General features: G+C 40.3%; 1 protein-coding gene and 1 pseudogene across 1 annotated transcript; both read right to left on the reverse strand.

The window, feature by feature from the left end:
- Window positions 1-33,642: 33,642 nt before the first annotated feature.
- Window positions 33,643-36,506, reverse strand: LOC138092718 (olfactory receptor 5G9-like; annotated as a pseudogene).
- Window positions 36,507-49,673: 13,167 nt separating this feature from the next.
- Window positions 49,674-50,618, reverse strand: LOC138093029 (olfactory receptor 5G9). Its single transcript, XM_068989118.1, has one exon. The coding sequence runs from the start codon at window positions 50,616-50,618 to the stop codon at window positions 49,674-49,676; it is 945 nt and encodes a 314-aa protein (XP_068845219.1).
- Window positions 50,619-63,878: the final 13,260 nt, after the last annotated feature.

The following is a 63,878-nucleotide window of genomic DNA, read 5'->3' on the forward strand; positions in this document are numbered from 1 at the left end:
GAAAAGGTGTATGTCAAGGCTGTATATTGTCACCCTGCTTATTTAACTTGTATGCAGAGTACATCATGAGAAATGCTGGGCAGGAAGAAGCACAAGCTGGAATCAAGATTGCCGGGAGAAATATCAATAACCTCAGATATGCAGATGACACCACTCTTATGGCAGAAAGTGAAGAGGAACTAAAAAGCCTCTTGATGAAAGTGAAAGAGGAGAGTGAAAAAGTTGGCTTAAAGCTCAACATTCAGGAAATGAAGATCATGGCATCTGGTCCCATCACTTCATGGCAAATAGATGGGGAACAGTGGAAAGAGAGTCAGACTTTATTTTGGGGGGCTCCAAGATCACTGCAGATGGTGATTGCAGCCATGAAATTAAAAGACCTTACTCCTTGGAAGGAAAGTTATGACCAACTTAGATAGCATATTCAAAAGCAGAGACATTACTTTGCCAACAAAGGTCCATCTAATCAAAGCTATGGTTTTTCCAGTGGTCATGTATGGATGTGAGAGTTGGACTGTGAAGAAAGCTGAGCGCTGAAAAATTCATGCTTTTGAACTCTAGTGTTGGAAAAGACTGTTGAGAGTCCCTTGGACTGCAAGGAGATCCAATCAGTCCCTTCTGAAGGAGATCAGCCCTGGGTGTTCATTGGAAGGACTGATGTTGGAGCTGAAACTCCAATACTTTTGCTACCTAACGCAAAGAGTTGACTCACTGGAAAAGACTCTGATGCTGGCAGGGATTGGGGTCAGGAGGAGAAGGGGACGACAAAGGATGAGATGGCTGGATGTCATCACTGACTCGATGGACATGAGTTTGGGTGAACTCTGGGAGTTGGTGATGGACAGGGAGGCCTGGCATGCTGCGATTCATGGGGTTGCAGAGTCGGACATGACTGAGTGATTGAACTGATGGGCTCTAGAGAAATGGTGCTGATGAACCTACGTGCTCAGACGCTCAGCCGTGTCCAGCTTTTTATGACTCCATGGACTGGAGCCCGCCAGGCTCCTCTGCATCTCTTCAGGCAGCAGCAGAGACACAGAGAACAGACCTGTGGATACTGTGGGGGCAGGAGAGACGGGGCGAATTGAGAGGGGAGTACGGAAGCACATTACCATATGCATTACCATATGCAAAATAGATAGCCAGTGGGAACCTGCTGTATAACATTGGCAGCTCAACCCAGTGCTCTGTGACAAGCTAAAGGGGTGTGGGGCTCTGTGACAACCTACAGGGATGGGGTGGTATGGGGTGAGGAGGCGTGATGGGGTAGGGAGGTGGAATGGTGTGGGAAAGTGAAAGGGAGGTGCAAGAGTCGGGGGACTTAGGCATATCTACGGCTGCTTCATGTCCATTTATGGCAGAAACAAACAACACTGTAAAGCAATCATCCTCCAGTTAAAAATAATTTTTAAAAAGTACTGTAGAAAACAAGTATATCATATACTTGAAATTTGCTAAGAGAATAAATCTTCAGTTCTCTTATCACTCATAAAAAATAACTATATGAAGTACTGAATGTATTAATTAGCTGAACTGTGATGATCATTTCCCAGTGTATATGTATATCAAAGTATCATGTCATACATTTTAAATATATAAAACTTTTTGTCAATTTTTTAAAAATGCCTTTTGATGATGTATTCAAGTATTCATATCTGAGTCCTGGAAAAAAAAAGGAGGAAATAATACTTGGTCAGGCAACGTGCTGTTAGAGTCTCTGCAAAACCTATGAGTCACTCCTATCATGTGACTTGGAGGCTTTCACCACTACAGGTGGGCTAGGAGAGCCCTCCTCTATCTAAACACCCACTCAGTGCCATCCACACATGCCCAATCTTGAAGCAAAGGATGGAGGGGAACTGAGGCAAAGGGGCAGAAAATGTCACTGTGCGCCTAGAATCCCTAAGGACCACTCAGAGAATAAGGCTTCCCTGGTGGCTCAGATGATGAAGAATCTGCCTGCCAATGCAGGAGATCCAGGTTCTATCTGTGGATTAGGAAGATCCCCTGGAGAAGGAAATGGCAACCAGCTCCAGTGTTCTTGCCTGGAGAATTCCATGGACAGAGGAGCCTGTTGGGCTACAATCACAGAGTCAGACACAACTAAGCAAGTCACACTAATATACTCAGAGAATGCAAGAGGGCAAAGCTGCTTAAGTGTAACTATGTCAGGCACAGGGGCCATTTTTGGAAGGAGAGGAAAAAGGAACAAGGTCACAATAACTGACTGTGTTCTTAAATTTATGAAATACTCCTGCATAATAGAGGAAAGTGAAACTGGCTCAGCCGTGTCAGACTCTTTGTGACCCTATAGACTAGTCCATGGAACTCTCTAGGCCAGAACACTGGAGTGGGTAGCCTTTCCCTTCTCCAGGGGATCCTCCCAACCCAGGGACTGAACCCAGCTCTCCCACATTGCAGGCAGATTCTTCACCAGCTGAGCCACAAGGGAGGCCTGAGAATACTGGAGTGGGTAGCCTGTCCCTCCTCCAGCGGGTGTTCCTGACCCAGAAATCGAACTGGGGTCTCCTGCATTGCAGGTGGATTCTTTACCAACCAAGCTGCATAACAGAGGAGATCCCCCTCACAAGGCTGGACAAATTAAGGCTGAGTCATTTGCACTTCTATAAACAGAACCTCAATTAAAGAAAAATGTTTCTGTTTATGACCCTACTGTAAATCACAGTCCCTCTAAATAACTTCAGACCAGTATTGGAACTTGACAAGATAACAGTTCACGCTTCCCTACACGACACAAAAAAGCTCATAAATTACGGCCTTCCTGCCCAGTTGCCTCTTCTGCGAGTCATCACCACCATGCTTTCAATGATGCAGACCCCCAGAACTCTGTCTTATTACCTGGAAAAGCCTCCACCATGAGCACCTCTCCTTGGATTTGAGCATGCTGTTCCTTGAGCTTGCAATACTTTTGCAAGCTACTCCACCTTGCATGCTTCTAGTCACGCCACATAATTCAAGTCAAAAATTAGCCTAAAACATTTGTCATTCCCCCACCATTTTGCAAAGACAGTATGAATCACTCACTGTTCTTTGTAGTGGTGATCCCCAACGAGGTGCACTTCCGGACAAGGTACTGACAAGGATTCATTTCCAATATATACAAAGAACTCATGAAACTCACTATCCAAAAGCAAACAACCAATCAAAAAATTGGCCGAAAGTCTAAGACACACAGATGGCCAAGAGACACAGGAAAAGATGCTCAGCATCACTAATGGTTCAGTTCAGTTCAGTTCAATTCAGTTCCGTTCAGTCGCTCAGTCATGTCCGATTCTTTGTGAACCCATAGGCTGCAGCACACCAGGCTTCCCTGTCTATCACCAACTCCCGGAGTTTTCTTAAACTCATGTCCATTGAGTTGGTGATGCCATCCAACCATCTCATTCTCTGTCATCCCCTTCTCCTCCTGCCTTCAATCTTTCCCAGCATCAGGGTCTTTTCAAATGAGTTGGTCCTTCGTATCAGGTGGCCAAAGTATTGGAGTTTCAGCCTCATCGTCAGCGCTTCCAATGAACACAGCCAGGACTGATCTCCTTTAGGATGGACTGGGTGGATCTCCTTGCAGTCCAAGGGACTCTCAAGAGTCTTCTTCAGTTCAAAAGCATCAAATCTTCTGCACTCAACTTTCTTTATAGTCCAACTCTCAAATCCATACAGGAGAAAGGCAAATCAAAGCTACAATGAGGTGCCAATCTACCCTGATCAGAATGGCCATCATCAAAAAACCTACAAACAATAGACGCTGGAGAGGGTGTGGAGAAACAAGAGTTCTCTTGCATTGTTGATGGGAATGTAAGTTGATACAGCCACTTGGAGAACAGTATGGAGATTCCTTAAAAAACCTCTAAAAATAGAATCACCGCTACTGAACATATAACTGAGAAAATCATGATTCAAAAAGAAACATGTGCAAAGCACCGTCAACACCAAGAACTCAGGATTCCCTCCACATCTGTCCTCCACTCTCAGTACTTAATAAAAAGAATGGCTACTATGGCACGTTCTTGCTGAATTCCAGGCACAGGGTTGAGAATTTTACGGATATTATCTCACTCAAACCTCAAACACTTGAAAGAGATAAAAACCTGCCTAGAGCAGTTGGAAACTTGCTTAAACCTCAGATAACTAAAATAAAAAGTGTATAGGATATACATTTCTCTAAGAAGTAAAATAGTTTTTAAAAATAGCAAATAGCAACTATATTTAAGCATTCTATGAATAATTTGCAAAATAAGTTAAAACCCATAAAGTGTTTAGAACCTTGTTTAAAATAGATAATATATAATTTTAGAATTAATATTAATATTGTTTGATTTCTTTATTTTGAACACTGAGGTGCTTTTTGTATCCTTTAGGGAAGATGGCATAAAATTACAGAAATTGCAGCTTTTCTGGTAATGTGAAATTCCTATCTAATTCCATAAATTTTATCAAGTAGTGCTCTGACAAGAATATTAGAGATGTATGAATGGTAAGACAAATAGGCATTGCTGATTTTAAAAATCAAAAGCAAACAAACGTGTAGTCCCTGCCTTCAAGAAAGATAAACATAATCAATCACAGAAATGTAACTAAGCAAATATTGTAACACCAGGGTTCCCAAGTGGCTCAGTGGTAAAGAATCCGCCTGCCAATGCAGAAGACACGGGTTCAATTCCTTGATCAGAAGATCCCCTGGAGGGGAAACTGCAACTCACGCCAGAATTCTTGCCTGGACAATCCCATAGACAGAGGAGCCTGGCAGGCTCGCTGTGAGGTCACTAAAGAATCAGACACGGCTGAGTGACTAAACAACAACATTATAATACTCTCTCTTTTGCAGGCAAATTTAAAAGAAAAAAAATGGTTAAAAGGATTTATCTTCTGTATTTTCCAATAAATTTTGTCCTGAAATTAAACTTAACCTTAAAAAATATTAGCCTATTTAAAAAGATGAAAGAAGGTGATTTTTTTTGTTTGTTATGTTTTTTAATTTATTTCTTTTAATTGGAGGCTAATTACTTTACACTATTGTAGTGGTTTTTGCCATACATTGACATGAATCAGCCATGTGTGTACATGTGTTCCCATCCTGAACCCCCCTCCCATCTCCCTCCTCATCCCATCCCTCTGGGTCATCAGCTGAACCTGAAGCAGGTTAAATGTAAAGGAGTGAGTAGATTGAATGGAGTTTTTATTTTCCTTCTATATACTTTAAGGATTTTGACTCTTTTTAGTAACAGACATGAATTAATATAGCCTTCTAATAGAAATTTAAAAGAATTATTTCCATCTATAAACATATTAAATATAATTGATGGCATTGTTTATGAATGATTTAAAATTTTTTTCTATATAATTATTTGTGTGCATATGTGTACAGTCATAAAAAACCCAGTCCGACTTCAGCATAACAAGAAAAGATGCTTTTGTTGGATAAATCTTGCCACCTTGTGGTGTCTAAAAATAATACTGTGCTTGAAGTATTCACCCATGTGCTCAACAAGAAGCTCTGTCCTTTAGCCAGGCTCTCCTGCCCTAGTCACTTATAGAATCCATACCCTTCCAAGTATCCATAATCCAGAATCCTCACTTTGTGGTATTTATAATGCTGAATAATTTACATATATTTGCAGTTGTTTATTTTCCTGTCTCTTCTCTAAACCACAGACCCCAGGAACACTGGGTGATTTTTGCCCTGAGTCAGACATGACTGAGCCGGCGTGAAGTAAAGCACAGTGTTTCACACAGATACACAGTGCAGTGAGCACTAAATCCACGCTAATAGCACATCCGCCCTCTCACATCATCGTGTGTGCGCGTGTGTACATGTGTGTACGCGTGTGTGCGCGTGTGTGTGTGTGTGTGTGTGTGGAGGTCGCCTGAGGTCTACTCTCTTAGCAAGCTTCCAATATAATATAACCCTTAACTGCGACCATCATGCAGAACTTTGGGTTTCTCAAACTCATTCATCCTTCATAACTGAAACTTCACACACCTTGACCAATATCTCCCTGTTTCCCACACCTCCCTGTCCCTGCTCTACTCACTATTTCTATGAATTTGGCTTTTTGAGATTTCACATGTAAGTGGGATCCTGCAGTGTTTGTCTTTTTGTGCCTGGCTCATTTGCTTCGGATAATGTCCTCCAGGGGCTTACCAGGTGGCAACTGCGATAAAGAATCCGCTTGCAAAACAGGAGACACAAGACATGCGGGCTCAGGCTCTGGGACGGGAGGAGCCTGAAGGAGGAGCCCACTCCAGGATTCTCGCCTGAGAAATCCCCTGGACAGGGGAGCCTGGGGGGCTACGGCTGACGGGGTCACAATGCATCGGACACAACTGTGCTCGGAACTGAGCACGCTATCCTCCAGATCCACCCATGTTGTTGCAAAACCCAGGCTCCCTTCATTCTAAAATTATAGGGACAGATAAGGATGTGGCACAGTTTCTTTATCCGTTCATTCATCAATGGACATTTAGAATATCCAATGTACTGATTTCATTTTCTTTGGTTACATATTCAGAAATGAAATTACTGACTCATATGGTAGTTCTGTGTTTAGAGAAACCTCCAAACTCTATTCCATAAAGCCTATGGCAATGTTCCTTCCCCAAAATGCATGAGGGTCCTTTTTCTCTACATCTTTCACGGCACTTGTTATCTTTTGTCTTTTTGACAACAGTCATTCCAGCAAGTCTGAGTCCATACCTCATTATGGTTTTCATTTGCGCTTTCCTGATGACTAGTGATGTGGAGTATATTTTTATATACCTAATGGTCATTCATATGTCTTCCTTGGGGAAAAAGATGCCTATTCAAGTCCTTTTCCCATTTTTTAAATCAACTTCTTTGATATTTTCTTCTACTAGGATGTTTGAGATCCTCACATGTTTTGGACATTAACTCCTTATCAGATCTATGATTTGCAAGTATTTTTCCAAATACAAGTTGTCTTTCCATGATGATGATAGTTTTCTTTGCTGTGCAGAAGCATTTTGATAAAGTCCACTTGTATATGTTTGCTTTTGATTTCTGGGCTTTTGGTGCCACATTCAAAAAATCATCACCAATGTCAAGGATATTTCCCTCTATGTTTTCTTCTAGTTTTTACAGTATAAAGTGTTACATTTAAGTCTCTAATCTATTTGGGCTTAACTATTGCGTGTGCTGTACCAGCAGGGGCCCACCCATATTTCTCTTTTGCATAATTACTCTAGGCTTTTTATTGCAGTCCTCTCACTCTTATCTTAAAACAGCATTGTTATGCCTTGTAATACCTATTCAAAATTACTTCATCAATTCAGGACTTCCCCAGTCATACATTTTCTCTGAGTGTGTTTATGTGTGTGTATAGAGTATATGCCAAAGCCTTTGACTGTGTGGATCACAATAAACTGTGGGAAATTGTGAAAGAGATGGGAATACCAGACCACCTGACCTGCCTATTGAGAAACCTATATGCAGGTCAGAAAGCAACAGCTAGAACTGGATATGGAACAACAGACTCGTTCCAAATAGGAAAAGGTGTATGTCAAGGCTGTATATTGTCACCCTGCTTAATTTACTTATATGCAGAGTACATCATGAGAAATGCTGAGCTGGAAGAAGCAGAATCTGGAATCAAGATTGCCGGGAGAAATATCAATAACCTCAGATATGCAGATGACACCACCTTTATGGCAGAAAGTAGGGGGAACTGAAAAGCCTCTTGATGAAAGTGAAAGAGAGTGAAAAAGTTGGCTTAAAGGTCAACATTCAGAAAACTAAGATTATGGCATCTGGTCCTATCACTTCATGGGAAAGAGATGGGGAAACAGTGGAAACAGTGGCAGACTTTATTTTGGGGGGCTCCAAAATCACTGCACATGGTGATTGCAGCCATGAAATTAAAAGATGATTACTCCTTGGAAGGAAAGTTATGAGCAACCTAGATCCAAAAGCAGAGACATTACTTTGCCAACAAAGGTCCGTCTAGTCAAGGCTATGGTTTTTCCTGTGGTCATGTATGGATGTGAGAGTTGGACTGTGAAGAAAGCTGAGCACCGAAGAATTGATGCTTTTGAACTGTGGTGTTGGAGAAGACTCTTGCGAGTCCCTTGGACTGCAAGTAGATCCAACCAGTCCATTCTAGTATGGCAAAACCAATACAGTATTGTAAAGTAAACTAAAGTAAAAATAAAAATTAAAACAAACAAACAAAAAATAGATAAAAGAAAGTGAAAATGTTAACATAAATAAATAAATAAAGGAGATCACCCCTGGGTGTTCTTTGGAAGGACTGATGCTAACGCTGAAACTCCAGTACTTTGGCCACTTCATGCGAAGAGTTGACTCATTGGAAAAGACTGATGCTGACACGGATTGGGGGCAGGGGGAGAAGGGGACAACAGAGGATGAGATGGTTGGATGGCATCACCGACTCCATAGATGTGAGTTTGAGTGAACTCTGGGAGTTGGTGATTGACAGGGAGGCGTGGTGTACTGGGATTCATGGGGTTGCAAAGAGTCGGACACAACTGAGTGACTGAACTGAACTGAGCTGATACAGTACAGTGACTGAACTGAACTGATACACATACAAAGTTCACATGTATTGAAACTATATTAAGTATATTTGCATATATTTGCTATACCCATTCAGCAGATTATACCAGTCAACTATCTCTCAGAGAAAAGATTCATTTTTAAAAAAAAAAGCTGGCCAGAAAAGAAAGCAAAGTTGATTTAGTTGAGAGCAATGGTCTTTATTTCCCTGAGTTTCAAGACTATTTCCTTCCCCTTACGGCCTCTGTCAAAAAGTACCAGGAGGCACTGACTTTCTTTTTTAAAAATTCTTTGCTTCTCTATCACATATTTCTAAAATTCCACCAGAATATGATTATCTTTTTTAATAGAATGTCCTTTGGGAGTAGTCATGAGTTAATCATAAAATGTTTAATATTCTCTTTCAGTGTGATTAGTTATTTGAGCCTTATTTTCCTCCCTCCTTGCTTCTTTCCTCTGTTTTTTATAATATCATGGGACCCTGCAAGGTGTAACCTCCCTAACCATCAGGAGGACCAGGTTCTTAATGCTGCACTTCCACCTCCATGACCTGAGACAGTCAATTCTTTATTTATTAGTCCCCTCATCTCACAAACAGAAGGATCAGCCCTGATTATCGCTAAGGCAGTTTTCACTTCTAACATTTCTGGGATTCAGAAAAACTTTGCATGAGTTTCAAACCTGAGCAATCAGTAGTTTAATCTTCGGAGAAGCTATTACAGCAAAAAACTAACTTAAGTTTTTCATCCCAGTGTGAGACAGACTCCAAGACCCAACATTTTAACTAATCTTCTCTCTAACAAGATGCTTTGGGCATTATTAAGACTGATTGAGTGTCCAGAGATGGGCGATTACTAACATTGGAATAAATCATTTGCCTCACTCCTAAACAAGTTTCAGAGGAACTAATTAATGAAGGCAGTTGTAAATAACAAAACTTCTTGGGTGAGCATTGCTGTTCAACTCTGAAATGTAGCTCTTGATGCCTGATACAGTGAGGCAGCAAAGAACTGACCCCGGGGGAATCACAATGTCTTTGTAAATTAACGTAAGGTGCAGACTAGTTCTTTCTAGCACTGTAAGTTTATTGATTGTTATCCTAGTTTCTTGAAGTTAGATTGTTTGCCTTACAAAACAAACAAAAGAAAAATGTATTCCCATTTAGCAAAAACTGGCAAAGGTGGAAGATTCAATTCCTTTATAAAAATCAGAAGATATAGAAAAGGCTGTAATTCAAATTCTTTGCTAGTTGAGGAACATGGGTCCTAGTCTTCAAAAGCTGCATATTTTGTTATTCCCATTACATGACATTATAGAAAAGGCAGAAATATACAGACAGAAAAAGATCACTGATTGTCTGGGGTTTGGAGGAGGGTAGATACATAAAGTAGGTGAAGTGCAGGAGATGTTACATTAGAAAAATTAAGAAAAAAGTGCATAGGATCTCTCTGTATTATTTCTCATACTTATTTCTCACATTCCTCATAATTATTTCTCATTATTTCATCTACAGTTATCTCAAAATAAAAACTTAATTAAAAACAAAAATAAAACAGTGTGTGTGCCGCAGGAGGACACTTTAGGTTGGAACACCAGCTCTTGATCTTCAGCAAGTTATTTAAAACCCTTGGGTTTCTGTTTCTTCAAGTGTAGCTGCAAGTTAGTGGTGCCCACAGTCAGGAATCACATGGGGTGGTGTACATAATGTGCCTAGAAGATAGCAAGTGCTCAATAAATATTACGTCTCCTTCCTGCTTAACCATCACTACTATTCTCTCCCAGGCTATTGCACTAGCTCCTACCTGGTCACATCCCCTCTAGACGCTCTGACCATCCTACACAAAGCCACCTTTCCAACAGGGTAGCCCTAACGTAATAAAAATTAGCCTCTTTCTAGAGAATAATGTTCCAACTCACTAAACCAATTAGATATGACTCCATCTATTTTTCTACTCACATCCCACACCACGCGACTTCACCATTCCCATAATCTCAGCTAAATGTGACCCCTATTTGTCATATCACCAGGCCCCTCCTCGGGTCATTCCCGTCACCTGCTATCCCTCTCATCACAGCTGGACATCCAAACCCTACCTTCAGGCCCGTCTCAAAGGTCACCTCGTCCACAACGACTGTTTACTGCCTAGTCTAACACACAGTGAGCATTCCTTCCTTCTTCCCTTCCTTCCTTTGAGTCTTCATCAAACCCTGTGTTTCCTTCTTATGACTATTGACAATTCTGTCATAACTTTTAGTCATTATATGTTAGCCATGCTTTATTCGATTGGGACTTTCCTAAGGATAGAGACTATATTTTTTCTGGTTAGTTTTATTAATAGCAACAATAAAGGCCAACAAATGATAGTATTTTAAGTTTAGTAAATAAGCCCTATTTTGTTGCTCAGAAACGGTCGTAATTCTATTTTATAAATGTGGAAATGAAGCCCTTCTGGGAGCAAGGTATCTGGAGGTTAAAGAAAAAATTAACGACAAAGTTCAGTCTGATAATCTCCCCTTTGACTTCCTAGCCAGTAAGCTTCCCAGACCAATATCTTCTTAATCTTATTGGGACAAGATCACTAGTTCTGTGTTGTCAACATTGTCAACAGTCCATATGCCCTCAGGATTCCCACATGAACACTTACACATTCGCCAGAGTATTAGTTTCATCTCACTTTTACAAAACAAAACTATGCAAAGGATTATAGTCATTTAACTTTCCCAGTCCCATCTTCTATTCCTGTTGTTCTTTTCCCACCAAAGTGTCCACAAGCCCAGAATCTCCTAAAAGCCCTTAGAAGTACCTCATCAAGGGCAAAATCCATGCCATAGAGGTAAATCAAAGTATGAGAAGAGAATGGTGAATGTATCTTTTATACAGAGAAATACTAAGTTAGAAATTGGAAGTCTATAAATTGGCAAGCGAATGCTTAAAGCATTGTTATTGACTGATACTGAATAATAAATATGTTAAATAGGCTAATTTGCAAATCCCAATCTCAATTAAAAATAAATAAAAGGAGAGTTACTACCCTTGAAAAGGACAATAGAGAATTAAGTGGACATTCTTAAGGGTATTCTAGGATCCTTTTAGAGTAGACATTATAAAAACATACTCATTATAAAAAGCTTAAACAACATAGAAACATAGGAAATTTTTTTCCATGATCTCATCACACAAATATAACTGCTATTAAGTTAGGTGGGTCACTTCTGATCTTGCTTGTTTTCAGCCTTTCTCCCCTGTTTCGTGTTTTGAAAACATCTGTATAACATTTTATTTTTACTACACATTTAGCCAGAGAATGATAGCTTTGCAATTTATAAACACTTGTTTAAGACTGGCAATAGCTGAAATATATTTTTATATATAAGACATAATGCTGCAGCTCATTGGGCTTAAATATTCAAAAGAGAAAAATGATTGTTTTAGTAGTTGATCATCCCATCTGTAGCAGGTGCATCTGGGCCCAAAGCTTGTACTTTTAAGGATGGAATTCATAAAAGCCATTTTAAAATAATTTTGAGGTTCTCATTTTTTAGTTGTTGGTTTTTTTAGAGAAAAGGTAGAGACCTGGAAACTTTTTTAAGGCAGAACATACACCCTTATTCTTTACAAATCCTATCAATCAACTTTTTCAAAAAATCGTAGTAAAATAACATAAACATATATAAAATTGTCATTTTAACGATTCAACGTATAATTGACATACGTAATTGACAATGTAAGTGTTCTTGCCTGGAGAATCCCAGGGATGGGGGAACCTGGTGGGCTGCCATCTATGGGGTCGCACAGAGTCAGACACGACTGAAGCGACTTAGCAGCAGCAGCAGCAGCAAGTGACATTAAGTAAATAACACCATCATACAACCATTCTGCCATCCAGCTCCAGAATTATTTTTTCATCATTCGAAACTAAAACCTGTACCTATCAAACAATAACTCCGTACTGTCCCCTCCCCTACCTGCTGGTGACCACTATTCTATTTTCCATCTCTGTGAATTTGACTACTCAGCTTCCCTGCTGCTGCTAAGTCGCTTCAGTCGTGTCCAACTCTGTGTGACCCCATAGAGGGCAGCCCACCAGGCTCCCCAGTCCCTGGGATTCTCCAGGCAAGAACACTGAAGTGGGTTGCCATTTCCTTTTCCAATGCATGAAAGTGAAAAGTGAAAGGGAAGTCGCTCAGTCTTAGCTTCCCAGGTGGCGCTAATGGTAAAGAACTCTCCTGCCAATGCAGGAGATGTAAGAGACGCAGGTTTGATTCCTGGGTCAGGAAGATCCCCTGGAGAAGGAAATGGCAACCCGCTCCAGTGTTCTTGCCTGGAGGGTCCCATGTACAGAGGAGCCTGGCAGGCGACAGTCCATAACGTCACACAGAGTCAGACAGAACTGAAGCGACTTAGCACAAGTACCTCACATAAGTCGAATTATACAATATTTGTCCGTTTGTGTCTGGCTTATTTCACTAAACTGAATAATTTAAATTTCATTCATGTGGTAGCATGTATCAGAATCCAATTCCTTTATAAAGCTGAATAATATTCCACAATATGGATATCCGCCTGCAATGCAGGAGACCCAAATTCTATTCCTGGGTCGGGAAGATCCGCTGGAGAAGGAATAGGCTACCCACTCCAGTATTCTTGGGCTTCCCTTGTTTCTCAGCTGGTAAAGAATCCACCTGCAATATGGGAGACCTGGGTTCAATCCCTGGGTTGGAAAGATCCCCTGGAAAAGGGAAAATCTACCCACTTCAGTATTCTGGCCTGGAGAATTCCATGGACTGTACAGTCCATTGGGTCACAAAGAGTCGGACACGACTGAGCAAATTTCACTTTAATTTTTCACTATACGGATATATCACTTTGATTATCCATTTATTTGTCAATGGATATTTGGGGGGAGGGGTTCCACATTTTTGACTATGATCAATACTCCAGCTATTGTCAGTAACCTTCTTAGCCATGCAAGGACAAAGCAAAGATTTTCTACTGAAATTAGGATGAATATGATAATATAAAATATTGGCTAGTTTATGAACATTCATTTCACAAATACTATTAAGCACCTACTCTGTAGCAGGCATTCAACTAGGGGGACAGTGCTGAATGAAAACAGCTTTTTGATTAAAGTACAAAGTACAAGCATGCCTAGAAATATCGGGACAAAGACGGGGAGCTGGCCACACACACCTGGCAACCTCCTCAGGTACAATAAGGAAGGCAGTTTGCAAAGAGTGCTCTGATGGCCTCCCCCCCCTCCCCCCGCCAGGACCCCAAGGAGACTGCCTCCGACATCCTCTGCTTCATTCTCTGCTTTGCCATCGTATGCTAATCTGGTTAATACAGGCACCTGAAGAACTGTCTCCACGGCCCCATTGTGGATAAGGGCCATGGTACAGCAGGATAGGTCTGTGGAGAGGCAGTCAGGCAGGAAGGGGTGAATATTGTGTCTGGTGAAATTTCCTGGCAAATACAGGTCCACCTGGGCTCCCAAATCTGTCCTCACATTCATCAGAAACACGTGCACCTTTAGCTGACTTGTCATTTTACTGACATCTAAGTGAACTCCGGGAGTTGGTGATGGACCGGGAGGCCTGGCATGCTGCGATTCATGGGGTCACAAAGAGTCAGATATGACTGAGCGACTGAACTTACTAACTAACTAAAGCTGCAACGTGACTATCCAACACCACGTGAACATTCCACAGTTTAGACATTCGTCAGCTTTTGGAATGGGCTCTATGCGAACATAAGGCTGGGTTTGAAATTCATTTGCATTGTAACAGGAAGTCTCAACACTGTGTTTCTCAAAGGGAGAAAATGAAGAAGAGCTTTAACATCATTTCTTTAAATTTAATGTCAGGCCCTCTAAGTATTTGAATGAGGCAAAAACTAAATTTCAAATTATTATTATGGATAAAATTGATAGGGCTTCTCTGGTGGCTCAGATGGTAAAGAATTTGCCAGCAGTGCAAGAGACCTGGGTTCGATGCCTGGGTTGGGAAGATCCCCTGGAGAAGGAAATGGCAACCCGCTCCAGCATTCTTGCCTAGGAAGTCCCATGAACAGAGGAGCCTGGTGGGCTACAGTCCGTGGGATCACAAAGAGTCTGACATGACTTAGTGACTAAACAACACCCACAAATAAAACAGATAACTGACGAGAACTGGCTACATAGCCCAGGAAATTCGGCTCCATGCTCTGTGGTGAAATAACTGGGAAGAAAATCCAAAAAAGAGGAGATAATATGCATATGTAGAGCTGATTCATTTTGCTGCATAGCAGAAACTAGTGAAACAGTGAAAAGCAACTATACTCCAATAAATAAATTAAATATTTTTTTTTAATTTAAAAGATTATTCTTCAGAAATTTTTCATTGTCCTTTCCACTGAAAAAGCTGAGGTAAACTGTTGGAAGCAAACTCAAGTTTTCCATTCAAAAATTTGGAAAAAAAATATTTGTAATTTTTATACAAATTCAAATCACCTTTCTTATCATTTTGAATTGTATTTGTTTCATTAAAATATGATATTTGAAAATAATTTGAAAATAATATAATATCCCACTTGGATACCCCAGTCATTTCCCAGTGTCTTCAGGGTGCTGAACAATTAACATGTTTCTTTATGTTACCATGACAAGAAATCTATTCAGCTCTATGATGACTACTTATATGTGTCAATTTGGCTGGGTCACAATGCCCATCTGTGGCCAAACATTATTCTAGATGATTCTGTGAGGTGTTTTGGGATAAGAATAACATTCAACAGTGAACTTTGAACCAGATTGCCCTCCAGCATGTGGATGGGCATCATCTAATCAGTTGAAGGCTTGAATAAAATAAAATACTGATCTTTCCTGAACAAGAGAGAATCCTGTGGCAGACTCCTTTCAGATTTGAAATTCCAGCATTGGATTTTCCTGTGTCTTCAGCTTGATGGTTGGACTTGAATTATAACAACAACTCTTTCCTGAATCTCCACCCTATAGAGTTTGTACTTGCCAGCCTCCATAATATCATGAGTTCATTACTTAAAATAAATGCCATTCTACTTATACACACACATGCTATTGGTTCTGTTTCTCTGGAGGACCCTGACTAATACAAACACAAATGACAACATCACACAGCTAGAGTTCCTTAGGTAACAAGACACTATTCCAGTTACCTCACAGAAATTAACTATGTAACTACTATTATCATTTTCACTCTATATATGTGTTTACAGAAGCTCAGAGATATTAAGTAACTTGCCCAGGTTTACACAGCTATTAAGTAGAAAAGTAAGAATATAAACCCAAGTTCTGTTTTAATGTATACGATCTTAACTAATATGTATTAATAATACACTTCTTCTCTAGATCTGAATAAGAATAGTGTTTTTCAAAGTTATATTTTTCAACTTATATTAATGGGAGTAAAATCACTGTGCATGCAGATTGCAGACATCAAATTAAAAGAGACTTGCTCCTTGGAAGAAAAGCTATAACAAACCTAGATAGCATATTAAAAGGCAGAAACATCACTTTACCTACAAATGTTCATATAGTCAAGGCTATGGTTTTTCCAGTAGTCATGTACAGATGTGAGAATTAGACCATAAACATGGCTGAGCACTGAAGAATTGATGCTTTTGAACTGTGATGCTGGAGAAGACTCTTGAGAGTCCCTTAGACTGCAAGGAGATCAAACCAGTCAGTCCTAAAGGAAATCAACCCCAAATATTCGTTGGAAGGATTCATACTGAAGCTAAAGCTCCAATGCTTTGGCCACCTGATGTGAAGAACTGACTTATTAGAAAAGACCCTGATGCCGGGAAAAATTGAGGGCAGGTGGATAAGGAGGCGACCGAAGATGAGATGGTTGGATGGCATTACCAACTCAATGGACATGAGTTTGAGTAAACTCCAGGAGTTGGTGATGGACAGGGAGGCGTGGCGTACTGCAGTCCCTGGAGTTACAAAGAGCTGGACACGACTGAGTGACTGAACTGAACTGAACTATTCAACTTTATTTCTTTATTCTATTCTATTCCTTTAAACAATTCTATTCTATTCTGTCCTACAAAACTGATTTTACTAACATTCCCATTGTTGTTGTTCAGTCACTAAGTCGTGTCCAACTCTTTGGAACCCCGTGGACTGCAGCCTGTCAAGCTTCCTGTCCTTCACTGTCTCCTGGAATTGGCTCAAACTCATGTCAATATATGGTCAAATCTATCAGGTTTTTTCTACAGTTATTTTATGCACCACTACCCCCATGTATCTTCACTGGTATTATGTTACACTTATGTTTACCCATCATGATTTTCAAACCGAACCCCAGAAAATATCCATTAAATACATGTACCACATCTTTTTTACTCATTTATCCATTTATGAACAATTAGGTTGCTTCCATATCTAGGCTATGTAGATAACACTTCTATGAACATTAGGGTACATAAGTCTTTTCAAATAAGTGTTTTTGTTTTCTTAGGATAGATACCCAGGAATGGAATTGTCAGATTGTACGGTAGTCCCATTTTTAATCTTTGGAGGAAATTCCGTATCGTTTTTCATAGTGGTTGCTTTAATTTACAGCCCTATCCACATGCACAAAGGGTTCCCTTTCTTCACATTTCACCAACGCTTGTTATTTCTTGTCTTTTTTAGTTTGCCATTCTAACAGGCGTGGGGTGATACCTCACTGTGGTTTTACTCAACCATAAAAAAAAAATGAAAACTTGCCATTTGTTACAACATGGATGGACCTGGAAGGTTTAATGTTTAGTGAGATAAATTAGATAGAAAAAGACAAATGCTGTACATTTTCACACACACACACACACACACACACACACATATAATTTTACTCCATTCCATCAGAAAGTCTTTCAAGCTTGAAATGCATTAGAGATAAGCCCAAGGGTCTGTGTTACTATAAACAGGCTCTGTGAACCACTCCATTTGTCACAGTGGAACACAAATAGATCTTTACTTCATGAGATACATATAACTCCTTGTATTAAGGCCATTGCCCAAACTGGTGTGTATAGCCAAGGCTTTCATTCCATTTATGAGGTTGAACATAAAACCCCACATTATTTATTTTACCGACTCATATTGATCAGAGCTAAAGGTGCAAACAATGGCATTTTAAAAGTCCAATTCCAAGGAGTCAGCAGAGAAAGAAAATAGATATACAGAGTTTTTATTAAAAATAGTAGCTGATGCTAAATAATAAACTTTTTCTGAAAACAATTGGATTATGAGGTGGCTGAGAGAAATCAAATTAAATGAGCTGTGGATTTGAACTATAACTTTGGCTTATTATACAGAAAAGATCACATACAAGGCTTAATGAATCCACACTGATTGACAAGATGAATGAATAATTGGATGGATGAGTGGATAATGGGGTACCACTGCATCCTGAAATACTTGCTAGAGGCCTGGAACCTTAGGAATCCACAGTCTGTCATTTTATTTTATTTTTATTATTTTTACTTTATTTTACCTTACAATACTGTATTGGTTTTGCCATACATTGACATGAATCCACCACGGGTGTATACAAGCTCCCAGTCCTGAATCCCCCTCCCACCTGCCACCCCATATCATCACTCTGGATCATCCCTGTGCACCAGCCCTAAGCATCCTGTATCCTGTATCAAACAAAGACTGGCACTTTGTTTCTTACATGATAGTATACACGTTTCAATGCCATTCTCCCTAATCATCCCACCCTCTCCTTCTCCCTCAGAGTCTAAAAGTCCGTTCTATATATCTGTGTCTCTTTTGCTGTCTCGCATACAGGGTCATCATTACCATCTTTCTAAATCCCGTATATATGTGTCAGTGTACTGTATTGGTGTTTTTCTTTCTGGCTTACTTCACTCTGTATAATCGGCTCCAGTTTCATCCATCCATCTCATTAGAACTGATTCAAATGTATTTTTTTTAATGGCTGAGTAATACTCCATTGTGTTTATGTACCACAGCTTTCTTATCCATTCATCTGCTGATGGACATCTAGGTTGTTTCCATGTCCTGGCTATTATAAACAGTGCTGCGATGAACATTGGGGTACATGTGTCTCTTTCAATTCTGGTTTCCTCGGTGTGTATGCCCAGCAGTGGGATTGCTGGGTCATAAGGCAGCTATATTTGCAATTTTTTAAGGAATCTCCACACTGTTCTCCATAGTGGCTGTACTAGTTTGCATTCCCACCAACAGTGGAAGAGGGTTCCCTTTTCTCCACACCCTCTCCAGCATTTATTGCTTGCAGATTTTTCGATCGCAGCCATTCTGACTGATGTGAAGTTATACCTCATTGTGGTTTTGATTTGCATTTCTCTAATAATGAGTGATGTTGAGCATCTTTCCATGTGTTTGTTAGCCATCTGTATGTCTTCTTTGGAGAAATGTCTATTTAGTTCTTTGGCCCATTTTTTGATTGGGTCGTTTATTTTTCTGTAGTTGAGCTGCATAAGTTGCTTGTCTATTTTTGAGATTAGTTGTTCGTCAGTTGCTTCATTTGCTATTGTTTTCTCCCATTCAGAAGGCTGTATTTTCACCTTACTTATAGTTTTCTTTGTTGTGCAAAGCTTTTAATTTTAATTAGATCCCATTTGTTTATTTTTGCTTTTATTTCCAGTATTCTGGGAGGTGGATCATAGAGGATCCTGCTGTGATTTATGTCAGAGAGTGTTTTGCCTATGTTCTCCTCTAGGAGTTTTATAGTTTCTGGTCTTGAATTTAGATCTTTAATCCATTTTGAGTTTATTTCTGTGTGTGGTGTTAGAAAGTGATCTAGTTTCATTCTTTTACAAGTGGTTGGGGGGCGGTCCTAAGATGGTGGAGGAATAGGACAGGAAGACCACTTTCTCCCTCACAAATTCCTCAAAAGAACATTTCAACACTGAGCAAACTCCACAAAACAACTTCTGTAGGCTGGCAGAGAACATCAGGCAACCAGAAAAGCAAACCATTGTCTTCAAAAACAGGTAGAAAAAAATATAAAAGACGAAAAAAGAGACAAAGGAGGTGGGGAGGGAGCTCTGTCCCGGGAAGGGAAGCCCGTCCCAGGAAGGCAATTTTAAGAAGAGAGGTTTCCAAGCACCAGGAAACACTCTCCCTGCTGAGTCTGTGGCGAGCCTTGGAAACACAGAGGACAACATAACAGGAAGGGAAAAACAAATAAATAATTAAAACCAAAAGATTACAATCCCAACAGTAACTCCCCCAGCGTAAAAGCAGCACAGACACTTGCATCCGCCACTGGGAAGTGGGGGCAGGGCAGGGAAGCACGGGAGGCGTGGGCTGCAGTGCTTTGTAAGAATCGGGCATGAACACCCCACGCGCAACCAGAATGATCTAACCTGGGCTAGCAAACCAGACTGTGGGATAGCTACCGCATGAAAAGCTCGAACATAAGACACCTCCAGGACCGAGCACAGAATAAAGGACAGAACGGAAAAAGCTGGCTGCAGACCATCCCCCGCCGGGGACAGGCAGCCAGAGCCATAAGGGCTGGAAAGGGGCAATTGCAGACCCGGAGAGACTTTACTTACCTAACTGCAAACAGGCTTCTTTGCTAAGACTTCTGGGGGTGCTGGACAGTCACCATCTGCCTCACAAGGGGCGCCAGCGGTCCACCCAGAAAACTGAGCAGCAGAGGCAGAAAAGGCGACAAGTCGCAGCGATCGCGCTCGCCAAACTCCTGAGCTACTCGGACCCGGGAAGGGCACAAAACGCAGTCCCACCCGAATTTGTGCCTCTGAAGGCTACCTGAGCACCGAACCTGAGCTGCTTAGACCGGGGAAGTGCACGCAGCCTAGGGCCAGACTCAGACGGTTCCCAGCTGAGTATCGTAGAGCCGGAGCGGTTTGTACGCTGCGAGAAGGGACAGGTCCAGCGGGGCTGAGACACTGTGTGCACATGACAGCGCTATTTATTTGCAGGATCCCCCCTCCCCACAGCGTGACTAAACTAGTGATCCTAAAAAACCAGCATAAAGAAGAAGTTAAACAGAGGGAACCGCCTTTGAAGTGACCCCACACTGCCCATATCAGAGAAGGGCCAGATATATTTTTACTATTTTTAAAATCATTCCTTCTTTTTTTCTTTTTTTTTCTTTTTTCTGACTTTTTTAAAAATAGTTAAGTCTTCTATTTCTCCTCTAATTTTTATTTCTATAACCTATTATTAATATGCCCAAAAAAAGACTTTTTTTTTTATAAGGCAAACACCATATATAGTCGTTGCGTGGGTATTGGTGTTTGGTTTTTTTGTGTGTTTGTTTGTTTTAATAATTCTTGAGGCTTTTTTTTTTTCTTTTTTCCTTTTTCCTTCTGCATCTTTTCTTTAATGTTGTATTTTTGAAAATCCAACCTCTTCTCTAGATTTTTAATCTTTGCTCTTCGGGTTTTGTTGTCAATTTTGTACATTTAAAAACCCAAACTTCACTACCCAATTTTACCTGAGAGCAAGATTACTGGTTGACCACTCTCTCCTCCTTTGGACTCTCCTTTTTCTCCACCAGGTGGCCTCTGTCTCTTTTCTCCCACATCTCTTCTCTATCCAACTCTGTGAATCTCTTGTGTTCCAGACGGTGGAGAACACCTAAGGAACTGGTTACTGGCAGGATTTGTCTCTCCTTCTCATTCCTCTCTCTTATCCTCCTGGCCACCTCTGTCTACTTCCTCCCTCTCCTCTTCCCTGTATAACTCTGTAAATACCTCTGAGCAGTCCAGACTATGAAGCACACGTAAGGAAGTGACTACTGGCTAGCTTGCTCACTCCACTTTTGATCTCACCGCATCTCATTCCAGTCACCTCTAACTACCTCCTCCCTCTTCTCTTCTCCGTGTAACTCAGTGAACCTCTCTGGGTGTCCCTCAATGTGGAGAAACTTTTCATCTTTAACCTAGATGTTTTATCATCGGTGCTGTATAGATGGAGAAGTCTAGAGGCTACTGTAAACACAAAACTGAAAACCAGAAGCAGGAGGCTTAAGTCCAAAGCCTGAAAACATCAGAGAACTCCTGAATTCAGGGAACATTAAGCAACAGGAGCTCATCAAATGCCTCCATACCTACACTGAAACCAAGCTCCACCCAAGGACCAACAAGTTCCAGAACAAGACATACCACACAAATTCTCCAGCAACACAGGAACACACTCCTGAGCTTCAACATACAGGCAGCTCAAAGTTACTCCAAAACATTTGATGTCTCATAACCCATTACTGATCACTCCACTGCACTCCAGAGAGAAGAAACCCAGCTCCACACACCAAAACTCCAACACAAGCCTCCCTAACCAGGAAACCAATACAAGCCACTGATACAACCCCACCCACAGTGAGGAAACTCCATAATAAAGAGAACTCCACAAATTACCAGAATATAAAAAGGCCACCCCAAATGCAGCAATATAATCAAGATGAAGAGACAGAGGAATACTCAGCAGCTAAAGGAACAGGAGGGTTGCCCACCAAACCAAACAAAAGAGGAAGAGGTAGGGAATCTACCTGAGAAAGAATTCCGAATATTGATAGTGAAAATGATCCAAAATCTTGAAATCAAAATGGAATCACAGATAAATAGCCTAGAGACAATGATTGAGAAGATGCAAGAAAGGTTTAACAAGGACCTAGAAGAAATAAAAAAGAGTCAATATACAATGCGTAATGCAATAAATGAGATCAGAAACACTCTGGAGGCAACAAGTAGCAGAATAATGGAGGCAGAAGATAGGATTAGTGAAATAGAAGATAGAATGGTGGAAATAAATGAATCAGAGAGGAAACAAGAAAAATGAATTAAAAGAAAAGAGGACAATCTCAGAAACCACCAGGACGATATGAAACGCTCCAACATTCGAATTATAGGAGTCCCAGAAGAAGAAGACAAAAAGAAAGACCATGAGAAAATCCTTGAGGAGATAATAGTTGAAAACTTCCCTAAAATGGGGAAGGAAATAATCACCCAAGTCCAAGAAACACGGAGAATTCCAAACAGGATAAACCCAAGGCGAAACACCCCAAGACACATATTAATCAAATTAACAAAGATCAAACACAAAGAACAAATATTAAAAGCAGCAAGGGAAAAACAACAAATAACACACAAGGGGATTCCCATAAGGATAACAGCTGAACTTTCAATAGAAACTCTTCAGGCCAGGAGGGAATGGCAAGACATACTTAAAGTGATGAAAGAAAATAACCTACAGCCCAGATTACTGTACCCAGCAAGGATCTCATTCAAATACAAAGGAGAAATCAAAAGCTTTACAGACAAGCAAAAGCTGAGAGAATTCAGCATCACCAAACCAGCTCTCCAACAAATTCTAAAGGATATTCTCTAGACAGGAAACACAAAAAGGGTGTATAAACCTGAACCCAAAACAATAAAGTAAATGGTAACTGGATCATACTTATCTATAATTACCTTAAACGTAAATGGGTAGAATGCCCCAACCAAAAGACAAAGACTGGCCAAATGGATACAAAAACAAGACCCCTCTATACGCTGCTTACAGGGGACCCACCTCAAAACAAGGGACACATACAGACTGAAAGTGAAGGGCTGGAAAAAGATATACCACGCAAATAGAGACCAAAAGAAAGCAGGAGTGGAAATACTCATTTCCGATAAAATAGACTTTAAAACAAAGGCTGTGAAAAGAGACAAAGAAGGCCACTACATAATGATCAAAGGATCAATCCAAGAAGAAGATATAACAATTATAAATATATATGCACCCAATATAGGAGCACCACAATATGTAAGACAAATGCTAACAAGTATGAAAGGGGAAATCAATAATAACACAATAATAGTGGGAGACTTTAATACCCCACTCACACCTATGGACAGATAAACTAAACAGAAAATCAACAAAGAAACGCAAACTTTAAATGATAGATTAGACCAGTTAGACCTGATTGATATCTATAGGACATTTCACCCCAAAACAATGAATTTCACCTTTTTCTCAAGTGCTCTTGGAACATTCTCCAGGATAGATCACATCTTGGGCCATAAATCTAACCTTGATAAATTCAAAAAAATCAAAATCATTCCAAGCATCTTTTCTGACCATAATGCATTCAGATTAGATCTCAATTACAGGAGAAAAACTATTAAAAATCCCAACATATGGAGGCTGAACAACACTTCTGAATAACCAACAAATCACAGAAGAAATCAAAAAAAGAAATCAAAATATGCATAGAAATGAATGAAAATGAAAACACAACAACCTAAAACCTGTGGGACACTATAAAAGCAGTGCTTAGAGGAAAGTTCACAGCAATACAGGCATACCTCAAGAAATAAGAAAAAAGTCAAATAAATAACCTAACTCTACAACTAAAGCAACTAGAAAAGGAAGAATTGGAGAACCCCAGAGTTAGTAGAAGGAAAGAAATCTTAAAAACTAGGGCACAAATAAATGCAAAAGAAACAAAGGAGACCACAGCAAAAATCAACAAAGCCAAAAGCTGGTTCTTTGAGAGGATAAATAAAATTGACAAACCATCAGCCAGACTCATCAAGAAGCAAAGAGAGAAAAATCAAATCAATAAAATTAGAAATGAAAATGGAGAGATCACAACAGACAACACAGAAATACAAAGGATCATAAGAGACTACTATCAGCAATTATATGCCAATAAAATGGACAACGTGGAAGAAATGGACAAATTCTTAGAAAAGTACAATTTTCCAAAACTGAACCAGGAAGAAATAGAAAATCTTAACAGACCCATCACAAGCACGGAAATTGAAACTGTAATCAGAAATCTTCCAGCAAACAAAAGCCCAGGTCCAGACGGCTTCACAGCTGAATTCTACCAAAAATTTCGAGAAAAGCCAACACCTATCATCCTCAAACTCTTCCAGAAAATGCCAGAGGAAGGTAAACTTCCAAACTCATTCTATGAGGCCACCATCACCCTAATACCAAAACCTGACAAAGACGCCACAAAAAAAGAAAACTACAGGCCAATATCACTGATGAACATAGATGCAAAAATCCTCAACAAAATTCTAGCAATCAGAATCCAACAACACATTAAAAAGATCATACACCATGACCAAGTGGGCTTTATCCCAGGGATGCAAGGATTCTTCAATATCCGCAAATCAATCAATGTAATTCACCACATTAACAAATTGAAAAATAAAAACCATATGATTATCTCAATAGATGCAGAGAAGGCCTTTGACAAAATTCAACATCGATTTATGATAAAAACTCTCCAGAAAGCAGGAATAGAAGGAACATACCTCAACATAATAAAAGCTATATATGACAAACCCACAGCAAACATTATCCTCAATGGTGAAAAATTGAAAGCATTTCCCCTAAAGTCAGGAACAAGACAAGGGTGCCCACTTTCACCACTACTATTCAACATAGTTCTGGAAGTTTTGGCCACAGCAATCAGAGCAGAAAAAGAAATAAAAGGAATCCAGATTGGAAAAGAAGAAGTAAAACTTTCACTGTTTGCAGATGACATGATCCTCTACATAGAAAACCCTAAAGACTCCACCAGAAAATTACTAGAGCTAATCAATGAATATAGTAAAGTTGCAGGATATAAAATCAACACACAGAAATCCCTTGCATTCCTATACACTAATAATGAGAAAGTAGGAAAAGAAATTAAGGAAACAATTCCATTCACCATTGCAATGAAAAGAATAAAATACTTAGGAATATATCTACCTAAAGAAACTAAAGACCTATACATAGAAAACTATAAAACACTAATGAAAGAAATCAAAGAGGACACTAATAGATGGAGAAATATAGCATGTTCATGGATTGAAAGAATCCATATAGTGAAAATGAGTATATTACCCAAAGCAATTTACAAATTCAATGCAAGCCCTATTACGCTACCAGCCATATTTTTCACAGAACTAGAACAAATAATTTCAAGATTTGTATGGAAATACAAAAAACTTCGAATAGCCAAAGCAATCTTGAGAAAGAAGAATGGAACTGGAGGAATCAACTTGCCTGACTTCAGGCTGTACTACAAAGCCACAGTCATCAAGACAGTATGGTACTGGCACAAAGACAGACATATAGATCAATGGAACAAAATAGAAAGCCCAGAGATAAATCCATGCACCTATGGACACCTTATCTTTGACAAAGGAGGCAAGAATATACAATGGAGTAAAGACAATCTCTATAACAAGTGGTGCTGGGAAAACTGGTCAACCACTTGTAAAAGAATGAAACTAGATCACTTTCTAACACCGCACACAAAAATAAACTCAAAATGGATTAAAGATCTAAATGTAAGACCAGAAACTATAAAACTCCTAGAGGAGAATATAGGCAAAACACTCTCCGACATAAATCACAGCAGGATCCTCTATGATCCACCTCCCAGAATACTGGAAATAAAAGCAAAAATAAACAAATGGGATCTAATTAAAATTAAAAGCTTCTGCACAACAAAGGAAAATATAAGCAAGGTGAAAAGACAGCCTTCTGAATGGGAGAAAATAATAGCAAATGAAGCAACTGACAAACAATTAATCTCAAAAATATACAAGCAACTTATGCAGCTCAATTCCAGAAAAATAAACAACCCAATCAAAAAATGGGCCAAAGAACTAAAGAGACATTTCTCCAAAGAAGACATATGGATGGCTAATAAATACATGAAAAGATGCTCAATATCACTCATTATTAGAGAAATGCAAATCAAAACCACAATGAGGTATAACTTCACACCAGTCAGAATGGCTGCGATCCAAAATTCTGCAAGCAATAAATGCTGGAGAGGGTGTGGAGAAGAGGGAACCCGCCTACACTGTTGGTGGGAATGCAAACTAGTACAGCCACTATGGAGAACAGTGTGGAGATTCCTTAAAAAATTGCAAATATAGCTGCCTTATGACCCAGCAATCCCACTGCTGGGCATACACACCGAGGAAACCAGAATTGAAAGAGACACATGTACCCCAATGTCATCGCAGCACTGTTTATTATAGCCAGGACATGGAAACAACCTAGATGTCCATCAGCAGATGAATGGATAAGAAAGCTGTGGTACATATACACAATGGAGTATTACTCACCCGTTAAAAAGAATACATTTGAATCAGTTCTGATGAGATGGATGAAACTGGAGCTGATTATACATAGTGAAGTAAGCCAGAAAGAAAAACACCAACACAGTATACTAACACATGTATATGGAATTTAGAAAGATGGCAATGACGACCCTGTATGCAAAACAGCAAAAAGACACAGATGTGTATAATGGACTTTTGGTCTCAGAGGGAGAGGGCGAGGATGGGATGATTCGGGAGAATGGCATTGTAACATGTATACTATCATGTAAGAATCGAATCGCCAGTCTATGTCCGACTCAGGATACAGCATTCTTGGGGCTGGTGCATGGGGATGACCCAGAGAGATGTTATGGGGAGGGAGGTGGGAGGCGGGTTCATGTTTGGGAACACATGTACACCCGTGGTGGATTCATGTCAATGTATGGCAAAACCAATACAGTATTGTAATGTAAAATAAAGTAAAAAAAAAAAAAAAAAGATAAAGATAAACAAGTGGTTGACGAGTTTTCTCAGCACAACTTTTTATAGAGATTGTCTTTACTCCATTGTATATTCTTGCCTCCTTTGTCAAAGATAAGGTGTCCATAGGTGCATGGATTTATCTCTGGGCTTTCTATTTTGTTCCATTGATCTATATTTCTGTCTTTGTGCCAGTACCATACTGTCTTGATGACTGTGGCTTTGTAGTAGAGCCTGAAGTCAGGCAAGTTGATTCCTCCAGTTCCATTCTTCTTTCTCAAGATTGCTTTGGCTATTCGAGGTATTTTGTATTTCCATACAAATCTTGAAATTATTTGTTCTAGCTCTGTGAAAAAAACCACTGATAGCTTGATATGGATTGCATTGAATCTGTAGATTGCTTTGGGTAGTATACTCATTTTCACTATATTGATTCTTCCAATCCATATATTGGAATTCCAATCCAATTCTTTACCACTTGTAAATCTGTGAACATGGTATATTTCTCCATCTATTAGTGTCCTCTTTGATTTCTTTCATCAGTGTTTTATAGTTTTCGATATATAGGTCTTTAGTTTCTTTAGGTAGGTATATTCCGAAGTATTTTATTCTTTTCATTGCAATGGTGAATGGAATTGTTTCCTTAATTTCTTTTCCTACTTTCTCATTATTAGTGTATAGGAATGCAAGGCATTTCTGAGTGTTGATTTGATATCCTGCAACTTTACTATATTCATTGATTAGCTCTAGTAATTTTCTGGTGGAGTCTTTAGGGTTTTCTATGTAGAGGATCATGTCATCTGCAAACAGTGAGAGTTTTACTTCTTCTTTTCCAATTTGGATTCCGTTTATTTCTTTTTCTGCTCTGATTGCTGTGGCCAAAACTTCCAGAACTATGTTGAATAGTAGTGGTGAAAGTGGGCACCCTTGTCTTGTTCCTGACTTAAGAGGAAATGCTTTCCATTTTTCACCATTGAGGATAATGTTTGCTGTGGGTTTGTCATATATAGCTTTTATTATGTTGAGGTATGTTCCTTCTATTCCTGCTTTCTGGAGAGTTTTTATCATAAATCGATGTTGAATTTTGTCAAAGGCCTTCTCTGCATCTATTGAGATAATCATGTGGCTTTTATTTTTCAATTTGTTAATGTGGTGAATTACATTGATTGATTTGCGGATATTGAAGAATCCTTGCATCCCTGGGATAAAGCCCACTTGGTCATGGTGTATGATCTTTTTAATGTGTTGTTGGATTTTGATTGCTAGAATTTTGTTGAGGATTTTTGCATCTATGTTCATCAGTGATATTGGCCTGTAGTTTTCTTTTTTTGTGGCGTCTTTGTCAGGTTTTGGTATTAGGGTGAAGGTGGCCTCATAGAATGAGTTTGGAAGCTTACCTTCCTCTGCATTTTCTGGAAGAGTTTGAGTAGGCTAGGTGTTAGCTCTTCTCGAAATTTTTGGTAGAATTCAGCTGTGAAGCCGTCTGGACCTGGGCTTTTGTTTGCTGGAAGATTTCTGATTACAGTTTCAATTTCCGTGCTTGCAATGGGTCTGTTAAGATTTTCTATTTCTTCCTTGTTCAGTTATGGAAAATTGTACCTTTCTAAGAATTTGTCCATTTCTTCCACATTGTCCATTTTATTGGCGTATAATTGCTGATGGTAGTCTCTTATGATCCTTTGTATTTCTGTGTTGTCTGTTGTGATCTCTCCATTTTCATTTCTAATTTTATTGATTTGATTTTTCTCTGTTTCTTGATGAGTCTAGCTAATGGCTTGTCAATTTTATTTATCCTCTCAAGAACCAGCTTTTGGCTTTGTTGATTTTTGCTATGGTCTCTTTTGTTTCTTTAGCATTTATTTCTGCCCTAATTTTTAAGATTTCTTTCCTTCTACTAACTCTGGGGTTCTCCAATTCTTCCTTTTCTAGTTCCTTTAGGTGTAGAGTTAGGTTATTTATTTGACTTTTTTCTTGTTTCTTGAGGTATGCCTGTATTGCTATGAACTTTCCTCTAAGCACTGCTCTTATAGTGTCCCACAGGTTTTGGGTTGTTGTGTTTTCATTTTCATTCATTTCTATGCATAATTTGATATCTTCTGTGATTTGTTGGTTATTCAGAAGTGTGTTCTTCAGCCTCCATATGTTGGGATTTTTAATAGTTTTTCTCCTGTAATTGAGATCTAATCTTAATGCATTATAGTCAGAAACGATGCTTGGAATGATTTCAATTTTTTTGAATTTATCAAGGTTAGATTTATGGCCCAGGATGTGATCTATCCTGGAAAAGGTTCCGTGAGCACTTGAGAAAAAAGGTGAAATTCATTGTTTTGGGGTGTAATGTCCTATAGATATTAATTAGGTCTAACTGGTCTATTGTATCTTGTAAAGTTTGCATTTCTTTGTTGATTTTCTGTTTAGTTTATCTGTCTATAGGTGTGAGTGGGGTATTAAAGTCTCCCACTATTATTGTGTTATTGTTAATTTCCCCTTTCATGCTTGTTAGCATTTGTCTTACATATTGCGGTGCTCCTATGTTGGGTGCATATATATTTATAATTGTTATATCTTCTTCTTGGATTGATCCTTTGATCATTATGTAGTGGCCTTCTTTGTCTCTTTTCACAGCCTTTGTTTTAAAGTCTGTTTTATCGGAGATGAATATTGCTACTCCTGCTTTCTTTTGGTCTCTATTTGCGTGGAATATCTTTTTCCAGCCCTTCACTTTCAGTCTGTATGTGTCCCTTGTTTTGAATTTGGTCTCTTGTAGGCAGCATATATAAGGATCTTGTTTTTGCATCCATTCAGCCAGTCTTTGCCTTTTGGTTAGGGCATTCAACCCATTTATGTTTAAGGTAATTATTGATAAGTGTGATCCCATTGCCATTTACTTTATTGTTTTGGGTTCGGGTTTATATGCCCTTGTTGTGTTTCCTGTCTAGAGAATATCCTTTAGTATTTGTTGGAGAGCTGGTTTGGTGGTGCTGAATTCTCTCAGCTTTTGCTTGTCTGTAAAGCTTTTGATTTCTCCTTTGTATTTGAATGAGATCCTTGCTGGGTACAGTAATCTGGGGTAGGTTATTTTCTTTCATCACTTTAAGTATGTCTTGCCATTCCCTCCTGGCCTGAAGAGTTTCTATTGAAAGATCTGCAGTTATCCTTATGGGAATCCCCTTGTATGTTATTTGTTGCTTTTCCTTTGCTGCTTTTAATATTTGTCCTTTGTGTTTGGTCTTCGTTAATTTGATTAATATATGTCTTGGGGTGTTTCGCCTTGGGTTTATCCTGTTTGGAACTCTCCGTGTTTCTTGGACTTGGGTGATTATTTCCTTCCCCATTTTAGGGAAGTTTTCAACTATTATCTCCTCAAGAATTTTCTCATGGTCTTTCTTTTTGTCTTCTTCTTCTGGGATTCCTATAATTCGAATGTTGGAGCATTTCTTATTGTCCTGGTCGTCTCTGAGGTTGTCCTCATTTCTTTTAATTCATTTTTCTTGTTTCCTCTCTGATTCATTTATTTCTACCATTCTATCTTCTATTTCACTAATCCTATCTTCTGCCTCTGTTAATCTACTATTTGTTGCCTCCAGAGTGTTTCTGATCTCATTTATTGCATTATTCATTATATATTAACTCTTTTTTATTTCTTCTAGGTCCTTGTTAAACCTTTCTTGCATCTTCTCAATCCTTGTCTCTAGGCTATTTATCTGTGATTCCATTTTGATTTCAAGATTTTGGATCATTTTCACTATCAATATTCGGAATTCTTTCTCAGGTAGATTCCCTATGTCTTCCTCTTTGGTTTGGTTTGGTAGGCATTTCTCCTGTTCCTTTACATGCTGGGTATTCCTCTGTCTCTTCATCTTGGTTATATTGCTGCGTTTGAGGTGGCCTTTCTATATTCTGTGGAGTTCTCTTTATTATGGAGTTTCCTCACTGTGGATGGGGTTGTATCAGTGGCTTGTCAAGGTTTCTTGGTTAGGGAGGCTTGTGTTGGAGTTCTGGTGTGTGGAGCTGAATTTCTTCTCTCTGGAGTGCTATGAATTGTCCAGTAATCAGTTGTGAGACGTTGATGATTTTGGAGTAGTTTTGAGCTGCCTGTATATTGAAGCTCAGGGGTGTGTTCCTGTGTTGCTGGAGAATTTGCATGGTATGTCTTGTTCGGAAACTTGTTGGCCCTTGGGTGGTGCTTGGTTTCAGTGTAGGTATGGAGGCGTTTGATGAGCTCTTATTGATTAATGTTCCCTGCATTCAGGATTTCTCTGATGTTCTTAGGATTTGGACTCAAGCCTCCTGTTTCTGGTTTTTAATTTTATTTTTACCCTAGCCTCAGGACTTCTCCATCTATAGAGCACTGATGATAAAGCATCTAGGTTAAAGATGAAAGGTTTCTCCACATTGAGCGTCACCCAGAGAGGTTCACTGAGTTACACGGAGAAGAGAAGAGGGAGAGGGTAGTTAGAGGTGACTGGAATGAGATAAGGTGGGATCAAAAGAGGAGAGAGCAAGCTAGCCAGTAGTCACTTCCTTATGTACACTCCACAGTCTGGACCACTCAGAGGTGTTCTCGGAGTTATACAGGGAAGAGGAGAGGGAGGAAGTAGACAGAGGTGGCCAGGAGGATAAAAGAGGGAAATGAAAGGGAGAGAGAGATCCGGCCAGTAACCAGTTCCCTGAGTGTTCTCCACCGTCTGGAACACACAGAGATTCACAGGGTTGGGTAGAGAAGAGAAGGGGGAGGGAGGAGACAGAGGACACCTGGTGGAGAAAAAGGAGAGTCCAAAGGAGGGGAGAGTGGTAAGCCAGTAATCTCCCTCTCAGGTAAAATTGGGTACTAAAGATTGGGTTTTTACATGTACAAAATTGACAACAGATACCAAAAGCAAAGATTAAAAGTCTGGAGTAGAGATTGGATTTTCAAAAATACGATATTAAAGAAAAGAAGAAGAGGAGAAAAAGAAAGAAAAAACAAACAAATAAAACAAACGAAAAAACAAAGCCACAAGAATTATTAAAAATAATAATTAGAGAAATAGAGTACTTAAAAATTTAAGAAAGTTAAAAAAGAGAGGAAAAACAAAAAAAAAAAAAAAAAAAAACAATCACGCAACCCCATCCACTCAAAAAAAAAAAAAGATTGTAAAAGTAGTAAAGGTATACTGTCCTTTCTCTGGTGTTGTGGGCTGTGTGGGGTCCCTTCCAAGGTGGTTCCCTCTGTTTAACTTCCTCTGTTTACTGGTCTCTTCAGTGTCTGATTTCCATCTTGACACAGGGAGGGCAGTGGTGGACAACTAGGTTCACTATTCAGTCATGCTGTGGGGAGGGAGGGATGCTGCAAATATTACTGGCGTGTGCTTGCAGTGTCTCATCCACTCTGGGCTTGCCCCTGCTCACGGTGCACACCACTCAGGCTCTACGTAGCTCTGCCGGGTAACAGTCTGAGGCCGGCCCCAGGCTTCATGCACCACCCCAGTCTAAGCCGCTCAGGCTCAGCTCTCAGGAAGCCCTCAGAGGCACAGATTCGGTCGGGCCTGCGTTTTGTGCCCTTCCCAGGTCCGAGTAGCTCAGGAGTTTGGTGAGCGCAATTGCTGCAACTATGGCCTTTCCCTGTTGCTCAGTTTTCTGGGTGTACCGCTGGCATTCCTTCTCAGGTGGGTGATGACTGTCCAGAACCCCCAGAAGTCTTAGTTAACAAAGAAGCCTGCTTGCATTTTGGTAGGTAATTTCTCTCTCAGGCTGCGATTGCCCCCTTCCAGCCCTTAAGGCTCTGGCTGCCTGTCACCGGAGGAGGATGGTCTGCAGCCGGCTATTTCCGATCCGTCCTTTGTTCTGTGCGCGGTCCTGGTGGTGTCTTATGTTCAAGCATTTCGCCTGGTAGCTATCCCACAGTCTGGTTTGCTAGCCCAAGTGAGTTCACTCTATCCACGCACGGGACGTTCAGGCCCGATTCTCAAAAAAGCACTGCAGCCCGCGCCTCCCACGGCCCGATTCTTAAAAAGCACTGCCAGCTGCGCCTCCTGCTCCTCCCTGCCCAGCCCCCACTTGCTAGTGGCGGATGCAGGCATCTGCACTGCTTTTCTGCTGGGGGAGTTACTGTTGGGCTCGTAATCTGTTGGTTTTAATTATTTATTTATTTTTCCTTCCTGTTATGTTGCACTCTGTGCTTCCAAAGCTTGCCACAGACTCGGCTGCGAGACTGTTTCCTGGTGTTTGGAAACTTCTCTTGTTAAGAGTCTCTTCCCGGGACGGGATTCCCTTCCCGGGACGGCGCTCCCTCCCTACCTCCTTTGTCTCTTTTTGCGTCTTATTATATTTTTTCCTACCTGTTTTTGAAGCCAATGATCTGCTTTGCTGGGAGCCTGATGTCCTCTGCCGGCATTCAGAAGTTGTTTTGTGGAATTTACTCAGCGCTGAAATTTTCTTTTGATGAATTTTTGAGGGAGAAAGTGGTCTCCCCGTCCTATTCCTCCACCATCTTAGGACCGCCCCCTGCAGTCTGTCATTTTAGCTTTCTCCTCCAATTTCCTTTCTAGATAAGAATTTATGCCCTACAAAACGTCCTTTTCAACACGGCCCTATCGACGGCATCTTTGACCTCCTTATTCCTCAAGCAATAGGTAAGTGGGTTCAACATGGGGATGCCTGCAGTGTAAACCACGGACACCACTTTGTCGAGACCCAGGCACTAGGCCGGACATAAATAAAGAGAAGAGGGCCATACAGGATAGACACAGCTGTCCCGCGTGCAGAGCAGGAAGAGGAGGATTCGCATCTCCCGTCAGCAGAGCGGATCTTCAGGATGGGGATGAGGATGTCAGTGGAGGAGCCCAGGACAGTCAGGCCACTGTAGACGCCCTCAGCTCCAGCCACGACAAAAACCACCCACTTGTTGAGACTGGTGTCAGCACACACAGGGAAAGCAGAGGGGGCAAGTCACAGAAGAAGTGGTGGATGACATCGGGGCTGCAGAAAGGAAGGCGAAAAGCATCACGTGTGGGTCATGGGGTTCAGGAACTTGGTGACATAGGGACCCACCACCAGCTGGACTCAGAGTCTCTGGGACATGGCAACAGAATACAACAGTGGGTTTCGGGTGTAGCCACAGCGGCCATAGGCCACAGACGCCAGAGAAAACACTCTGCTATGACGAAGAACCCAAAGCGCCCCTGTTGCCAAGCACAGCCCTGGAAAGAGATGGCTTTCCTCCTCACAAAGAAGTCAGAGAGCATCTTGGGGCTCACGATAGAAGAGAAGCTCATGTCCACGGAAGACAAATGACTGAGGAAAAAGTACATGGGCCGCGAAGGTGGGGATCCATCTGTATCAGAACAATCGTACCCAAGTTTCCTGTTAGGTTGATGAGGTAGAAACTCAGAAGGAGCAGGAAAAGGGAGACCTGCAATTGAGGGCTGAAATTCAAACCTCTGAAGATGAACTCTGTGACCCTCGTGTTGCTTTCGTTAGCCAGGGACAGACTCTGGATTCCGTTGGAGAAAAGAAGAGAAATTTGGTAAGCACGTCTTCAAAAAGGGGACCCAGAAAAAAATAAACTAGTCCCTAGGAGAGCATGCCAAAGCCTTTGACTGCATGGATCACAATAAACTGTGGAAAATTCTGAAAGAGATGGGATTACCAGACCACTTGACCTGCCTCTTAAGAAACCTATATGCAGGTCAGGAAGCAACAGTTAGAAGTGGACATGGAACAACAGACTGGTTCCAAACAGGAAAAGGAGTACGTCAAGGCTGTATATTGTCACCCTGCTTATTTAACTTCTATGCAGAGTACATCATGAGAAATGCTGGGCTGAAAGAAGCACAAGCTGGGATCAAGATTGCCGGGAGAAATATCAATCACCTCAGATATGCAGATGACACCACCCTTATGGCAGAAAGTGAAGAGGAACTAAAGAGCCTCTTGATGAAAGTGAAAGAAGAGAGTGAAAAAGTTGGCTTAAAACATTCAGAAAACGAAAATCATGGCATCTGGTCCCATCACTTCATGGGAAATAGATGGGGAAACGGTGGAAGCAGTGTCAGATTTTATTTTTGGGGGGCTCCAAAGTCACTGCAGATAGTGACTGTAGCCATGAAATTAAAAGACGCTTACTCCATAGAAGAAAAGTTATGACCAACCTAGATAGTATATTCAAAAGCAGAGACATTACTTTGCCAACAAAGGTCTGTCTAGTCAAGGCTATGGTTTTTCCAATGATCATGTATAGATCTGAGAGTTGCAGTGTGAAGAAAGCTGAGCGCCGAAGAATTGATGCTTTTGAACTGTGGTGTTGGAGAAGACTCTTGAGAGTTCCTTGGACTGCAAGGAGAACCAGCCAGTCCATTCTGAAGGAGATTAACCATGGGAGTTCTTTGGAAGGAATGATGCTAAAGCTGAAGCTCCAGTACTTTGGCCACCTCATGTGAAGAGTTGACTAGTTGGAAAAGACTCTGATGCTGGGAGTGATTGGGGGCAGGAGGAGAAGGGGACGACAGAGGGTGAGATGGCTGGATGGCATCACTGACTCGATGAACGTGAGTCTGAGTGAACTCCAGGAGTTGGCGATGGACAGGGAGGCTTGGCGTGCTGCGATTCATGGGGTTGCAAAGAGTCGGGCACGACTGAGCGACCGAACTGAACAGAACTGAGGAGAGCATATGACTTTTAGTTGCATCCTGTGGCTAAGGAAACAGAAGTGAAATGAGGCCAGGGCAAAGGATCAAATTTGAAGCTATAATATTACAAGGTTCCCTAGGAATCCATCAATATATGGGTGAGAAAACCACAGCTTAGAAACTCAAATTCCCATAACCAATAGCAGAGAAAATTCCAGAGTAAGTATCCAGTAATTCCAACTTCAGTGACGTTTACCTGAGCTCACCAGGTGGGTATGCGCCTGGTGAAGTGATGTAGGAGAGTGAAATGAAACAAGCCAAGAAGAATGAGCAGCTGCCCCGTGTTAGGCCATGTGCTGTGCACTTCGGGATTACAGCTTAAGCCTAAGCGCATGTTCTGCAAGTGCTCTGACCCTAGGAAAGTTACTTTTCTTCACCTGTGAAATAGGAGTAATAATAGTAATACCTACCTTGTAAATTGCTGTGAGGATTAGATGAGTTAATGCGTGCAAACATCTAACCGAGTCTTATTGAGTTTCCAGTAAGTGCAGACTGATTATTGGCATTTGTGCCTTACATGTTGTCTTTAACAAACCTGCAGGCTAAACATCATATTTCCTTTCACATAGGAGCAAAATAAAGGTTAATCCTTTTCCCTATACTAGTGACCAGCAGAAGTGGGTGTTGAGTATTACCTGTCAAAGCAGACTGTAATCTTTCTTTTTTCTCACTGTAACAATGTCTCCTGTGTCTTCAAAAATCCTTTCATCTTAAAGAGGTTAAACATGTACATTGCAATAGGAGTACACAAAACACATTTTGGCTTCCTATTTTTTTGAGGTTACAGCCAATGGTCATTAGTGGGAAGCCCATAGGATACTAGAAAGCTGAGTTTAAGCATCACTTTATGAAAACAGTACGTGGAAGGAACGATGAGAAGAGCCTGAATTAGCCCAACTCTATATCCTCTATGTATTCTTTTTTCATGCACTGTAAGTATGGCCGTCATTAGGTCAGCTGATATCTTTGAACCTGAGTTGCTTCATTCATTCAATGTGGCTGAAACCCCTGTAACTTGACCTCTCAAAACTCTTACTCACTTAGAATGAGAGGGTTGATGTGTAAGTGCTCAGAAAACTGCACATACTTTAAATTTTTTTTTGCCCAGGAATATTGGAGTTCAACATCACACTTATGCTAAGCACTTTTCCTTCACTGTTTATTTTGAAATTTATTATTCAACTTTAGCAAGGCTATACCTCTGAGGCCCAATAATATAGCTTGCATGATATTCTTCACTTTAGGGAAATTAAAGAGAAAGGTAGGATGGGCCGTCAAGCCGTCCACCTGTCACACCCACCACTTGTTGACACTTTCTCCAGGATCACTCAGGCACCTCATCTCAGTCTTCCGTTTGCCCTTTGCTGAAAGCTCATCAACTCCTGTCATCAGTCTTTGTTGCTAAACCTGCTCAAGCCTTCTTTACTTTTTTTGAGGTTACAGCCAGTGGTCATTAGTGGGAAGCCCATAGGATACTAGAATGCTGAGTTTAAGCATCACTTTATGAAAACGGTACATGGAAGAAACCATGAGAAGAGCCTGAATTAGCCCAACTCGATACCCTCTATGTATTCTTTTTTCATACACTGTGAGAATGGCCTTGGTTAAGTCAGCTGATCTCCTTGAACCTGAGTTGCTCAAGCGTTTATACAGGCCGTGCTGGGACTTCACGGCTGAGCGGCTTTTTCCCTGGGTATGGCGGGCGGAGGCTCCTCTCTAGCCACGGTGCTCAGGCTTCTCACTGGTCCTTCTCGTGTTGCTAAGCACAGGCTCTAGAGTGCTCGGCCTCAGTGACTGCAGCCCATAGGCACGACAGTTGCAGTGTGTGGACCCACGAAGCTGATCCACAGCATGTTAGATCTCCCCAGGTCAGAGGTCAGACCCATGTCTCCTGCATTGGCAGGTGGAGTCTTTACCATTAAACAACCAAGGAAGCCCCTGCCCAAGCCTTCTGCATGACATTTTAATTTCTCAGCTTTTCGATGTGGCTTGATGCCTAGAATAGACTACAGTGTTCCAACAGGTGAGACCACACAGGATGAGGAACTCAAGTCACTCTGGGGTTCAGAGCGCTTAGGATAACAACACCACAGCCCACAATAACCTTCTTTCAGCAAGGAGAAAGGAAATCACCCAGATGGCTCAGACTGGAATGTGAATTGAATTCCGGGCTTTTCTTTTCCCCTGTCCCTGCTGCTAAGGCATCTCTGATCCGTTTTATACTCATGTTATAATATTTTGATCCAACTGCAGAACCTGAACTTTTCTCTACCTAGGTTATCTCTTCTTAGACCTTCCTCAACCATCCATCAAAGACAAGGATCATGCCATCGTGGCCTTGAGTCAAAAATGAAATTTGCTTTCGATTTACGTCATTTATGTTCTCCTGAACTTGCTACAAATCAGGCAGGAAAAGGAAAAGATAATGGTTTAGAAGTTCTTAACTTATGTTTCACTGGGGTCCCTCTTCTTTAAAGATGGCAAGAAGGACTAAAGTAAAAACGAATCAAGCATGTTAGCTTTCATCTCTCCCCTTACCTTCACACATAGAATGGGTCCAAATTTTCAGTAGTCATTTGATTTTGCTTTTTGCTTTCCTCCAGGAAGAAGGTGTGGAAGACTCCACTGTAACACATACAGAGTCTTAGCCAACTAGCTGCAAGTCCCCCGAATTCGTTGCGCCATTTTCTCTTTGTTCTTACTGAAGATGTCCTGTCCCCAAAGTGGACTGTATCTCGGCAAAGAACAGTTACGGGAAAGTGCAATTAAAACTCTGCTCCATAACCTCAGTCAGTCCAGTGAGATCTATTTTCTGATAATTTTACATTTATTTCTAACTGAATATAGGCTCTCCATTTTCTCTAGTTCCAAGCTACACAAGGAAACTCTATGGAATCCTTTGTAAATTAAATTAGCAGACGGGACTTCTCTGGTATCCAGTGGTATCCGGTCCCATGCAGGAGGTGCAGGTTCAATCCCTGGTCAGGGAGCTAAGATCCCTTGTGCTTTGTGACCAAAAAACCAAAATAACATAAAATAGAAGCAGTATTGTAACAAACTCAATAAAGACTTTCAAAATGATCCACATCCAAAAAAAAAAAAAAAAAAACTTAAAAAGTAATGAAGGAAATGTGAACACACTTTTATTGTGATTGATAAGCTGATGGAGCTGATGGTGCCACCTCGTGGCAACGTTTAACACCACCTTGAAAAGGAACTATAACAATGTTACTTACTTCACTAAGAACCTTGCCTACACTTTATTTGAACACACCCTGTATTCAATATGGGGGCAATACAGCAGAAAGTGGGCTTCCCGGGTGGCTCAGACTGTAAGGAATCTGCCTGCAATGCCAGAGATGCAGATTCAGTCTCTGGGTCAGAAAGTTCCTCTGGAGAAGGGAATGACTACCCACCTCGGTACTCTTGCCTGGAGAATTCCGTGGACAGAGGAGCCTGGGGGACTACAGTCCACGGGTCACAAAGAGTCAGACACAATTGAGTGACTAACGCTTTCTATATGCACTGAAGCTTCCCTGGTGGCTCAACGACAAAAAGTCTGCGGGCAATGCAGGAGACACAGGTCCCATCCCTGGGTTGGAAGGATCCCCTGGAGAAGTATTCTCCAGTATTTTTGCCTGGAGAATTCCATGGACAGAGGAGCCTGGTGGGCTACAGTCCATGGGGTCACAGAGTCAGACACGACTGAGTGATTATCACTTACAGTTCACTGTATTCACTGAGATCCTGTTAAATAGGAGATGAATAAAAAGGTGGAGGGGAATCTTTCTTTGTAATACTAAATATTTAGAATCGGGTTTATAATAGTTTAGAAAATAAGGTCATTTTGAGGGAATCTTTATTAACATGATGCTGGAGCAGGACTAGTATGAGTCTTAGAAGCTAATGTTTTGTCACATTTCTTTCCAAATACCCTAAGAGAGATTTGCTGTTGTTTAGTCACTAAGTCGTGTCAGACTCTTTGCGACTCCATGGACTGTAGCCTGCCGGGTTCCTCTGTCCGTGGGATTTCCCAGGCAAGAATTCTGGAGTGGGTTGCCATTTCCTTCTTCCAGGGATCCTCCCGATTCCTGGATCGAATCCATGTCTCCTGCATTGCCAGGTGGTTTCTTTGCTGCTGAGCCACTGGGGAACCCTAAGAGAGCTCACAAATTTCTAGTGAATAAACTGCTTCAGAGTCATATATTTCCCTAGACTAAAGAAGTAGTGTTTCTCCAGGACATTCGATCAATAAGAATTCCTCTTTTCCTGGGCTACTAAAACTTTATAAAGTTTAATTAAGAACTGATTTTGTCTTATGCCTATAAAGATGATAATATGGAATTATTATTAACTTGAAGAATATTGTACACCCATGGCTGATTCATGTGAATGTGTGGCAAAAGCCACTACAATACTGTAAAGTAATTAGCCTTCAATTAAAATAAATTAATTTGCAAAAATAAAAATTTTTTAATTTATCTTACTGAAGTCTTAAAAAAGAAAGTTATTGCATTTACTTTGCAAATCAAATTTAAAAATCAACAAAACCTGCAGTCAATACTGCTATAAATGTTTTTATATAAAAAAAGAATATTGATAATAAAAATAGTAAAATGTCACTTACAATCTTCTGAGCACTTTTTCATGATCTCTTACTTATTTTTATATTCATCCAGTGCCTCACATAATGTTGTCCCCATTTCACAGATGAGCAAAATAAATCTTTTGTTTAAATTATCTGTGATACTAAATACTGCTTCTTATTTTAAATTTTTCATCATGTAGTCCCACTTGGATATCCTGAAATTCACTGGGACATTCCCATTTAACTTCTCTCTTTCTGCCTCTGTCTCTGTCTCTCTGCCTCTCACACACACAAAAATCTAAGCACATTAAAAATGAGGTGTTTTTTTTTTTTTTTCAGAGTGTTTCTCACATTGCTCTGGCATAGGAAATTGTGAAAATGGTGTCTTTCTCTCACCAAAATATCTTCTTTAAACCTTCCTCTCTCTTGCCTCAAAGTTTCGTTTCAGATGTATTTATCTGTCTAGCCAGATCTCCCTTTTTCCTTCTTTGGCAACAGAATTACTCTTTTATTATAAATAACTTGTCCATCCTAGACCTGATAGGGCTGTCAATCATGACACCCTGCCTCTCCCAAATTAATCACTGATGTAAGCACTTGCTCCAGCAGAGGAAACCAGTGAGGAAACCCCAACATTCTGGACACAGCCACCAGATTACTAAGCATGAGTTGGGTCAAAATCAACATTTGTTTCTCTTGAAGTGTGTCAACTGGAGAGAGAGACAGTAAATAGAAACTATTTCTTTACTATCTTCTCTGAATATTACTCTATTTTAATGTACTAAACCTAAAAACCAAGTCAACAGTCAACCAAAGTATGGTACAGATAAGCTGTTGCCACCTCTGCCTCCAAAATAGGCATCTGGGTTAATTTGAATCAGGATTGCCTAGTCCTATGATATAAAACTCAAAATAGGTGACTTTCAAAAAGTATTTAAAAGAATTTATTTTTACCACAATATAGGACTAATATGGTTGTACAAAGTATCAGGAATACGAATGCTTCCTCGTGGTCCAAAATGATTGCTCAAGTTCCAATCATTACAGCCACACAAGGGAGCTAGCTGAGAAGAAAGGCACTCTCTGAAAGTATAAGAAGACTTCCTATAGGTACCTCACAAATCTTCCACTTACCCATCAGGACTTAGTAACGTGTCAACACCCAATTACAAAGGACGATGAGAAATGCAGTCTTTCATACTGGCTTCCCAGGTAGCGCTGGTGGTAAAGATCCCGCTTGTCAGTGCAGGAGACATAAGATACGCGGGTTCAATCCTTGGGCTGAGAAGATCCCCTGGAGAAGGAAATAGTAACCCACTCCAGTGATCTTGCCTGGAGAATCCCACGGACAGAGAAGAGTCAGACACAATGAAAGCAACTTGGCGCACATGCACACAGGCTTCAATGTACCAACCAAACATAGGTCATCCGTTAAAGATGGGCAGAATGAAATATGGGATGTTTCTTCAGTAGTTTCTGCCGCAGAAGTAGATGGGGTCCGTTTGACTTCTCATCTATTGCTTTTCCTCAGTGATCTGAGTATGATGATGGCATTAATACAATAGCTAGAAGTATAAGCTTTACTGTCTGAGGATCTGAGTTGGAACCCCCAGCCCCACTACAAACCAGCTGCATGACCCTGCCTCCACTGCAAGATACACTCCACCTCTTTATGCTCTTCTTTCACAGTAGTACTGGCCACAGTTTGATTTGTCTTTATTTGCAAGCCTCTCTCCTCTCAATGCATTACTCCCCTGATGGCTCAGAGGTTAAAGCGTCTGCCTGCAACGCAGGAGACCTGGGTTGGATCCCTGGGTCGGGAAGATCCCCTGGAGAAGGAAACGGCAACCCACCCCAGTATTCTTGCCTGGAGAATCCTGTGGAGAGAGGAGCCTGGTGGGCTACAGTCCATGGGGTCACAGAGTCAGATACGACTGAGCGACTTCAATTTCTTTCTTTCTTTCTCCTCTCAGTGGAATGTAAGCTCCATGTAGGAAGGGTCTTTGCTTGTGTGGCTCACAGATAAATCCTCAGAACCTGGGATACTGCCTACCTAGCATCATATTATTATAACTCATCAAAAGTGCATTTGTTAATCATATAAATTATTTTGGCCATTAAAACTCCTACTGAGAATAGTTAATAACAATAGTCCAATTTAAAGTATTTAGGAGTTATGATTTAAGAATATTCCATAAGTATATTCCAAAAGAATATTCCATAAGAAATCTTTTCATATAGTACATGTACATACACAGAAAGATACTGGAAGAACATAAACAAATGCGTTAATACAAATGTTCTGTACAGACCAACCATATTATATAAGGACTTTTGATTTTTAATATCCCATTAGCTCTAAATGCTGGAGAGAGTGTGGAGAAAAGGGAACCCTCCTACACTGTTGGTGGGAATGCAAACTAGTACAGCCACTATGGAGAACAGTGTGGAGATTCCTTAAAAAATTGCAAATAGAACTACCTTATGACCCAGCAATCCCACTTCTGGGCATTCACACCAAGGAAACCAGAATTGAAAGAGACACATGTACCCCAATGTTCATCGCAGCACTGTTTATAATAGCCAGGACATGGAAACAACCTAGATGTCCATCAGCAGATGAATGGACAAGAAAGCTGTGGTACATATACACAATGGAGTATTACTCAGCCGTTAAAAAGAATTCATTTGAATCAGTTCTGATGAGATGGATGAAACTGGAGCTGATTATACAGAGTGAAGTAAGCCAGAAAGAAAAACACCAATACAGTATACCAACACATATATATGGAATTTAGAAAGATGGCAATGACGACCCTGTATGCAAGACAGGAAAAAAGACACAGCTGTGTATAACGGACTTTTGGACTCAGAGGGAGAGGGAGAGGGTGGGATGATTTGGGAGAATGGCATTCTATCATGTATACTATCATGTAAGAATTGAATCGCCAGTCCATGTCTGACGCAGGATACAGCATGCTTGGGGTTGGTGCATGGGGATGACCCACTGAGATGTTATGGGGAGGGAGGGGAGGGGGGTTCATGTTTGGGAACATATGGAAGAATTAAAGATTTTAAAATTTTAAAAAAAATTAAAAAATTAATATCCCATTAGCTCATAAAATGAATTGCAGACATCGACATATTTCTGAGTTCTACATATACTATACAAATACATATAAACAAGAAATAACTGAAATAAACTTATGAAAATATGTTTATGTGACTACTACAACTACATGTGATTTTTATCTCTTTCATGTTCTATTTTCCAAATATTTTAGAGTGATTTTAAGTACCAGCTCCAGAAGTGTCTTTTATTATTCTTCTTAGGCAACAAAAAATATATTTTTTTTTAAACTTTAGTCACAAATATTTTATATTCTTATTAGTTTTTTGTTGGATTTTTACACTAAATTGTATAATAACCCAAGCAAGTTGAAATAGCCTCTCAATTTTTTAAAAAATCTCCCCATCATTTTTAAAGAGTGATAAAAACCATGGTCCAAGAAAGTAATTTATGGAATCTCCAGGATGGCTCAAAACTTGTCACACTCAACGGGATCTTTTGTGAAGGATACAGACAAATCTACTCTCCATCGGCATCAGGATATCTGACTTCAACCCCACTATGTTTGGCTTTGAAATGGTTCAGGTGAGATTTGGGGAGGGTGCAGTCACTGACCCATCACCCTGAGTTCAGATGGGAGCCACTTCCAGCTAGGTGGAAGGTCCACTGTTTGAATGAGCTCCACTTAAAGCCTCCACAGCCTTGACAAAGTAGAATGTCTACTCGGATAGTCCCTGTGTTTCAGGGAATTGTCAAACACCTGAAAAAGACCCAAGAGCCCCTAATCCTTTCTAAAGGTTGGGTTCTGCATCAAGAGATATTTCAGATGCTCAGGGATTTACAGTAAACACTGTATCCTCTTTCCTGACCAATTACTCTTTCTTAAATTGTTTATAAATCTTTCTTTCTTTGATAAAAACATAAAATGAGGTATAGTTTGCCCTGATGGAGTCTCCAGACATGAGATGAACAAATTCTAAGCCTATAAGACCTACACTGTTTCTAGCATCACTTTAGCTTCCCAGAGATGCAAGAGTCAGTCTTTCCAGAGGAGGAGGATGAACTGTGGTTTGCATCAATTACTGCTGAGACTCAGAGTAGTCACTGCATGACCGTGAATGAATTCCCTGGCTTTTTTCTTATGTAGCTATCCTCCCAGATTGCTTCAGAGGGGTCCAGAGTCATCTCACTTGGCCTAGGGAACACGTGAGTCATGAACGTCCCTGTAGCCTTAGGCTCACCCAGAATTACCTGGACCCAAATAACTCAGGCATAGTAGGTTTTTGTATTCTTGCCACCTCTTCTTAATATCTTCTGCTTCTGTTAGGTCTATAGCATATCTGTCGTTTGTCGAGTCCATCTTTGCATGAAATGTTCCCTTGGTATCTCTAATCTTCTTGAAGAGATCTCTAGTCTTTCCCATTCTGTTCTTTTCCTGTATTTCTTTCAACTGATCACTGAGGAAGGCTTTCTTATCTCTCCTTTCTATTCTTTGGAACTCAGCATTCACACGGGTATATCTTTCCTTTTCTCCTTTGCTTTTCACTTTTCTTTTCACACCTGTTTGTAAGGCCTCCTCAGACAGCCATTTTGCTTTTTTGCATTTCTTTTCATGGAGATGGTCTTGCTCCCTTCTCCTGTACAATGTCACGAACCTCTGTCCATAGTTCATCGGCCACTCTGTTTATCAGATCTAGTCCCTTAAATCTATTTCTCATTTCCACTGTATAGTCATAAGGGATTTAATTTAGGTCATACCTGAATGGTCTAGTGGTTTTCCCTACTTTCTTCAATTTAATTCTGAATTTGGCAAGAAGGAGCTCATGATCTGAGCCACAATGAGCTCCTGGTCTTCTTCTTGCTGACTGTATAGAGCTTCTCCATCTTTGGCTGCAAAGAATATAATCACTCTGATTTCAGTGTTGACCATCTGGTGATGTCCATGTGTAGAGTCTTCTCTTGTGTTGTTGGAAGAGGGTGTTTGCTATGACCAGTGCGTTTTCTTGGCAGAACTCTATTAGCCTTTGTCCTGCTTCATTCTGTACTCCAAGGCCAAATTTGCCTGTTACTCCAGGTGTTTCTTGACTTCCTACTTTTGCATTCCAGTCCCCTATAATGAAAAGGACATCTTTTTGGGGTGTTAGTTCTAAAAGGTCTGGTAGGTCTTCATAGAACCATTCAACTTCAGCTTCCTCAGTGTTACTAGTCAGGGCATAGACTTGGATTACCGTGATATTGAATGGTTTGCCTTGGAAACAAACAGAGATCATTCTGTCATTTTTGAGATCGCATTCAAGTACTGCATTTTGGACTCTTTTGTTGACTATGATGGCTACTCCATTTCTTCTAAGGGATTCCTGCCCGCATTAGTAGACATAATGGTCATCTGAGTGAAATTCACCCGTTCCAGTCCATTTTAGTTCACTGATTACTAGAATGTCAACGTTCTGTCTTGCCACCTCCTGTTTGACCACTTCCAATTTGCCTTGATTCATGGACCTGATATTCCAGGTTCCTATGCAATATTGCTCTTTACAGCGTCAGACCTTGCTTCTATCACCAGTCACATCCACATCTGGGCATTGTTTTTGCCTTGGCTCCATCCCTTCATTCTTTCTGAAGTTATTTCTCCACTGATCTCCAGTAGCATATTGGGCACCTACCGACCTGGGGAGTTCCTCTTTCAGTATCCTATCTTTTTGCCTTTTCATACTGATCATGGGGTTCTCAAGGCAGGAAGACTGAAGTGGTTTGCCATTCCCTTCTCCAGTGGACCACATTCTGCCAGAACTCTCCACCATGACCCATCCGTCTTGGGTGGCCCCACATGGCATGGCTTAGTTTCACTGAGTTAGACAAGGTTGTGGTCCATGTGATCAGATTGGCTAGTTGTCTGTGATTATGGTTTCAGTCTGTCTGCCCTCTGATGCCCTCTCACAACATCTACTGTCTTACTTGGGTTTCTCTTACCTTGGATGTAATTTTTCGTCTCTGGGTGACTTTTTTAATGTTGCCATAAATGTCTTCTAGTCCAAAATCATAGATTAATTAGATCAGTTTTGTGACAGTATGTTATAACATCAAAATTAGTATTAGAAATTCAACTGTGAAAAAACTCATTAGAGACTGGAACAGGAAAAAACAAATGAATGCTCCAGAAATTTTCTTTGGTGCAGAGATCTAATAAAGATATTTTAAGGAATTGTTGTGGTTCAAAGGGCTTCCCAGATGGTGCTATTGGTAAAGAACCCATCTGCCAATGCAGGAGACATAAAAGATATGGGTTCTTCCCCTGGGTGTGGAAGATCCCCTGGGGCGGGGCCTGGCAACCCACTCCAGTATTTATGCCTGGAGAATCCCATAGACACAGGAGCCTGGTGGGCTACAGTACATAGGGTCACAAATAGACAAGACTGAAGCAATATAGCACTCTTGCTTGTGGTTCAAAGTCAAGATTAACAGCAATCTCTTGGCAGCAGGATTTGATGCATGGGGTTTGAACTTTATTCTTTTCCTGGGAAAGTGAGAAGCAATCATGGTATCCAAATGACAGGAACATAAATTCTGATCAAGCAGCCTCTCCTTTTCCCATTCATTCAGAATCCTTGCTAAATGGTATAGAATCATAGGAACATTCCCAGTTCACTTGATTTTCATGGAAGCTCTTTTTTCCCCCATATCCTGTATTGGATATGAATTTAGGTCTTAGGGGGAAAAAATCTTCTTTTTTCTAAGTATTCCTTTTGTTGATGAGACCTTAGTGTTAAAGGCTTCGCTCCTTTAGAGAAAGTCAGGAAACCTTGGAAGACTAAGTCATAGAGAAAGAAGCAGTTCTCATCCAGTGTTGAGATCACGCAGAGTAAAAGCAAGGGTGAAAGTCTGTGCCCTCCAGCAGCGGAGTGAATTCTCACAGTGGCCATAAGGAGGTAAACAGAGAGTACATGGACTGCAGCCCAGCAAGCTCCTCTGTCCATGGGATTCTCCAGGCAAGAGTACTGGAGTGGGTTGCTATTCCTTTCCCCAGGCTATCTTCAGGACTCAGGGTTGGAACCAGGGGCTCCTGCATTGCAGGCAGATTCTTTACCATCTGAGCCACCAGGGAAGCCCCCTTTTAACTTTCTTTCCCACGCAGGTGGCTAGACCATACCTATAAATCCAGACACAAACAGTAACAACCTGGATATTGGGAACAGAGGATCTCATTGTGTTATATTATTCTATAAATATAAACATTCCATAATAAAAATATTTTTGAGTAAAAATACGTTGGATGGAGTGTCAGAGCATTCGATGGCAAATAGTAGGGCAATGTCTTAGAAATGACCTGGAGAATAATTGGAAATCAGCAGTTGTCATGAGCTATAATGGTGTTCACAAAACCAAGAGCAGAAACCCCTCTCCACCACCATAACACACCATCTGTGTGGCTCAGCAAATAAATAGAGCTCTGGTTTCCAGAAGATATTTAGATGCCATAGATGTTTAGAGGAACGACTTACCATCTGCAAGAACCCCAAGAACCTCTGCTCTAAGGCACAGATCAGAACAGTGATAATTTTCTTTCCATCAAGAGAAAGAAAAGTCACCTCATTACACTATTAGCAGCAAACACATACACATCTGAAATGGTTCATCCCAGCCTCCATCTAATTAATTGTTTCTACGATAAATAAATAATGGAAATTAAATGGAGGAAATTTCTGAGCTAACATCCTGATCCTTTTAATAGCATCCTACTAGCACTATTTCTGTCTCTTTGACTATTTAGCACATGCCTCATTCCTGCAGAGACAACAGCTTCATTGAATGCAGGCTATTATTCCTAGCCTGTACACTGGCTCCACATCTTGGTATCCAGTTGATTCCATAGTCTGCTCACTTCCCTTGAACCCAAGTCACTCCATGCCCAGTCCAGTCCCTGTAACGTGCTATTCTTAGTATAGTTGCAATGTTCAAAGCAGATACAACAACTCCTGGTGTGAGGAAGAAGGATTGTGACCCTATCCTTTCATCAATACTGCCTGAGAAATCATTTGCTTATCCAACAACCCCACCAAGATATTTATCTGGGCAGGGGTTTGAGTTAGATTCTACACCCTATTTCTTTTCTACATCACTACTCAAGCATGTCTGTTTTTTGTTTTGTTTTGTTTCCCCTACTCATATGTGGATCTCTGTATAGCCTAGAGATAAATTTTACATTTTTAAATCACCAATAGCTATCAGGGCTAAAAATAGATGTTGTTAGAATTTAGTGTATACCAAATGGATACTTTTCAAAAAGCACTTAAATTTTATGAAAATGATTGCAATTCATATAATTCCTCTTTGGATTCTTCTGAGGTTGAGGGGAGCAGAAAGGTGTTGAAATAATTTTTATCTCCATTCTATTGTATTTTTTTAGTTTGAAAAGAATAACAGAAAAATACTACAAGACAATAAGAAATAAATTTTCTGCATTTTAGTTACCAATAACTTCTCAGCACATCGTTCCTGATTTTTTAGAAGTTTTCTCATTTTTTTCATTCACTTCTTTATGATTTATTTCTGCTTTCTGTAGTAAGCTATCTCTATCTTTATTTGAAAGAACTGGGGAAAACTGAATATTAATACTAACGTAATAGTTGGAAAACTGAAGAGTTCTTGTTGTTGTTGTTTTGCTTTTGTTTTTTGGTTAACACTTTTCTTCACTTGCTTAGCTGCATTTTCTTTTTATTTTCAGTGATCATGATATTGTATTTTTGGAAGGTAAGAATTAAGAAAATAAACATAATAGATACTAAATATAATGTATGGAGCATTATTTACTTTGTAAAGGCATATGTAAGAGAAGTAAATGTTCTGTTTGATATTTTCACCTCTACATGTATGGATAGGGGTAATGTTTGCTGTTCCAAAGAATCTCACCTCATCTGGACATTTCTGTTGGTCCAACTAGTGTGAGAGCATTAGTAACTAGGTTTCCTCAACATTTATTAGATTCCATCATTTTCTCAGCAATGAAGATATCTGAGGAGAAAGAATCACTCTGAGTCTGGGTGATTGGGGATTTTTATCACTAATAGGGACATGGTGAAATGGAGCTTTTAAAAAAAGGTACGAAAATAAAAATCATGTAGAAGAACGGAAGGATAGCACCCCCAAATTCTGCAAATTTTTTAGCATCTTTGGAGGACGGTCAGATAGTCTAACCATGTCTGGAAGCTTTACTTTTTAATCTATTTTCTGTTTTAGATGGAAATTTAACTTTTGAGGCAAAACTTTCTCCTGGCGATGATCCTGCACATAGCAGCTTTCACTTCTTTATTTCTCAAGCTGTAGATGAGAGGATTCAACATGGGAATCACTGCTGTGTAGAACACGGCCACCACTTTATTGAGATCCAGAGAAAAAACTGCGCCTGGCCTCACGTAGATAAAGAAGAGAGTCCCATACAAGACGGACACAGCTGTGAGATGGGAAGAGCAGGTGGAAAAGGCCCTGTGCCTCCCATGAGCAGAGCGGATGCTCAGGATAGAGATGAGGATGTAAAAATAGGAGATTAATATAGTCAGGCTGCTGACGATAAGTACAGATCCAGCCACGATGAAAACTAGCAATTTATTGATCCACGTGTCAGCACATACCAGAGAGAGAAGCGGGGACATGTCACAGAAGAAGTGATTGATAATGTTGGAACCACAAAAGGGAAGTCGAAAAGCAGCTGTTGTGTGGGTCATGGTGTTCAGAAATCCAACAGCGTAGGGTCCGACCACCAGCTGTATGCAGAGCCTGTGCGACATGACAACTGAATACAGCAGTGGGTTACAGATGGCCACGTAGCGGTCATAAGCCATGGATGCCAGGAGAAGGCACTCGATGGCCACAAAGAACCCAAAGAACCACTGCTGCAAGGCGCAGTCCAGGAAAGAAATGGCTTTCCTTTCAGCAAAGAAGTCTCTGAGCATCTTGGGGCCAACCACGGATGAAAAGCAGACATCCACAAAGGACAGGTGACTGAGAAAGAAGTACATCGGTGTGTGCAGGCGGGAATCCATCCGGATGAGGGTAACCATGCCCAGGTTTCCCGTCATGGTAACAAGGTAAAAAAGAAGGAGGAGCAAGAAGAGGAAGCCTTGCGCATGCGGATGGCACTTTAAGCCTGTGAAAATAAACTCCGTGACCCTGGTATAGTTTTCACCAGCCATTGGTTAGTTCAGTCACTAGAGTGAGAAAAAGAAAAAAACAAGAAATTGATAGTGCACAAAGCTTTAAATTCCTTAAAAGCATAACATTATCCATATGAAAAGAAATTGCAGGTTTTCAGTTTAGGAACGTTGGCATAAAAAAGCTAGAATAAAACGCCAGCAAATCAAATACAGTTCTAAAAAGCAATATGGCTTAAATGTTTTAGAGAGAAAATTCGGGTTTAACTAAGAGTTTGTTCAACATTAGAAAACCTATAAAATATTTTAAATGTTGGTCAGTCTTATTTTCCCATAAATCCATTTAACTCATCTTGAACATTCGAAGATAAATAGAAAAGCAGAAATAGGTTTAAAAAGTGAGTTAAACTTACATGTCAGTGAGTTCCTTTCTTCTTTAGAGAATTAACACTGGAGTACAAACTGTGCTCTTTTTTCAGCATGCATTTCATCTTCCCACCCAGACCTGTGCCTTTGCATAGAGAGGAAGTCCGACTGTCTAGCAGTCACTTGGTTGTATTCTTTCTTAGTTTTTCCTCCAAGGAAGTAGGAAGATTTCACTCTGAAAATAAAAATTTTCCACATGAATTAAGGTTTTCAGAAGTAGTAACATCATTTTTTGTTCTGGTAGAATTTGTTTCCTAAAGTATGCCATACCTTGGGAATTTTATTAAGAGGAGAGGAAATTAAAATGTTCTTGCTGCCTCTAAATGCTTTTAAAAATCCTCTGGGATCAAAATATTTGTTTTCTGTGTTTGACTCCTTTGCTTACCTCCTTCTTTAGCTATTTACAGAGTAAACTTCAGTGTAATGATGACTCAATTTCTGGAACTGTCTATCTAAAGTTCATTATAGTAGAGAATTTTCCACAAGATACCTTATTTGACAATGTGATCATTTTAGCTAGTGTCTTTTTCCAATACGGACAAAAAAAAAAATCACTGAGAATCAAAATGTGTGAAGAATTTCTATTATATTTATACAGGGTTTTCCATGAGAAATTGAGAGATGTTTCCCTGACAAAGGCAAGTCTAATGCTGCATTGGAGCTTTGCCAATCATTTTGCCGGTTTCTAGTGAGATTGAGCAACTTTGCAATATCTACAGGACATTTACATAACCCGTGGTTGGTCACTCAAGTGTTTGCCCACATTTTTTCACCAGATTCTCTGATTTGTTAAATATATTTGTATAATTATTATTCATGGATTTCAGGTATACCAGCTATATTCACTGTAAATACATCTTTCCTTGGTGTGTCTTACATGTTTATGCTCTTAAAGGCAAGCCTATGGTCTCAATTTTAATGTGGTTTAGAGAATCAATATTTTCCTTTATGTTTAGTATTTTTGTAGCTTTTTTTTAAATTTGTAACCACATTCCACAGAGATCCTCTCCCATATTATTTTCTAAATGTTTTAATTCCTTGCCTTTCACATCTTGATTTCCAAATCATCTTGAGATGACCTTAGTATGTGTTGTGAGGTAAGGGTAAATGATCACTTTTTTCCCATGCAGACATTCAATGGATCCAATACCATTTTTTCAAATCTTTTCTCTCCTCAGTTTCAGTCAATTCAGTTCAGTCACTCAGTCATGTCCGACTCTTTGCGACCCCATGAATCACAGCACGCCAGGCCTCCCCGTCCATCACCAACTCCCGGAGTTCACTCAGACTCACATCCATCAAATCAGTGATGCCATCCAGCCATCTCACCCTCTGTGGTCCCCTTCTTCTCCTGCCCCCAATCCCTCCCAGCATCAGAGTCTTTTCCAATCAGTCAACTCTTCGCATGAAGTGGCCAAAGTACTGGAGTTTCAGCTTTAGCATCATTCCTTCCAAAGAACACCCAGGACTGATCTCCTTCAGAATGGACTGGTTGGATCTCCTTGCAGTCCAAGGGACTCTCAAGAGTCTTCTCCAGGGGGCGGTCCTAAGATGGTGGAGGAATAGGACAGGAAGACCACTTTCTCCCTCACAAATTCCTCAAAAGAACATTTCAACGCTGAGCAAACTCCACAAAACAACTTCTGAATGCTGGCAGAGGACATCAGGCAACCAGAAAAGCAGACCATTGTCTTCAAAAACAGGTAGGAAAAAATATAAAAGACGAAAAAGGAGACAAAGGAGGTGGGGAGGGAGCTCCGTCCCAGGAAGGGAAGCCCATCCCGGGAAGGGAATTTTAAGAAGAGAGGTTTGCAAACACCAGGAAACACTCTCCCTGCCGAGTCTGTGGCGAGCCTTGGAAACAAAGAGGGCAACATAACAGGAAGGGAAAAATAAAGAAATAATTAAAACCAAGAGATTACAAGCCCAACAGTAACTCCCCCAGCGGAAAAGCAGAACAGACGCCTGCATCCGCCACTAGGAAGTGGGGGCAGGGCAGGGAAGCGTGGGAGGCGCGAGCTGCAGTGCTTTGTAAGAATCTGGCAGGAACGCCCCATGCACAACCAGAACGATCTAACCTGGGCTAGCAAACCAGACTGTGGGATAGCTACCACATGAAAAGCTCGAACATAACACACCACCAGGACCGAGCACAGAACAAAGGACGGAATGGAAAAAGCTGGCTGCAGACCATCCCCCGCCGGGGACAGGCAGCCAGAGCCATAAGGGCTGGAAAGGGGCAATTGCAGACCCGGAGAGACTTTACTTACCTAACTGCAAACAGGCTTCTTTGCTAAGACTTCTGGGGGTGCTGGACAGTCACCATCTGCCTCACAAGGGGCGCCAGCGGTTCACCCAGAAAACTGAGCAGCAGAGGCAGAAAAGGCGACAAGTCGCAGCGATCGCGCTCGCCAAACTCCTGAGCTACTCGGACCTGGGAAGGGCACAAACGCAGTCCCAGCCGAATCTGTGCCTCTGAGGGCTACCTGAGCGCCGAACCTGAGCGGCTTAGACCGGGGAAGTGCATGCAGCCTAGGGCCGGCCTCAGACCGTTCCCGGCTGAGCATCGTAGAGCCAGAGCGGTTTGTACACCGCGAGAAGGGACAGGTCCAGCGGGGCTGAGACACTGTGTGCACACGACAGTGCTATTTGTTTGCAGCATCCCCCCTCCCCACAGCGCGACTGAACTAGTGAGCCTAAAAAACCAGCATAAAGAAGAAGTTAAACAGAGGGAACCGCCTTGGATGTGACCCCACACTGCCCACAACATCAGAGAAGGGCCAGATATATTTTTACTATTTTTAAAATCATTCCATTTTTTTTCTTTATTCTTTTTTTCCCTAACTTTTTTTTTAAAATAGTTAAGTCTTCTATTTCTCCTCTAATTTTTATCTCTATAACCTATTATTACTATTCCAAAAAAAAAAAAAAGACTTTTTTTTTTTTTTTAAGGCAAACACCATATATAATCTTTGGGTGGTTATTGGTGCCTTTTTTTTTTTTAATAATTCTTGTGGCTTTTTTTTTCTTTTTTTTTTCTTTTTTCCTTTTTTCCTTCTGCTTCTTTTCTTTAATATTGTATTTTTGAATATCCAACCTCTACTCTAGATTTTTACTCTTTGCTCTTTGGTTTTTGCTGTCAATTTTGTACATTTAAAAACCCAAACTTCACTACCCAATTTTACCTGAGAGTGTGATTACTGGCTTGACCACTCTCTCCTCCTTTGGACTCTCCTTTTTCTCCACCAGGTGGCCTCTGTCTCTTTTCTCCCCCATCTCTTCTCTATCCAACTCTGTGAATCTCTGTGTGTTCCAGACGGTGGAGAACACCTAAGGAACTGGTTACTGGCAGGATTTGTCTCTCCTTCTCATTCCTCTCTCTTATCCTCCTGGCCACCTCTGTCTACTTCCTCCCTCTCCTCTTCCCTGTATAACTCCGTAAATACCTCTGAGCGGTCCAGACTATGGAGCGCACATAAGGAAGTGACTACTGGCTAGCTTGCTCTCTCCTCTTTCGATCTCACCGCATCTCATTCCGGTCACCTCTAACTACCTCCTCCCTCTTCTCTTCTCCTTGTAACTCAGTGAACCCCTCTGAGTGTCCCTCAATGTGGAGAATCTTTTCATCTTTAACCTAGATGTTTTATCATCGTGCTGTATAGATGGAGAAGTCTAGAGGCTATGGTAAAAATAAAACTGAAAACCAGAAACAAGAGGCTTAAATCCAAAGCCTGAGAACATCAGAGAACTCCTGAATTCAGGGAACATTAAGCAATAGGAGCTTATCAAACGCCTCCATACCTACACTGAAACCAAGCTCCACCCAAGGGCCAACAAGTTCCAGAACAAGACATACCACACAAATTCTCCAGCAACACAGGAACACACTCCTGAGCTTCAACATACAGGCAGCTCAAAGTTACTCCAAAACCTTTGATAATGTCTCATAACCCATTACTGGTCACTCCACTGTGCTCCAGAGAGAAGAAACCCAGCTCCACTCACCAGAACTCCAAAACAAGCCTCCCTAACCAAGAAACCTTGACAAGCCACTGATACAACCCCACCCACAGTGAGGAAACTCCATAATAAATTACCACAAATTACCAGAATATAAAGAGGCCACCCCAAACACAGCAATATAACCAAGATGAAGAAATAGAGGAATACTCAGCAGGTAAAGGAACAGGAGAAATGCCCACCAAACCAAACAAAAGAGGAAGAGATAGGGAATCTACCTGAGAAAGAATTCCGAATATTGATAGTGAAAATGATCCAAAATCTTGAAATCAAAATGGAATCACAGATAAATAGCCTAGAGACAAGGATTGAGAAGATGCAAGAAAGGTGTAACAAGGACCTAGGAGAAATAAAAGAGTCAATATATAATGAATAATGCAATAAATGAGATCAGAAACACTCTGGAGGCAACAAATAGTAAAATAACAGAGGCAGAAGATAGGATTAGTGAAATAGAAGATAGAATGGTAGAAATAAATGAATCAGAGAGGAAAAAAGAAAAATGAATTAAGAGAAATGAGGACAATCTCAGAAACCTCCAGGACGATATGAAACACTCCAACATTCGAATTATAGGAGTCCCAGAAGAAGAAGACAGAAAGAAAGACCATGAGAAAATCCTTGAGGAGATAATAGTTGAAAACTTCCCTAAAATGGGGAAGGAAATAATCACCCAAGTCCAAGAAACCCAGAGAGTTCCAAACAGGATAAACTCAAGGTGAAACACCCCAAGACACATATTAATCAAATTAACAAAGATCAAACACAAAGAACAAATATTAAAAGCAGCAAGGGAAAAACAACAAATAACACACAAGGGGATTCCCATAAGGATAACAGCTGAACTTTCAATAGAAACTCTTCAGGCCAGAAGGGAATGGCAAGACATACTTAAAGTGATGAAAGAAAATAACCTACAGCCCAGATTACTGTACCCAGCAAGGATCTCATTCAGATATGAAGGAGAAATAAAAAGCTTTACAGACGAGCAAAAGCTGAGAGAATTCAGCACCACCAAACCAGCTCCCCAACAAATTCTAAAGGATATTCTCTAGACAGGAAACACAAAAAGGGCATATAAACCCGAACCCAAAACAATAAAGTAAATGGTAATGGGATAATACTTATTAATAATTACCTTAAACATAATTGGGTTGAATGCCCCAACCAAAAGGCAAAGACTGGCCGAACGGATACAAAAACAAGACCCCTCTATATGCTGCTTACAAGAGACCCACCTCAAAACAAGGGACACATATAGACTGAAAGTGAAGAGCTGGAAAAACATATTCCAGGCAAATAGAGACCAAAAGAAAGCAGGAGTGGCAATACTCATCTCCGATAAAATAGACTTTAAAACAAAGGCTGTTAAAAGAGACAAAGAAGGCCACTACATAATGATCAAAGAATCAGTCCAAGAAGAAGATATCACAATTATAAATATATATGCACCCAACATAGGAGCACCACAATATGTAAGACAAATGCTAACAAGTATGTAGGGGAAATTAACAGTAACACAATAATAGTGGGAGACTTTAATACCCCACTCACACCTATGGACAGATCAACTACACAGAAAATTAACAAAGAAATGCAAACTTTAAATGATACATTAAACCAGTTAGACCTAATTGATATCTATAGGACATTTCACCCCAAAACAATGAATTTCACTTTTTTCTCAAGTGCTCATGGAACCTTCTCCAGGATAGATCACATCCTGGGCCATAAATCTAACCTTGATAAATTCAAAAAAATTCCAAGCATCTTTTCTGACCATAATGCATTAAGATTAGATCTCAATTACAGGGGAAAAACTATTAAAAATTACAACATATGGAGGTTGAACAACACAGTTCTGAATAACCAACAAATCACAGAAGAAATCAAAATATGCATAGAAATGAATGAAAATGAAAACACAACAACCCCAAACCTGTGGGACACTATAAAAGCCAGTGCTAAGAGGAAAGTTCATCACAATACAGGCATACCTCAAGAAACAAGAAAAAAGTCAAATAAATAACCTGACTCTACACCTAAAGCATCTAGAAAAGGAAGCAATGGAGAACCCCAGAGTTAGTAGAAGGAAAGAAATCTTAAAAATTAAGGCAGAAATAAATGCAAAAGAAACAAAAGAGACCACAGCAAAAATCAACAAAGCAAAAAGCTGGTTCTTTGAAAGGATAAATAAAATTGACAGACCATTAGCTAGACTCATCAAGAAGCAAAGAGAGAAAAATCAAATCAATAAAATTAGAAATGAAAATGGAGAGATCACAACAGACAACAAAGAAATGCAAAGGATCATAAAAGACTACTATCAGCAATTATATGCCAATAAAATGGACAACGTGGAAGAAATGGACAAATTCTTAGAAAAGTACAACTTTCCAAAACTGAACCAGGAAGAAATAGAAAACCTTAACGGACCCATCACAAGCATGGAAATTGAAACTGTAATCAGAAATCTTCCACCAAACAAAAGCCCAGGTCCAGACGGCTTCACAGCTGAATTCTACCAAAAGTTTCGAGAAGAGCTAACACCTATCCTACTGAAACCCTTCCAGAAAATTGCAGAGGAAGGTCAACTTCCAAACTCATTCTATGAGGCCACTATCACCCTAATACCAAAACCTGACAAAGACGCCACAAAAAAAGAAAACTTACAGGCCAATATCACTGATGAACATAGATGCAAAAATCCTCAACAAAATTCTAGCAATCAGAATCCAACAACACATTAAAAAGATCATACACCATGACCAAGTGGGCTTTATCCCAGGGATGCAAGGATTCTTCAATATCCGCAAATCAATCAATGTAATTCACCACATTAACAAATTGAAAAATAAAAGCCATATGATTATCTCAATAGATGCAGAGAAGGCCTTTGACAAAATTCAACATCCATTTATGATAAAAACTCTCCAGAAAGCAGGAATAGAAGGAACATACCTCAACATAATAAAAGCTATATATGACAAACCCACAGCCAACTTTATCCTCAACGGTGAAAAATTGAAAGCATTTCCCCTAAAGCCAGGAACAAGACCACTACTATTCAACATAGTTCTGGAAGTTTTGGCCACAGCAATCAGAGCAGAAAAAGAAATAAAAGGAATCCAGATTGGAAAAGAAGTTGTAAAACTCTCACTGTTTGCAGATGACATGATCCTCTACAAAAAAAATCCTCTAGACTCCACCAGAAAATTACTAGAGCTAATCAATGAATATAGTAAAGTTGCAGGATATAAATTCAACACACAGAAATCCCTTGCATTCCTATACACTCATAATGAGAAAGTAGAAAAAGAAATTAAGGAAACAATTCCATTCACTGTTGCAATGAAAAGAATAAAATACTTAGGAATATATCTACCTAAAGAAACTAAAGACCTATATATCGAAAACTATAAAACACTGATGAAAGAAATCAAAGAGGACACTAATAGATGGAGAAATATACCATGTTCATGGATTGGAAGAATCAATATAGTGAAAATGAGTATACTACCCAAAGCAATTTACAAATTCCATGCAAGCCCTATTACGCTACATGCCATATTTTGCACAGAACTAGAACAAATAATTTCAAGATTTGTATGGAAATACAAAAAACCTTGAATAGCCAAAGCAATCTTGAGAAAGAAGAATGGAACTGGAGGAATCAACTTGCCTGACTTCAGGCTGTACTACAAAGCCACAGTCATCAAGACAGTATGGTACTGGCACAAAGACAGAAATATAGATCAATGGAACAAAATAGAAAGCCCAGAGATAAATCCACACACATATGGACACCTTATCTTTGACAAAGGAGGCAAGAATATACAATGGAGTAAAGATAATCTCTTTAACAAGTGGTGCTGGGAAAACTGGTCAACCACTTGTAACAGAATGAAACTAGATCACTTTCTAACACCGCACAGAAAAATAAACTCAAAATGGATTAAAGATCTAAATGTAAGACCAGAAACTATAAAACTCCTAGTGAAGAACATAGGCAAAACACTCTCAGACATAAATCACAGCAGGATCCTCTATGATCCACCTCCCAGAATTCTGGAAATAAAAGCAAAAATAAACAAATGGGATCTAATTAAAATTAAAAGCTTCTGCACAACAAAGGAAAATATAAGCAAGGTGAAGTGGTACCTCATTGTGGTTTTGATTTGCATTTCTCTGATAATGAGTGATGTTGAGCATCTTTTCATGTGTTTGTTAGCCATCCGTATGTCTTCTTTGGAGAAATGTCTATTTAGTTCTTTGGCCCATTTTTTGATTGGGTCGTTTATTTTTCTGGAATTGAGCTGCATAAGTTGCTTGTATATTTTTGAGATTAGTTGTTTGTCAGTTGCTTCATTTGCTATTATTTTCTCCCAAAGACAGCCTTCTGAATGGGAGAAAATAATAGAAAATGAAGCAACTGACAAACAACTAATCTCAAAAATATACAAGCAACTTATGCAGCTCAATTCCAGAAAACTAAACGACCCAATCAAAACATGGGCCAAAGAACTAAATAGACATTTCTCCAAAGAAGACATACGGATGGCTAACACACACATGAAAAGATGCTCGACATCACTCATTATTAGAGAAATGCAAATCAAAATTACAATGAGGTACCATTTCACACCAGTCAGAATGGCTGCGATCCAAAAATCTGCAAGCAATAAATGCTGGAGAGGGTGTGGAGAAAAGGGAACCCTCCTACACTGTTGGTGGGAATGCAAACTAGTACAGCCACTATGGAGAACAGTGTGGAGGTTCCTTAAAAAATTGCAAATAGAACTGCCTTATGACCCAGCAATCCCACTGCTGGGCATACACACCGAGGGAACCAGAATTGAAAGAGACACAGGTACCCCAATGTTCATCGCAGCACTGTTTATAATAGCCAGGACATGGAAACAACCTAGAAGTCCATCAGCAGATGAATGGATAAGAAAGCAGTAGTACATATAAACAATGGAGTATTACTCAGCCATTAAAAAGAAAACATTTGAATCAGTTCTAATGAGATGGATGAAACTGGAACCGATTATACAGAGTGACGCCAGAAAGAAAAACACCAATACAGTATACTAACACATATATATGGAATTTAGAAAGATGGCAATGATGATCCTGTATGCAAGACAGCAAAAAAGACACAGATGTGTATAACGGAGTTTTGGACTCAGATGGAGAGGGCGAGAGTGGGATGATTTGGGAGAATGGCATTGAAACATGTATACTATCATGTAAGAAAAGAATCGCCAGTCTATGTCCGATGCAGGATACAGCATGCTTGGGGCTGGTGCACGGAGATGACCCAGAGAGATGTTATGGGGAAAGAGGTGGGAGGGGGGTTCATGTTTGGGAACGCATGTACACCCGTGATGGATTCATATCAATGTATGGCAAAACCAATACAGTATTGTAAAGTAAAATAAAGTAAAAATAAAAATTTTAAAAAAAACTGCTATGTAACAAAATTAGTCACAATGGAATTACACTGTGTCAAAACAGAAAGAGTTTCCGCTATGAAGCCAACCATAACCAAGTTCAAATCCTAGTTGAGTCACTTTCCAGCTATGTTACTTTGAGCTGTTCATATCTATTCTGAAACTCATCTGCAATGGGGCTAAGGATCCACTGTTGAGACTGACTGAGAAATTGCAATTAACATTTTGAAACACAGCAGTTATGCAATAAAAGGTAAAAACAACTATGAAAACCAGAAGGTCAACTGCAGTGCTGAATGCAAAGGCATGAATCTGCCACTTGAAACAGCAAATGCTTCTTAGAAAACCACAGTTTGGGTCTTTAGTTTGTCACCTGAAGAGTTTGTTAAGCCGTCAGAAATCACCTTTTGCCCTTCATGGGATTTTACTTAGCAGATTTTGCAATTATCATCAGACTTAAAGATTATGTAAATGATACAAGAATGTTAACAGCACATCAAAAGATAAATGAGTGCACCTAGCATTAAAGACCTAAGGACACACCTCATCAGGTGAGAAAGAACAATCAGGGATAACACTGACATCAGTCACAAGGCTTGGCACTGCTAAGGTGAGATAGGAGCTGGGGGGTTAGTTTAAGTGGGACTTGCACTCACCCCCTTCATCTCCATCACAGAAAGTATATATGACAGAGTAGAGTGTGCACAACGCTGGGTCTTAGCTTTCCACTGAACCAGTCATTCTCTCTGTAAGCAAATACTGAACACTAGTTAGTTCCTGCTTTGAAAAATGCAGACGTGAGAAAGGCATGCTCCCTGCCTTCAAACCATCGCTGATCTAGAGGAGGAGAGGGACAAACATGGTGAGGGCAACACGAACAAGACGCGACCAAAGCGGCGATCTTGCCGTGGGAAGGGATAGCGGGGCACAAACGAGGAGCTTCAGCTCCATCGAGACTGAGCATGAGGCAGCAGAAGCGTGTGCTTCAACTGAACTCTGAAGAATGAGCAGGAGTACCCTGGAAAGGCAGGGTGGTGGGGACTAACCTGGGCGTGGTGACTTCTTGTGACGTCACATATAGACCTTAACAGGAGTGCAGAAAGTCTAAGAGGGGGGCAGATGGGAAACCATTGTGAGCAGAGATCACACACCCTGTCTTTCCTGTGCATCCTCTAAGAAGGCCGAGCAGGATGATTGGCACATATGTCTACAGGAGATAAATATTTATTATGAAATGTCATATTATCTAAAGATTTGATTTGATATATAACAGACACACGTATTTATGATGAAATCTCATTTCATCTGAAGATTTAATCCCATATGTAACAGAGACAAGTATTTATCATGAAATCTCATATTATCTGAGGATTTAATCCCACACGCAATAGAGCAGAATCATAAGTACATTTTGTCTATGTTTAAAAGGAGAAAAGTGAAGACCCAACTTTACCAGAGCAAGGAAAACAGACAGGGCTTCTTTTTATCTAAGAGCCGGAAGAAATCTCAGATATTATCCGATGCAATGTTCAATGATCAGCCAAAAAAAATTGCTTTTGATTTATAAGTCAGTATTCTTTGGGATCCCTGAGTCCTTGAGAACAACATTAATGCATCACTCAATGTGAGATAAGGACATGGAGACCCCAAAAAGAAAAATGGTTGTGTAATGCATCCAGCTAATCAGCAATGTTCAAACTACCGTGCAATTGCACTCATTTCACAATCTAGCAAGGTAATGCACAAAATCCTTCCAGCAAGTCTTCAGCAGTATGTGAACCAAGAAGGACCAAATGTACAAGCTGGATTTAGAAAAGGCAGAGGAAATAGAGATCAAATTATCAAAAGCTGTTGGATCATAGATAAAGCAAGGGAATTCCAGAAAAACATCTACTTCTGCTTCATTGACTACACTGAAGCCTTTGACTGTGTGGATCACAACTGTGGGCAATTCTTAAAGAGATGGGAATACTAGACCATTTTACCTGCTTTCTGTATGTAGGACAAGAAATAACAGAACAGGATGGAGAAATGCACTGGTTAAAAATAGGAAAAAGTACATCATGGCTGTTTATTTTCACCCTGCTTATTTCACTTCTCTGCAGAGAATATCATGTGAAATGCCAGGCTGGATGAATGACAAGCCAGAATTAAGATTGCCAGGAGAAATAACAACCTCATGCATGCAGAGGATATCATTCTAATGGCAGAAAGAGAAGAGGAACTAAAGAGCCTCTTGATGAAAGTGAGAGTGAAAAAGCTGGCTTAAAATTCAACATTCAAAAGATGAAGATCATGGCATACAGTTTCATCACTTCATGGTAAACAGAGGAGGAAAAAGTAGAAACAGTGACAGATTTTATTTTCTTGGGCTCCAAAATCACTGCAAATGATGACTGCAGCCTCAAAAGTAAAAGATACTTGTTCCTTGAAAGAATAGCTATGACAAACCTAGACAGTGTCTTAAAAAGCAGAGACATTACTTTGCCAACAAAGGTCCATATAGTCAAACTATGATTTTGCCAGTAGTCATGTATGGATGTGAGCTGGACCATAAAGAAGGTTGAGCACCAAAGAATTGATGTTTTTGAACTGTGGTTTTAGAGAAGCCTCTTCAGAGTCCCTTGTACAGCAAAGAGATCAAACCAATCAATCCTAAAGGAAATCAGCCCTGAATATTCATTGGAAAGACTAATGCTGAAGTTGAAGCTCCGATACTCTGGCCACCTGATGTGAAAAGCTGACTCATTGGAAAAGACCCTGATGCTGGGAGAGATGGAAGGCAGGAGGAGAAGGGGATGACAGAGGATGAGATGGTTGGATGGCATCACTGTCACAATGGACATGAGTTGGAGCAAACTCCAGGAGATAGTGAAGGACAGGAAGCCTGGGGTGCGGCAGTCAGTGGGGTCACAAAGAGTTGGACACGACTGAGTGAACAACAACAACAACAACAATTAATAATGAGGGTTAAAACCCAGATGCCTTGATTAATATTGGCTTTATCACAGTTTAGGCACCACCTTTTTGAATAGGCAACCACCAGCACCATGACTCTCAGAATCTCTAATTACAGACCCATTCACAGTTCACAATGGTGCAATTTATGTTTATGGGCAGAGTTTCAGCTTCCAGTTTATCTTGAATAAAACTAAGTCTGTGGAAAGCAAACAGAAAGTGTCAGGATAAATGAGGCCAGCCTACAATGATGAAAAGAGAGTTTTTAAAAACCCACATTCTTTGGCCTTGTCATGTTACTGATTCGTGCCTTCACACATAAAAGCGGGGTTTGTCTTACATTCTGATTAGATGGTACCTTAAACTTCTGAGCCAAAAGTAAGAATTGTTGTTTTCTTCGTTGAAGGATGGTGGTAACTGATTTTTCACCAGGAAATTGTAA

This window comes from Capricornis sumatraensis, chromosome 16, assembly GCF_032405125.1.
Source record: "Capricornis sumatraensis isolate serow.1 chromosome 16, serow.2, whole genome shotgun sequence".
In the NCBI taxonomy this organism is placed as follows: Eukaryota; Metazoa; Chordata; class Mammalia; order Artiodactyla; family Bovidae; genus Capricornis; species Capricornis sumatraensis.

Excerpts from the sequence above, each read along its gene's own strand:
- LOC138093029 (XM_068989118.1), bottom strand. The coding sequence starts at position 50,618 with ATGGCTGGTGAAAACTATACCAGGGTCACGGAGTTTATTTTCACAGGC.